The 72,089-nt window shown below is 44.9% G+C and overlaps 2 protein-coding genes across 2 annotated transcripts; both read left to right on the top strand.

Moving 5' to 3' along the window:
• The first annotated feature begins 4,573 nt into the window (after positions 1-4,573).
• On the top strand, positions 4,574-8,528 carry LOC142796701 (chymotrypsin-elastase inhibitor ixodidin-like). Its single transcript, XM_075887305.1, has 3 exons — positions 4,574-4,662; positions 7,332-7,419; positions 8,185-8,528. Exons 2-3 carry the CDS (start codon positions 7,350-7,352, stop codon positions 8,376-8,378), a joined length of 264 nt encoding a protein of 87 aa, XP_075743420.1. The 5' UTR covers positions 4,574-4,662; positions 7,332-7,349; the 3' UTR covers positions 8,379-8,528.
• A 37,330-nt stretch (positions 8,529-45,858) lies between these two features.
• On the top strand, positions 45,859-63,812 carry LOC119178196 (alpha-tectorin). The gene is made up of 4 exons (XM_037429385.2): positions 45,859-45,978; positions 54,862-54,948; positions 59,310-59,402; positions 63,494-63,812. The coding sequence occupies exons 2-4, from the start codon at positions 54,864-54,866 to the stop codon at positions 63,706-63,708; spliced, it is 393 nt and encodes a 130-aa protein (XP_037285282.2). The 5' UTR covers positions 45,859-45,978; positions 54,862-54,863; the 3' UTR covers positions 63,709-63,812.
• The last annotated feature ends 8,277 nt before the right edge of the window (positions 63,813-72,089 follow it).

Here is a 72,089-nt window from a genome sequence, read left to right as displayed (position 1 = left end):
TTCTTTAGAGTCAAAACACGGGCGCTGGACTGGAGCAGGAGCGCGTTTAGCCTTGACTACCACGGCCTTGTGGTCGGTGAGGTGCACGCTGAGAGGTTCCTGCAGACACTTGATCATAGAGTTTCGTACAATAATACCTAAAGGAAAATCTGGCGCTAGTGTCTAGGTGGGCTCCTTCAGTGGCGCTAGTACCTCCATAGGAATTATGGGAAGCACAGGCTTCAGATCTGCTTCGGTGAATTATGTTTTTGAGATTCGTGACGCTTCTTTTCCGAGTGAAAAACAAAGTGATATATACTTAAATTTAATTAAAAGTTGCTTCAAGTATTTGTATGTAAACTTTATTGCAAAAAGTTTTTGTTACCAGGTGGCAAAAGTGAAACTTGGGCAAATTAATTCATCAGGATATGCATCGCCCTGCTATTGCGTTCCATCTTTGGCATCAAGATTTAATTAATTATTTTTTACAACTCTTGAAAACCAATAGCCTTGTTTTTTCTCGAAAGTATGTATTATCTGTTTATGGAAATAACAGTACAGTGGTAAGCGAGAAACACTTATTGTTCCGCCTTCTGCAACGCTATACGTGCGTCTGCCCCAGTGGTTCCAGTACTTTGCCCCCAACGCATTTCTGGTTTCGTTGTGAAGTCGAGTCAGCGGAGCGTGACGGTGCGTCCATAGCTTCGCCATCGCTTTGCAGTCAATTTAAAACGAGTTTAGGCAAGACGCGCTCGTGAAAAGCATGAGCTCAAAGCAATATGCTGCACTGGCGTGGGACGCTACATCTATGCGCAGTGGTGAGTGGACGACGCTTCGTTTAAACTGTCAAATGCGACTCGTATAGCTCCAATGCCGCAGCGAATCAGGATATGTAGTGGTCGTCTCCTTTTCTGTCGCACGTCACTACCCATGCTGCGCGATAAACGAAACTCAAACTGCAGAAACAAGTCCGTTGACAGTTTGCTAGCTAACTCTAACCATTCTGGAGTTTGTGTTTTCAATAAGTTACATGAAGGTGCAAGATCGCAGTGCCAAATTTCTTTCTAGGTATTATTGTATGAAACTCTATGCACCTGACCTTAAGTGGCAGCTTTAGGCGCTGCAGCCAGCGTGCTGCGCGTGAGGGAGAGTGTGACGTCAGCACGTAAGCATGCGATCGGAGCGTGTCATTGTTACGCAGCTGCGGCGTGACATATTTGGCACCGCTTCAACAACTTCGGCGATGGCAACGCGTTGCGGTGCGTTCGTACGAACGCACGTACGTACGGCGTTACACACGGGAGTCTAAGAGCTGTTTCGCACCTGAAAACCAGCAGGCCGGCGCGGGACGCCCTGCGCAGTCGTAGCTGAATCTGCAAAAGGGGCCTTCCAGAGTCTTCTTTAAGCACTCTTAAGGTATCGCACGCTTGCAGGTTACCCGCTACGCCACAAATTATCATAATTCTTGTGCGGAAGAGAATCAATCACTAGTCCAACCTTGGTCATTTTTCCGCGAAGTGTGATTATTGCTACACAATGCAAAAAACTTTGTGCACTTTTTATGTTCTGGCTCACGATGATGAATAAATGTGCCTGAAGCTTTTGTAAGGGGTTAGAGCCTTCCTTCAGTAACGCACTCATTACGCAATTCACATCGTATGAAGACTGGTTGTTTTTTCTCTGTTCTAAAACGCTGTAATATTGTTATAACGCGATGTTTTTTCCAACAACAAGCCTACTTAAGGCCAGTTTTCAATGGATTTCCAAGAACTGGCTTGGCTTTGTGAAAAAATACTGAAGTTCTACGCAAAGAACTCGGATACGATTCTCATTGTGCTCTTTTCATGTTTTTATGTTACTTAGTTTTTCCTATTTCACACGATTATGGTTACTGACACCGGTGGCGGCGGTTACGGCGGTGTACAACTATGGCTCACTTGACCCGGGTTCTGATCTTGCAAGAGCTTTCGCTATAAAAATGACAATACATGAAATAACTGTGGAACTTTACCTGACAGAAACCTTTAGAACTAAGTTGCCTGTTATGTTAAGACATTCTCACTAAATAAGTAAATCGTTACAGCTTTCAGAGTAGGCCATTTCGGAACAAGAAATGGAACAGTGACTGTAAAACTCGGCGTTGTTTTGAAGGGCTATGCACCAGACTTTATATGCTTCCATAAATTTACGAATTGTGTCAAATCATGTCGATTTTTAAAATCATCTATTCTAAATTCTTGCTATATGCATAACATTCAAACAACGTATGATGCAATGACTCAATACGGTCACATTTCTGACCATACGTACTGTTGGTACACTCTATACGGTGTACCAAGGAAACTGAAAACTTAAAGTAGTCGTGAAACGCTCGCCCTGAAATGACAATGCGAAACCATGAGCGTCCACACGCACTTACTAATGATATATGGGGTTTAAAGTCCAAAAATCACCATAAGATTATGAGAGACGCCGTAGTGGAGGGCTCCCGAAAGTTTCACTACCTGGGGTTCTTTGACGTGCACCCAAATCTGAGCACACGGGCCTACAGCATTTTCGCTTGATCGAAAATGCAGCCGCCGCAGTCAAGATTTCATCCCGCGACCTGCGGATCAGCAGACGAGTACCTTCGCCACTAGACCACCATGGCGGGGGCACGCACACTAACTAGGTGACGTCAGCTTATGCAAGTAGTGATTTGTTTATCAGGAACGCGAAACTCGTCGGTACTTTTGAGTGCGTGCAATTGCGATACCCATCAGCGTCTTTACCATACGCAATCGGCGCTAACTTGAACTGCTGACGTCATATTAAGCAGCGTTCTTGTGGGACGCCGATTGCGTATGGCAGATGCCGTTGAGCGCCTCGTGTTTGCACTCGCACATGCCATAGATTTCCGCGTTCGCCGATAGGCAAAGCAGCTAAGCAGGTCCACTCGGGCTGATAATACAGCTAGCACGTGTGGCTGCCAATGATGCCGCATTGTCGTTGTAAAGCGACTATTTTCCGACCCTTTTAAGGACTCGTTTTCTATGTTAGACCCAACAATAAGGGTAACAGACAATTATGCCAAGCGAACTACATGGGATGTTATAGAAGTAATTGTAGTGCACTAAATATTATGAAAGGAAAGTGGAGGCAACAATATCTTGTCACTGGTCTCATCTAAATCCGCGAGCTTCGAATAACACGTTCGACGCTGTATTTCTGAGCTACAGTAGCAGTCATCCCTCCGTTCATTTTATGGGGTAGAGCATCGAACGCGTTATACTAAGGTTGGCAGTTTAATGCTACTGCAGTAAATTATACTTACGTCCAATTTTCTTTCTTCGCATTTACATTAAAGTTACTCTAATAACATCCCCTATACATCACTTGGGATCATTGTTAGTTGTCAGAAATGTTGTTCTTGTATAGTAGGATGTTCAGTTGAATACAATTGCAGTGTCTCTAGGGGTTGACGAAATGTTCGGCAAAACTCATTTTCACTTCTCGGTCAATTGAATTCAGAAATTGATATCAGCTAAGCCGCATAATTCAAAAGCGGTGTCTTCGTCCGTAGTCATAATTTTTTGCAATGTTCGAGTCGTAGGGATTGCTAAAAAAAATACTTACATCGCCTGCAGCAGTTCTGATTACAACTGCTTACCAGAGCAGACTTCGAAAGAGTGCCTGAACGCTGCGCTCAAGGTACCTTCACCTAGATTCTGAAGCATCCCTATAGACCAGCACCAGATGAAGGCCTAGCGACTCTGTTCAAATATATATGCAGTCCTGTGCTCCTGATGTGCGTTCACGTAAGGTGGCCGTGCACATACTTGCAACAGTAAACATGTGTAATCGCCATGTAAGCTCGCAGCATCTGTTCCCGACAGTTTAATTGCAACACACTTACCTTTTTCATGCAAGCTCTTGTGTGCGCAAACATATACCGTATCTTGATAGTTGTTTTGGTACCGGTTCCAGCTAGTGCGGATTTTTTCAATTTCACAAATATCCTTTCGTAAGCTTCTTAAGAAAGCTGTTTTCATGATGTCAAACTAAGCCGTTAGCTGTTTCTGTACAGACTCCAGCTGGCACGGATTAATTTATACTCAACAAATGAGCTTCGTAAGTCCCTTCAAAAGCTGTTTTCATGATGCCAAACTAAGCTCATTATAAACGCGAAATAAATTTATTGAGAAATGGAAAACGTGAGGTCCGATGCTGGTATTTCGCGAGCGTCTTTTATTTCGACAGCTGTTTTTTTGCGCCATCGAGAAAGTTTCAAGCTGAACGTGCCAGGCAGAAGTCAGGGCACGTGCGCAGATAACCTGGCACGTGGCACGCGCAGCACTATTGCGTGCGCGAGACTGGTATGTTCGATGCGAGACTTCTTTGGTTGTACGATAAAAGCTCTCGAATACCAGTTCGGAGAGGAGAATCATGATGCCAGCAACCGCATAACCAATGCCGTCAAACCGACCCCCACTTATTGCTGTTCAAACTAATAGGGCGGAGACTCATCGTGCGCGTGTCAATGCAGAGTGCAATCCTGGGCTTCTGCAATCTTTTTTTTCCGTAACGAGCGAATATAAAAGCGCTGGACCAACATTGTTGCTATACGTCTTAAAGCCATCATTCGACGGCGTTCTGTACAGGATTCACATCGACTGAATTTTTCGACGTCCCGTGGCACACAACGTGAGTGCGTATAGCGATAACGCAGTAAAAGATTCATCTCTTTGAATGGTGCATGGTGTGTGTTCACATTTAACTCGAGCATGTGCATTGAACTCGCTGCTATCGTGCCATTGATTATCGTAGTTTTACAGCCACCCTATGGACTTCTTTTATCCTCTTCGAAACCTCAGGCTTAATTCCAGGAACCCTACAAGGCGGTGACAAAGCTTTTAGGTCGTCCTCGCCGTTTTTCTGACGATTACTTGTTTCTATTTAAGGACCAAGCCGCTTAAAGTTCGGCGACGTACGTTTTAGATAGACACTAAATTAGCACATGCGCATATAGCACTAGTCCAAAAACACCGTCAGTAGATAAATTTTTGTGTAACTAAGGATTTATTTCGCGTAACTAAGGTACCTAACGCATCTGGTGAGCATTGAAGTTGCACTTGTCATACCTACATATTTATTATTTTATTAACAACTGCTTGAATGGTCCGCTGATTTTCGATGTACTAAAATACGAAACCAAACTTTTCCATAGCAAAAAAAAATTATGACCTTTCCTGGTGCATACTTAGGACAAATTTCATGAAACAGTATCTGCTTGCACGCTTATATTTAATGAAATTTTAGATGACACTATCTAATATACGGTCCAGCGTTTTGTTCCTGTGTAGGCCTGATTCTGAACTAAAAAATGTGAGTGGACTCGCCGTCCACCATTTGTGGATACTGGTGCATTTACCAGTCACCGTTACACAGCAAGTGTGCGAGTTGCTTTATAGTAGAAAAAAAATGATTCCTGGATTTGTATTTTCCTAAGCGAGAAACAATTACATCAGTGAAGAGAAGCGACCTATCAAAAAAAAAGCTGTGAAATTTCACACACAGCCGGGAAAATGTGCAAACAGTAAGAAACAATTTCTCAACAAGAAAAAGTTGATAAAACCACTGCAAAAAGCACTAGTTAACACAACTATAGACTGGAAATCTTTAAGAAGGCAGAAAATGGTGATAGCCTATGAATTTAATAATTATGATATTTTACACACATGAAATTTACTTTCAATTAATCTTTCTGAAGAAGCTTCAAAGACAAAGATGGCGCCGAACTTGTCTTAATACACGCAGTAAAAAAAGAACTGTTTGTGCAATTTCTCTAGACATTGCCATCATGTTTATCGTATACATCTAGGCAACGTTCTAACCAAAACAGATAGATAAAATCTGAATAAAAGAAGCCTCAGCAGTGGGTCCAATAATTCTTTGAAGGATGTAGAGAGCCGTCATTGCCATAAAACCTGCTGTTCTCAGACAAACACTGCTGTTGCATGCAGTTGTACAATTATATTTTTTGTTACAAAAGATTGTTTACCAACATTTTGGTGGTCACGGTAAGTTTTTCACACGGCCATGCACTACATCGTAATTCGTGGGTTTCGTTTTGATGACAAAGACACGCAAGTGCCGTAGCCTGGGTGCTAGTTTTCGATGATGTGAAGTTTATTCTTTCTGAAAGACAGGGAAAATAGGTTGAGAGAAAGACAGGAATGTCAACAAGTCTGCTCAACACGCCCGTTCGCTAAGCAGTAATCTCGAGTAGCCAGGAATGTAAGTTGGTTCAAGCGTGAGCACAATGTTGCTCCACATCAGTGGTCTTCACTAAGAACTGAATCGCCTGACCCATTCGCGATGCCGGCGGGCTATAGATGGCGCGCGGTGCAATTGAAGATGGCTTTGGAAGGATGGTCTATCCGTGTACTCGCATAAGAAAAAATAGGCCGCAGGGACGCACGCCCCGTACCACTTTTCACCTAACGAACGACGGTTGAATGTATATCGGACCCAAACAAAGTGAACGGCTAAATAGTCACAACCTCATTTCTTGCCGCAGTGCGAAGGGGGGTGGTGTCAGATGATTTATCATGCATGAACGACGCCTCCCATAATTCTGCGCGTGCTAGGGAAAGCTGCGTGAACTTGAATTGACGTATGGAATGAACGGCGCTCCGAGATTTTGCGCCGAGCCTGCTTGACAAAATTGCATCTGTAATGGGTAACAAGCAGCGCGCCATCATGGCTGCGTGGGACCGAATGTTTAATGTCTCAAAGATCTGCAAACATATTACGCCATCGCTATTACTTGCTCTGTGAGCACCATGGCATTGCTTATTTATTAGAACACAGGCATTTCACTTCCCATTAAGTAGCGCTTGGGTCACATTCATTATAAGACTCTTAACAGAGCGCAATTCACTGCACTCGGATGTCTCAGGTTGCATCAGCGTGATTGCAACAAGGATATCGGAAATAATACACGCATATGCTTTACGCCTCACTCATCATTATTCACTCCATGGGTATGCTGTGATATTTTAAACTTTCTTTCAACGTGTACTCAATGAAAAAAATGACAGACTGACTTTCTAGGGGTCAGTGTATACACCACAACGATTCACACCGCAATTTTGTCTGTGCCTGGAAAATAAAGCCTCAGAAGAGAGCTGTCAAAAATAACATAATGATCGACCCTGAGAACATGCATTAAACCAATTTTCCATGTACTATTACATAGAAATTACCATGTGCTTCAATTTGTCATGTACTATTGCTTCGAAATCAGTTTTTGCTCACTTTCTAACTAAACAGCCCTGCTAAGCGCCTTTACCATGGTTTTGCCCGTCTAGTGCCTTCAGAATCCGAAGATGAGGTCCTGTTTCCTGTACCCAGTGGTGCTATTTGTGACACTGCTGTTAGGAATAGTTGCTGCCCAACGTGAGTACTTTTCACACTAGCCAATTAAAATATTACTAGGGTAATGTTCCCACGAGGTAATGAAAATTCATGGACTGCGCGATCCCTCTCAGCTTAGTCTGACGAACGCGGCTATTCGCGCGTTGCTTTACCAGTTGGCTTAATTATCTGGTCTAGATGGTCAGCTGGTGATTGAGATACAACTTCAAGTGTTAGGAGTTTGTTCTAGACATGAGTGCTTGCATCAGTCAATGCAGAGAAGGCAAAAATGGTTTTATCTGAAATTGTAGGTAGAAGGAACATGAAACATTACGGAGCAATCAAATAGAGAAGCCACATACATTATAAGTTTCTCACTTACAAACTACGATGAAATACATGGCTGCCAAAGGGAGCATTCTGGAAATGATAACATATTTTGAAAAGTTAAAACATCTGCATTACAACTCTATATAAAAAATATCATATACTTGTACTCTCGCACAACAATATTTATATCTTCAATAGGCTGCTTTGCGATTTTCGTGTGCGCGTTCACTGGGAGCTCGTTATCGTGGTTGCGAAAATACGTAATCACACAAGCAAACAGGCATAGCTAGCCACTCCAACCTCATATTGGCGTTCTGCCTTTAAAGAGACAGCGCGGGCTGCTTTCATAATGGGCCTGATAACATACTGCAGTCATTTGGTGACACGTAATTAGGCCTATCTGGTATGCTAACAAATTTGTGTCACTTGACAAATATTTTCCTCCATTTATGCGAACTTTGCTCCCTGCTATCACAGTTGTTCCTGGGAGACGTTGTGGACCTCATGAGCAGTTTGTGGAGTGCGGCACCGCCTGCCCAGCAGTATGTGGCAAGCCCCCACCGCAGGCCTGCACATACCAGTGCGTCGCGGGATGCTTCTGCCGACCTGGATTCATTCGTGCTATTAACGGAGGTTGTGTTCCAGAGCGCCTGTGCGTTCGAGGAGGATAAATTATTTGTAAAAAAAACAAACTATTTAGTGGCTAGAAGATTTACAACGTACTAGCAATGGTAAGCAACGCTCGCGGGCATATCGAAACTGTGGTGATCAGCTGGAGAAGCCTAGCTGTGTGCCTAATAAAATGAAAGAAGAAACATCTATTCGATGTGTGGTTCTCCACTTAAGAAACAAGTGATGACTAAAACACGCTGACAAGTTATGCGGTTCAATTCAAAGTGGAGTGTTGAAGCACCATTGGACGAGTGCGCATAAAGCTACCAACAATCATGTGGCGCCGAGTCAGTGTGGCTTTACTTCTTGGTCCAACGGCGCTTTCACATTCCCTCATATCAAGACAATTACACGTGTCTCTGAAGCCTCAACAAAGTTTGTAGAAGCGCTCGAAGATTTTTCAACTATTGAATTTCAGCTCTTACTTGAAACACGCTTCCCAGTGTCACCTAATAGCGAGCACTTTGAGAGAAATACTTCGTCTTAGTGCGCAGGGCAACGTTTAATAGATGCACTGCTTAAACAATGGTGTAAAAACTGGATTCAAAGTTGTTTTCGCGGCAAAACACAAGCTTGGGCCTCTACGCAAAAGAGTGAACCACAAAGCATCTTCAAGTGTTGGGTGTTTTAAGAAGCACGAAAAAGTGTTCGCGTTGTGTATCGCAATTCTTTATCATGTGATCAATGCGACATTGGTCAGACGAGGTGGTGTCTAAACGATTGCCTTAGGGAGCACGCAAATCTCATTCACGAATCAGTGGCAACTTGCGATTGTTGATATCAGCTTAAGCTGCCCTATCTAGCGTGCAATCAGCCCATCTGCACTAGGTTGCATTCGGTGTCACATCGCAGCCCTTGCACGCGCCCGTGCTTCAACTTGTTAGAACACGACGTTCCCGCACACGTTTCAAACCCGATGATTCAGGTAAGGAGCGCGTCGGCAACGGCGAGGCACGCTGACGACGATCAGGTCATCGATCAGAAGGTTACAGACATGTAGGTCGAGACAGACAGACGCAAAACTTAATCCCCCCCCCCCCCCTCTTGGTAAGCGCTACTCCTTTAGAGCTGCGCCGCAGGCCCCTCAAATGAAGTGCGCAGCGCCAGCGGCACATTGTGACAGAGCGACAAACCAGGGCTCGGCAACCTGCTGAGGCCTGGCCTGATGCGCGCGCCCCCGCACGTCGTCTGAAGACCCCCCCCCCCCCTTTTATATTGTGACATTTTATCAAGCTATTACAGCAGTTTTGTCCTTAAGTTGATTTTCGCTTGTAAGTTATATTTGTTTGTATATTGCAGTTTTGTGACATGTGTGCTAAAAACACCCATCACTTCTATATACCGCTCTATTCAAGTTTTTTTTGAAATTTTCTCAATTCGCCATTGTTTTTATTTACCTGTGCTAGATTCCTCACCCTACCAAACTGAGAATGTCTGGGAAGAAAATTATTCGTAGTGCAATATCACGACTCGTACACATACCAGTGGGCAGGCACACCTTTATATACTTGACATAACGAAAAGTACACAGCGTGAGACAGCACAAAGGCAAACATTCCTACAATGCATACGGACATGATTCGATGCTTCCTTTACCTAGAAATATTCACCCCAAATGACACAAGCAAAGACAGCAATCATTTGACAGTGTACAGGGGAGATGGAAAGAAAGATGAACAATGCGGCAGCTACATTCTCAAGTGTTTCCCATTTCTTTTTCAAGCAGTTGTAGCCTGGATGGAAATTAAAAACAATTACAGTCATCTGTGATCCAATCAACAGCCATACTAGCAACATTTCCTTGACACCAAGGTCAGAGTGTGATCAACACAGCACGCTGTACTGTTCATCTTTATTTCCAGCCCACAAGTACATAGCTCTTCGCAATGTGCCCATCGTAAGAGATGTCAATCAATTTGATACTAAATGTGAGCTGAAAACACTAAGGGAGATGATGAATTGGCCATTTCATTGATTTTTACGCGAGCTAACTATGTGATCAATACAAAAAGGGAATATAAAGGACTCTTTTTTTCTGTTTAACTCAAAATAATGAAAACAAGACGATACGTAAGCCAATAAAGGTATGGGGAATGTTAGCTGTACTGTTTTAAGTGTATCGTAACAATTGTGATATAGATGTACATAACAACAAAGTGTACGAAAGGCACTTTCCACCAAAAAGCCTTAAACCTCCAACCTTCCAATGATGCACCTGATGCTCTACCGTAGTTCAAGTGGTATAGCATTGCCTGCAATATCCAAAGGTGGCAGGTTCAATCCCTGTCGGGGACAAGTTGTCTTTCAGTGCACTTTGCTTTATGCTCCTACATATCAGAATTATACATTTACAATGCTACAAGTTAGGTCCCCTGTACATTTCCTTAGCTTCACTATTTAGTGGTTTTCATTATGTTGCATAAGCGAAAGTAAATTTTGTAAGAAGAACGCAGCAGTACGCAAATAATTTCATGAATGCCAATGCAAGCTTGAATGCCACAACGGATCATAACATAAGCACTAACTGTGTATGAATAAAAACATCTGATGGTCATCCCATTTAACTAAATTATTATGTCCAGGCACTATTATTGCATATGAACGATGATATGTTGAAGTCCACACATTCAAAAAGTACCCCTTTATACAGATGTTTTTTACAACTATACATGTTATTTCAATTGTTTATATTTAGTATGATATTTTTACAAAGCATATATCTACGATGCCATTATGTCTTCTCTTGGTGTTTTTATGATACGAATGTGACGCTATATGTCATAATGCTATCTTTTGTAGAAGTGTACACATTAATGGTTGGTATTTGGCTTGTGTAGTTAACTCATAAACTACTTCCCCTTTTGCTAGTATAGTTATTTGCTTTTGCTGGTACATATTCTGGTACTTCTCCTACATTGCCTGGTGCAAGCTTTTACAACATGTTCTCTTTTTAATTACTGCACCTCATTCAGTTACAAGTAAACAGCAACTGACTTACTAGGGGTCAATAAAGAAATTTTTCAACTCCACACGACACATTGATCGTGAAATTTTTAAACAATGTGAGGATTGGCCATGTCACCAATGTAAATATAGTTTTGCTTCACATTGATCTATGAATCTTCAGTCAAAATAACTTAACCTCTGCAATTCAAGACTGCATGTAAATGAGAGAAAAAGAACATTAATGAAATGAAGACTGCTTGGTTACTATGGGAGGAGCCAGGGCCAGAAAGAGTTGAGCGGGTTCTGACACTCTCCACAGCTTCTTCATGCTTGAACTTTTTGGGTTGCACTAAAGTATTTACACGACTTCACATCAACCACCTGTGGCTAAAGTTAGCCATTCACCACTGCATGGCTCTGTTGGCTTCTGCAGCTTCACGGTTGCCAATTGGTTTCCAATTACAGATTGCAAAGCCACATATCCCATGGCCATATGTTGGGTCTCTTGTTAGGTGATCGCCAGACGAATCTTTCCGGACGCTAGAAGCTGGAGTTATTGTATCACTAATCGTATCAGTTAAGAAGGTGTTTGCGTCTTACTGGTTTCTGTGCAGGGCAACTGTTCAGGCTTGTTGCTATTTTGTGTTAACCTACGAGTTTATGTGACATGGGATGAGATAGATTTTTGCTTCTATATGAAGTGGCTCCTCTGTGGTTCTATTTTTACATACCTAAGGCATTGAAGGGTAACATAGTCACATCAAGACAGAGGGCCCCTTGGGTGTTTTGCTGAGTCTCGTGCCGAGTCTATTTTGCAGCTTGGTTCCCATTGACTATACCTCACTTGCATCCCACCGCTTCGGTGCACTCAATCCTGCTGTGTCAGCGAAAATAGCACAACTATCTGTGAGTACTTCTCTGTATTAGTACAAATGCGATACAGTGTATGTTAGCAAGCCACATTACTGATGCACTAGCATTTACTAATTTAATTTTAATTCGTTGCCTGCATTTCACCCGCGGGTAATGCAGAAATAGGGTTATAGTAACAATAACATATGAACTGCATAAAGTGAAGCATGTTTATAATCTTAGCCTTACCATTTCAAACACATTGGTTATGGAATATAATAAATGGTCTAAACATTACTTGACCTTTTAAAAAAACACGTAGCATCGAAATGGTAATAAACACAAAACACACCGAGACAAAATGTTGAATACCATAGTGATTGCTCACAAAATACATAAATATTCTGTCATGGCATCATCTTCAGAGGTTCAGGGTAAATAAAATATGAGTGACAAGTAGCTTGTACAACTTCAATCAGTAGTTTTTCTATTGATTCACAACATGGCACCACAACAAACTTGGCTAAGCCATGGTCAGCTGGGTTTTCTGGTTTAAAGTGGCGAACAGCAACAAAAGCTTTTTTCTATAGTTAGCAATTGTTGTGCGAAAAGACAAGCCTCGGAGCATAACGTTATCGATATCTTTTAATTGCATGACAATTTCAAAGTAAGTCTCACAACAAAAAAGATAAAAAATACATGACTATGCATTATATAGGCACTTGAGGCTGCTGGTGATGTTGTCTATGACAACACGCTCTCGTTAGAGCATAGCTTGGTATTCTACTGGTCAATGTGCTAAGTTACACTCATTCAAGAGACATGAGTCAGTATTAGTGTGTGAAGAGTGAGTAAGTAGACACAAGTATGAGTGTGAGCGAATGCTATCAAGTGGGAGTACGCATGAATCAAATTCAATCAAATTCATTTTCACCCTGTAATACAGGGTGAAAGGACTGTGATGAAAATCTGTCCTCCGAACAATCACTGTTGAAAACCTTGATCACACGTGGACTTAACAGGAGTTAACAGGACACTGTGTGAGCGTAGGAACACCGGCATGAGCTTACTGAAGAGCATGATGATGGATGGTAGCGCAGACAACGAACACGGACAAGAGAAGGCACATAGACTGTCTATGTGCCTTCTCTTGTCCGTGTTCGTTGTCTGCGCTACCATCCATCATCATGCAACCATACCAACAAGCCCAAATCGCCACCCTCATTTACTGAAGAGCTTCTGCAGTGATACTTTAGGTCCATATTGTACTCCAACAATTTGGTGCAATAAGCTTTAATGTTCAGCCTCATGGCATGATGCAGTTGTAGTGGCACTACAGATGGCTTGAAGTCTTCGATGTATTGCAGCTTGAACCTTACAATGTGAGCTGATGGTCTATGGGGCATCACTTCTCACCTGTTTTTTTATTCATAAGATTGCGTGCATTCACAGTTTCAGATTGCTTGCAGCACTTGGGCAATGATTTTTCAGAAGGGGTAGTAACACGTGTACTTATTCTTTGTTTTCACTGTTAGTGGGTTTCGCTAAAACATTACTGTTGCACGTTTTCTCTCGTAGCAAGCCACACCTTTATGTAATGCAGCATTCCTAAATAGTGTCCATCATTTCAACACTCACGCTTACAATGACGAGCTGAGCTCATCGACGCAGTTATACCTCTTCTACGGAAAACAACTAGGTCTCATTCACACTGAAAGAAGTGTTTAGGACGCCACATTAAGCTACCTTGAATAAGTTATCCCACTTTTTTTGTGGTTTGAACAAACAGTGCACTAAAAAGTTTTAAAATACGCTAAAGCATTCATTTTGATAGGAATAGGACTTGATTCTGGCAAATGTAAAGTAAAAATAAGTGCAGCTCTGTTTAGAAAAAGAAGAAGAAAGTGCATGTTTGCCAGAGCTTTGTGCAATGACAAATTTCACTTCTGCTGAGAGTGTGGCTCTGACTTCACAGAATAGCCTTCTGAACTAAAATTTATTATTAAGATTACGATTGCTTTCTAACATTTATCTGCAGTTGAGGCTGGTAGATGTAAACAAACGCCCACATGCTTTATTACCTGGCTCGCTTGTCCCTGGTCATTAGTTTTTTAACTTTCAACAGGACATCTACTTCACTGAAGGCTGGAGACTTTGGGGCGCTTTCTGTAGAGCAGTGAAACCAATCTTCTGCATATTCACAAAAAAATATTTTGCTTGTTGTACAAATACTTGTGGAATCAATCATTGAAATAATAAAAATATGAGTGTTTTTGTAACCATTCCGGCAAAAAGTGTGATTGGAAAAAGGGCGATGCCAATTACAAGCATGATTAAAATAACACAGTACATAACCAAACACCTAAGTAATCCTGGATTGTGCAAAGACCCAATAATGAAAACCTAGAATAATTGTTTGTAATATCACACTCTTGACAACTGTACTCATCACTGTTGTGTGCGTCTCTTGGTAGCTTAACAGGCAAAGTGTTGTGCTGCTAGGAATAAGGAAACAGATGTGAGTCTGGTAATGGTGGCTGCATTTCAATGGGGGTAGAGAGCAAGAGCACCAGTGTACTATTTGGACCAGTATGAGAAAGAACACGAGTGAATGAACAGGGACATGGCTGTAGTTGCACTATGCGTTTTTGTCACACTATATTCCCAACCAGCTAGTGATACAATCCGCTGCTGTATTGTATCAGCAACAGCAAGGCGGCAGTGGCAACGCTTAGTAGGACCATGGTGCCCTTTGTTAAAAACAATGAACATAGCGCAGGCTATAGGAAAAGAAAAACTAATATGGCACGTGGTACAAGGATCTTGGCCCTTTTTCACTGGAATAAACGGCGGCGTTGAGACGCACAGTTCGATCACTCCAGGCGTATTCGTGCCAAAAACCTGTTCATATACAAACGAACTCTTCGTATTTTACACCCTATTCAGTGTTTCCATCAGCTGCTGCCGTGAATCACGCAACAGTGTGTTTGAGGCTATTTGCCACACACTTCCGCCTTCCCTGCCACAGTGCTCATCATAGTACTTATTTAGGTTAATGTTTAGGTCAATGTTAAAGAACACAAGGGGAATAACACACAATATCCCGTTAGAGTGCATTATAAACATACTATGCCTCTTGCGTATAATGTCCCGATTATATGTTAGTTTACTGGGCTCACATTTGTCTAACAAAGGCTTCATTTATATTTTATTGGTTCAGCTGCTGCATTATTCGCAATTAGTACCTAATACATGTGCAAAATATCCATGAAACGAACACATAGATTGGGATCTTTATGACCGTGATCATCCGAATATACGTGATACTGTTCTCACAATAAGGGTAGTAGCCCAGCTATTCGAATTACTTAATTGAATGATTACACACGCATAGCTTTCTAGCAAAACACAAAGATATGTAAAACATCAAAATCAACTTCACAGTCCTCATCAAATATAAGTTCACTAGTCATCTGCTCTTGCAAATGCATGTACTAAAAACCCACACTTGTACGCACCTGCAAGAACCAAGAAGTTATGATTTTTTTATGTGTGAAATATTCTAGTCTGAACACTAAACCCTACGCATATCGTCTAGTTTAAACTGACGTCCACATGTCCAAACGGAAGGAACCCAAGATTAAAATTAAAACAGTCCTACAAGTAGTGTATAAAACTGTCAGCAAACGCAAATTAAGTCGCTTTGTAGTTGCACCTCACCCAAAGATGCACTTGAAGAACCACACAGGTAACTGACTTTTCAAACAGATAGTACCTGGGAGGAGCAAATAAATGCAGCTGTTATAGTTTGACCAAGAACACTTGACTGATTGCCTTCATGGTTTAATTAGTAACATAAACACATTGCACAATGCACAACACATAAAACAGCACTTAACGCTGCTGCAATCCACTGCAGCTGTACGTCAAAGGACAGTTCTAGTCCTTGGAAAGCTATGCCGTCACCATAAAGCAAAAGAAACAGCAAAATAGCTCATAAACAATAAAACATGCATGACAGTGATAAAAAGGCAACAATTTATTTCATTTCATTGTGTACTCTCTACACCGAACGCACAAAAATTGCATAAGCCGAACGCAGCAATCCAATATGTTCCACATTTGTGTTTAATGAGCATGAGTCATATGTGAATTGCACCTGCATGGAATTACTTGAGAAGTTACCAATATCATAAAACACACGCAATCGACAGCAACTGGCACTCACATAGAAAGCACACTTTATGCCTTTCCACGGGTGGTATTTTATCCAAACCTAGCACTGCCTTGCTGTCTTTCAATGAATATTCCCACAAATGCTGATTAACTCTCGTACTCAAATCACAATGACATCAATATTACCTTCTTTTATGCAGATGGTGATTAGGCCTCAGCTCATGCTGAGTCACTTAAATTTTGCGTCATGTTCCACGTCGAGCACAGCTGAAGACGTCTATTGTCAGTGCTCTTTTCTCAGCCTATCAGCGACAGCGCAAAATAGCTCATCGGAATATTCAGCTAGCGTGAGTAGTTTCAGGACACGGTATCCAGCACGAGGTGCTAACGAAATTGGTAATCAAAACGTACTGGAAGTAGCCTCCAAGAAAACTGTTTGGTTGATACGGGTCAATATTGTTTGCATTAAATAAAAAGTTCGTGACAAAAAGGTGTGCCAACAACAATAGAAAGAGCAAAAGACAGTCTGCAAGGTACTAGAAAGCTACAATTTGGGCCCCTAGGTTGGCTTTTGCAGCATAACTATCATCATAACGGCCATGAAAGTATGACACAAGTTGTTGTGACAGTTCTTTGTTAACAGATTTTATATTGAACGGACAATTTTGGTTGGATATACTGTATTTTTTATGAAATGCATGTAGCCTTCGATTATATTGTGGAAATTGGTAAAGAACTGCAAAGAACATGCGCTCTATGAAAGCAAAACATGCGACGTGAAGGAAGAACTTGAAACAAACCATACGTGAGCTAGACAGCCAATTCAAGTTTAATGGAATTCCTGTATTGATATGCCAGGTACACAATAAAGCTCCACTGACAGCTCCCATGTATGGAACATTTAAGAACACACACACGCCGCAAATAACTTTTGCGTCTAGCACCGCTGCACAACATCGCAGGCTCATACTCCGACCGGTATTTCGTGAGCAAACATCGTCAACTGGCGACACGATCGAGCACTTGGACTCGACGTGGTCACCATAGCACATTGCCAGCGGCAAAGCAGCACACACGTCGCAGAACATGTCGAATGATGGCGATAAAGTTTATCATCGCTGATTGCGTCATCACCCACCCAGTAGTTATCACGAATGAGCCACAAACACGGAGCACATACAAATTACAAACGCTGTTGGCAGCGATCGAACACTTTTGACGACAAGTATGTGTCATCTGAAGACAACACCTGCAGACGTTGACGTTCCGGCTTTCAAATCAAAGTGAATGATGGCTCGGAACACAAGAAATCGGTGGTCTCCGAAACTCGCGTAAACACAACTCTCCGTCGGGTTCCCTCGGCGATCGCAGCCAATGAGGAGGGCAGGAAAGTTGCGCCAGCTTGCTGCCTTTCGATGAATATATTCACGGATGCTCATTAACTCTAGTAGTGGTTGCAATAACGTCCAAATAAGCTCCTGTTAAGCAGCTGCCGACTAGGCCTTGCCACTCACTTTGTCGCTTCAGCCGAGCGCCATGTTTGACGACCGGCGACAGGCTAGCGGAATGACGTCATGGGCTACCGTTTTCTTTTTTAACCAATCAGCAACCGAGAGCGCTTGCGAGCTCGTCCTTTTCGGTCGCAACCGAAAAGTTGTCGGCGCATCCGGACCGGTCGAAAACCGGGCACGTACAGAAAAAACAGAGCGGAACCGGGCGTGCGGCCGTACCGTGGTTTGGCCTTTAGGCAATAGACCACTGTGGCGGGCTCACTTTTTTTGCAATATCGGAGCATTTCGCACCTACCAAGATCAAATAATGTGTCAAATAAATGGGCCTGGAATAGAGCAGGTGCAAAGGTGAGCACCGTTCACAGGTTGAGCAGAAATTGAAGTAGCATTGCCAACAGCAAACAAGATTAACTTCACCCATTGGGGCAGAAAAATTGTTGGTAAGTGCACAATGCGGTTTGTGAGCTTGCAAAAATATGAAAGATTTTGGTCTGGTTGCCTTATTCTGAAAGGAGAATATACTTTGTTACATTCTCGGCTCTGGTTTTCATAACAAGAGGCATAAGGTTGTCTATTTACAGGGTCAGCTACCCTGAAAAAAAAAACACGTTGCTCTTTCTGCAGCTCTTTTGTACTTTTTAAGGAAACCAAAGTTGCTAACGTCACTGTGTATTTTATCCTCTCAGTATTGTCCTATAGGCGGCGTTGTCGCTACTGTATTATGCTGAAGTTCTAAGCGCACATCTATACAAGAAGAGATGTTCAGTAGACTATAAACATTTAAGTTCTCAGAGATGTGATACATTTTTCTTAGCTTTATTTTTCTTCTATAATGTGAATCAACATCCGAAAACTATATATAGTGACCTAACCCACATCACTATATGCTAACACGATACGGTGATTTTTGGGAATCATCTTTACAAGCGCTATCAGCAGTCGTTTTGGTGCCGCATGCGATGTCATGAGCTGAATTCGCCCTAACAATTTTCACCTCATAGAGTAAAACACACCTGCAAATATCTCAGCGTAGGCTGAGTACGGCAAAATTTTGCAGCATCATGTGATTCAATATTCAACATATATATCCTAATTGTTTCCAGCTTACAAACTACTTTTCGTATTGTCATTATGTCAATTTTGCGTAAGAATGAAGTTGTCTTCATCAATCTCGCAGTGTTTTTTTTTCAGAGATACTCAAAAAATATTCCGAAGTATAGATATCAAAATGAACGTGGTGAATCCATAAAATGAATATGCCCAAATACATTTCTCCTTGAGGTAACAGTAAATCCCGGAGATCAGTTTTGTAGAAAGATGAAGCGTTACGCAATAAATATATTCGGGTAAATTTTTATTTTGGAGAAGGTGACGCTCCACAAACACATTTTCTAAGTGCACATTGGCATTATGAATAACGTTGCATTGTGCGGCAACTTAGAAAACATCTCACTGGAGTGATTAACGATGACCGATGAAATGAAGAAAAGGGAACACAAGTATTACAGAGGCAAGCTTTCTTTTGCTAAAACTTTTGCCGCAGAAATAGTTCATAGCAGCAGCACTTTCTTGAGTATGCTTTGTTCTAGCCGGCGTTCGTTCGGTCACAACCCCAAACTAGCGAACGAGAAACATTTCTGCCGCTGCAGACGAGCATATGTTCATGTTGTGAGGAGTATGCATCATTATAGCGGCCAAGTCGTTACAAAGGTGATACTTTTGCTTGGTTCAAGAAAACGCACACTCACCAAATAAAAAGAACGCACAACAATACAATCAACGTTTCGGCGCTCAATACGGGTGTCTTGTATTAAAGATTCAGGTTGGCGCACCGGCTTTGGCAGATGGCGACACTCTTCGGCGGTAGTACCTTCGCGGTTTTGCTGGCAACGACGTCGGGTACTCTACTATGGGGACCATCGAGTACTCTACCGCTGGGCTAACAAGCAAATATTTATAACTAAATAAGCCCAAGAAAAGCGGCGCGACTTCATCGAAGAAGGCAAAAGAACCGGTGATTTGTAATTTTTTTCCATTCTTCGAACTATTTTTAGTTATCATAAACTAGTGTCAATCGAATCAAATCAAATGAAATCACTCTTTATTTCGAACATGTTTCTTTTTTCCGACAATTAGGGGGTCGAATATTACGCGATATGAAAGAAGGTGACTGATTATTTTTTCCAGAGAAAATATGGGCAATTCAGAACGCACACGTGGATTTTGTTACAAAACCTTAGCCGTATCACAGGGATGCCTTATGGGAACAGATATTGTTTAACAACGTATCTAAAATTATTATACCATTTCCTCACAATTTCCAGCCCCATTAGTTATCCAGATTTCGCGTGGCACACTACAATTTATTGAAACCTTTGAAGATATAGTAGTTACAGGAAAAGATAATACGTGTTCTAATAGGTGCACTACGCCACCCTCACCCGTAATGCCTCCTGATGCAGGGTAACGATCCCCTAACTGTTCCTTAAAAATGCGCCTTCTTCTACGTCCATGGCACTCTATAATAAACTTCGAAATCAGCGTATTTACTAAAACGACCTGTCTACTTAAAAACACAACTACCTATACTATCCGTCACGTTGAACTGTTATTTATTACTCAACGAAGAGCAAATTATGACATGCGAGGGAGAAAAATCGAATGATTAAAATTACTGATCTCACTGGAGAATGCTGGCTGTGAAACTTCAAGAATAACACGTTTTCAACTAGTTTCACTCATTCGGTACGACTTTTTTAGGTTTTGTTTTTGTTTTTCATTAGAAGTCACTACTACCTTTAAAAAGTGTGCTTCATCAAGCTGTCAAGTACATTGTCCAATCACCGACTCTTTCTTCATGTGCACTTTTGTTTATATACTTAACATTATATGATCATTGTTTCAGTTGTAACTACTTTGTAAATATATCACTCAAGGTAGACGAAATCCTGACTCTTAAACCTTAGTCAGGTCACTTTTGCCATCTTCACCACGCGCTGCCGCTATGTATCAGCGGGGCCCAGAGCCTGTCAAGCTGCACATAGCAGCTTTTATCTTGGCCAAAGCTATTGTGTAACGACGTAACTGTATTTTATATCTATTTGAATGAACGTTTGCCAGTTGATGATTAACGTTACTTTAGAAGGACTGAAAGCTGGGCCAGTTAGGAACAGTATTGAACATATTTTAACACAGCACATGAGTACGCTGACACAAGAGAATAAGGCACAAACTGCAGTGTTGACTTGCAGTTTGATATGTATTAGAAAATATGTACGAAAAAAGAGCACTTTGGCGTTCAGACCAACGTTCACTCTATCGGGGTATTTTTTCAGTGTTCAAGATGTGAGCTGAACAGGCGTTTTTCTTGCTTTAGCGTGGTCATATAGGTGTGACGGTTGAAGTGTTCTTTTTTCCTTAATATCTTCCAATAAACATGCACTTGCAAGTACTCAATGCTGAGGTTTGTCCCTTCTTTGTGCCCGCGTAAACGCGCGCTGAATTCATATATATGTTCAAGTAACGTTACTTCTCTCTTATACGAACAAACGTGTGTTGGGCTTCAAACGTAAAACACTCAATAATCGACAAACACGTTATTGTAGACCTGCAACCACGCTATTGGTGAACCAGTTATTTAAAATAACTATTTTTGATGAAAAATTTACACGTAGTCTACCGACCAAAAAAAAAACGTGACAGGCCACCGGGAAGTCCTACGAGCGGCTCGCTGAAAAGGAAGCTCAAATTTGCTTACTGAAAGCGGAACTGGTAACTGTATACTCTGTGAGTCCCGGGAACTCGTCACCACCCTTCCCGTGTTACTCGCTGGCTGAGCGCTCTTGCTTTGATAAGCATTTAAGATATATTTGGTTTCCACTGAAACACATCAGCTATCTTATATAAAAGGCCTGGGATCGAGCAATGCGGTGAAGGCCATATGCTTGCGTTCCGCGTGTTTTTTTTTTTTCGGTTGCACGCCGCAACGAAAAATAACCCTAGATAGAGAAATTTTTGAAGCCCTCACTGCTGTGCCCCATGTCTTCGGGTTAGAGCAAGAAACACGACTAATAATATTTTGACGCAGCCTCGTTCCCGACAAATAAAAACCAAGACTAAGCCAACCCACTATCGCGATACAAGGCATACATGTAATGGTATAGCACTGAAGAGATAGGAACACTTCTTTGAATAGTATTTCCGCACAGAAATGCAGATACAGGAAAGCATCTACACAGCCGCGATGTTCTTGTACCCGAATACTGCACAGCCTGCAATTTTTGTCAATGACCCTATGAAGAATTTGTAGGGGCGAAGCTCCTTATAACGGCACCCGTTCATCCCTCGTAGCTGTTCTAGTGTGCAACAATTATAACATTTTGACCTCCAAGGTGGTGCCGGTAAGAGATTTCTTCTGAGCGTTATTGAACAAAAAAAAATAGTGCTCAATGTAACATGCCAATGGCTGTTAATGGGGAATTACAGGCAGGAGCATTCGGCTTTTAGTTAACGCGCACGCTGCGATCCCTATTAGCAGCCATTGGCATGTACATTGAGCACAATCTGACAAGGAAGCGTTGCTACGTTATACTCGCTGGGTGTAACCTCCTTAGCTTTAGAAAGGTTTAGCGAGCGTTGAGCCGCAGTGCCATGAATACAATGAACTTGTATATACCATGAATGAACTCGTGGTGGTTAAAAATGGGAAGTAGATACGAAGCGCAAGCTGTAAGAAAGTAAAAGCCGAATTCTCCGCCTCTTATTTCCCACTAGCAGCCATTGGCATGTACATTGAGCACTATCTGGCTGGAAAAGTTTGCTACGTCATACTCGCTGGGTGTAACCTCCTTGGTATTAGAAAGGTTTTGTGAGCGTTGGGCCGCAGTGCCATGAATACAGGGAACTAGTATATACCACGAACTCGAGGTGGTTAAATGTGGGAAGTAGACCCGAAGCGCAAGCCGTAGGAATGTGTGCGTGTGCCACCTCTCGTTTAGTCCTTGGAACGTCTGCTGGATGGCGGTGCTTCTATATGGGGAATATATGATGAAAAGATGCGAGATGGTGGTACTTGGAGTCTTGAATAGAAGGACGAACAGACACACAGACAGATGCACGGATGGACGCATAAACGAACGCAGGGGCGGATGCATGGACGAACGCAGGGACGGACGCACGAACAGACGCAGGCGCGGACGGGCGGATGGACGCATGGATGGTCACACAGACGGACGCATGGACGGACGGAACAAAGAACGAATGGACGGACGAATGCTTCGCCCCTCTCTCCATCATTCACTCCGTGGGTATGCTGCCAATTTTTTGTTGTTCCCTAGAACTTCCTTTTTTGTGTAATTGCATGCAATATGAGAGGTCCATGTGCAGTGTTTTACTACGCGACTTCTTTGTACTCTAAAAGCGTGTAAGTCTAAGTTCTAGTACCATTATTTTAAAAAAAAATATCACCTGTATATACGTACCTGTTAAATAACCATGCATCGGTAAATCCTTGTAAACAGCTATACGGCGATAAATTAAGCTTTTAACGCGATTGCGTTAAATAGCTCGTGTCGCAGAACTTCAAGCGTCAGTGTCGGTGTCTGCGTGAGCGTCGTTGGTTGTGATCGAAAAGTCTTTAACTTGTCCATGACTGAAAAATTGTGGAAAACCTGAATAAAATATGAAATAAAAATACCGGGCTCATGTGGAGATTCAAATGGGACCACTTGCGTGGCAAGCGAAGGGTCTATTTCACAGCCATATATTCACCTATTTATTTATTTATTAACTGATTTATTTATTCATTAGTACGCAAAATGGCAATATTGTAGTACAGTGAAAAAATGCGCAGTTTTACAGTCGAAAATGGTGCAAATTTGCACAATAGTGTCATGCTACTGCTTGTCAGCGAAAATACCCCTCTCTTGTTGGAAATGCCGTGAAAATTATTTTCATGATTTACGAACACACGCGTCCTGTTTACAGGCCTCAAAATACAAAAAGTAATACCACACTAACATAACGTGGTACAAGCATACACTGCTGTCGAGCGTCAGAACGTGTGATTATCTTGACGTCTTCGAGGTTTCATGCCGGCCACTCATTACAACTGGCACACACCCACGGCCAGCGTGTTGCGCGTGTGCCGCTTCTCTAGCCCAGCCGTGACACATGTTATATGGCGCTTATCCTCTTAAACTACGTAATCGGTTCATAGCAAGTTCTAAAACATTTCACGCACGTGACTCCTCGTACCATTACACAGAATGACCGAAATTTCTGCAAAGGTGCTCACTGTAAGCGAGTGACAGCTGGTGTAGTTTCGTGTGGACCACTGAGCTAATATCTGTCAGATAGGGCGTTGACCTCAGCTCTGTGAAATGGAAAATGAAATTCAAGTCGAGGCTTGTTTAAGAATCCGGGTTAAGGCTATGAACACGGGCATCAAGTATTTTCGCCCTTACCGAGTGAACGGGCTTTCACGGCCGGAGTGCGAACCTGCAAAATGACATCATGAAGCCGCAGATATAAAAGAACTCTGCATGAAACGTTGTTCCGATGACTGCGGTACAATGGAAACCACGCTAAAAAGTATAGTGATTTTTTTCACCGAAAAGCCTCTCGGACTAAACAAGCTGTACGGCTGTATTTCTCTCTGAATTCTTTCCTGGATGCTGTTATGACACGGGCATTCAAGGATCACGCCGAAGTTTGGATTTTGGCATGGCAAACAACAATTTAGGCACACAATAGCTTTAATGTATTCAAAAAGCCTGATAATAAATTACAGGAAACAATCTTTCTTACATTATCTTGTGGTGGTTTTGGGACGTTAAACCCCACATAATAATCAATCAACCAATCTTTGTTACATTGCAGCAACACTTATGACAAAAGCACTAATACGAATATTGTGAAATAAATTACACTCATTGACCAGTCAGTATCCGCTAGACCTTCATTTTGATTCCTCTATTTGGATATTGACGACGTTACACTACAAAGAATTATTTACTATGTTGTCACTGCATACACCTCGCTTTCGAAATGAAACCTCCCAACAAATGAAATGATACAGTCCAAGATTTTTTGCAGATGATAGGACGAAACATACAAGTGTTAGTTGCCAGTTGCTGCCGAGAAACATATTGCAACGGGCATGAGCCGAGAGAGGAGAAGAGGAGAAAGACGTGAACAAGCGCAGAGACCTAGGCGACAAGACAAGACAAGACCCATGCCATTACTACCGAACCATCAACTCTGCCCTGCTAATAAACACCCTTGGACTTTAACCGTAACAGTTTTGTGGTGGAGGTGCTGGGTACTCGCCCAAGACGACGGAGCCACTGCTGCTAGGCCCTCGCCGAAGCCGACGCCTCGTGCGACTGCCTCCAACACTACCGGAACTCGAGATGTCCAGCAACGGTGACCTACAGTCATGTTCAACTCCTTTGATGCGGACACGTGGTGCCTGGATGCGTCAGTTGGAGCCACGCCCTTTCTCAGGGAAACCCGGCGAGGACGTGGAAGATTGGCTACAACACTATAAACGCGTGAGCAAGTGCAATCAATGGCTGGGATGCTACGGCTCAGCTAGAGTATGTTGCTCTCTTCCTGACAGACACTGCTCTTGTGTGGTTCGAGAACTCCGAAGAGTCGCTAAGAAGCTGAGATCACTTCGCTAATTAACTCACAGAGTGCTTTGGGGATTCCGCTGCGAAAAGTAAGCGAGCCGAGCAGACATTACTTCAGCGTGCTCAAGTGCCAGGTGAGGCTTGTACCACGTACATTGAGACGATCCTGAAGCTGTGTAAGACGGCTAATCCTCGTATGTCCGAAGAGGACAAAGTCGGCACCTTCTGAAAGGTATTTCCGAAGACGTGTACACCTACTTGATTGGCAAAGAGAGCCTCAATTCGGTAACGGACTTGATCCGTCATTGCCGCACGTTTGAGACTTTGAAGCTACACCGTATCACGCCAAAGTTTGGCAGGCTGGTGAATGTTGCGACCGTTGCAAGCATTGAGGACAGCTGCACTATCCATTGGGACCTTGCTACCCCTGTGAGGCAAATCATCCGTGAAGAACGCGAGTGACGCAGCAAATCAATGAACGCCGTTAAGGCCGAACAGCTCGGTTGCGTTTTTAATCAACCTCGCGAAGCTGCACGAGTGGTTTCTTCGCTGTCAGCTACGCCGCTGTCAGCTTCGCCCTTGCAAACCGTCGAACCGATCCCCTACAACAGCACCACCGTACGTTTCATGACGACGTGACGCATGGCCAACGCGCTTATCGTGGTACGACGATGAATCGGCACTTGAAGATTGTATCTACTACTCGCAGCGTCCGAGGGTGGCTTATCCCGAAGTGTACAACATCGGTCGCCCTTCACTGTTTGCTACAGCTGCGGTGCGACAGGACACATCTCTCGTTTTTGTTGCCACCGTCGCCAGAGGAGGTATGGCCCACCACCGAATTGGCCTAACTTTGAAGGCGTCAACGATGATCATTGGCCGGCAGAACATCGCGCAACAAACGCTAAGGGCTCACAACCGATGAATTCCTTCCGCCATTATAACAGAATGAGTGAGTCGCCAGCATCAGACCGAAGCCTGACACAACCAACCTGTCACTCACGCCGTTCACCATCCCCACGGCGACGTTTTACACCACCGCCTCGATTGGGAAACTAGCCGGAACGGCCGATGGAGGTAAGGTCGCCGGCCGGTCTCCGTCTCTGCAAACTGCTCCTCTTACGATTATGATGTTCCAAAACAAACTGTGTGTGTGTTAATCGGTAGTGTGCCTGCAACTGCGTTAGTGGATACTGGTGCTGCGGTTTCCGTCATGAGTGCCACATTCAAGGAAAGACTTGGTCGAAAGGTTATGTTCCCGTGGAATGGTGCTGTGACGTTTCGTGGTGTCACCGGAGAGTGCTTCGTTCTTCTAGGTAATTGTGTCAAGTGTTTTGTTTGGTGCTGAATATCTTGTCACGGAATTTTCGGTATTACCGCGGTGCACTCATGATGTGATTCTTGGGATCGACTTTCTTCAGGATTGTGGTGCTTCCGTTAATTGTGGCACAGGCGAAATTACGTTGAATAACGTGCTTTTGTCTACGCTTGCTGAGACATCTTTTCCGTGAAAAACTGTTTCGTCGTGTTGAATGATTCTCTTTTAGCACCGTGGTGTTTATCACGTGTTCCTGTTAATCTTACTGTTGCCGACCTTTTATCGTTTGACGCACTAATTCAAGCACTTGCGACGCGTCGCGTGAAGAAAAATGTACTTGTGCTTCGTTCTTTCGTGACAGTTGTGAATGGCGCCTCAAGCTTATGGGCTTTCAATAGTTCTTCGGTGCCTGCTGTTCTTTCACGTGACATAAAGCTTGCCGAGTTCGACGAAATCACGTACGGCACTATCACCGTTTTAAGAGAAGGGCAGCAGTATGAAAAAAGCGAACCCCAGAGAAGCAGTTCTGAAGAAAAGATCTTAAGAATGATCAGCAAGTCGCTACCGTCACATGAACGCCACGCTCTTGCAAGTTTCCTTATGACCCATCTTTCGGTGTTCGATTTCACAAAGGGTGACACAGAGACTTCACTATCGCGTTCTCGTGCTCATCACAGAATTGACACTGGATCTCCACACACCGTTCGTCAAAAACCTTACCGCGTTTCGTCGACAGAGAGGGCAGTGATAGCTGAAGAGGTCACCGATATGTTGCGGAAACGTGTTATCCAAGAGTCATCTAGTCCGTGGGCAGCGCCTGTGATCTTAGTAAGAAAAAAGAATGGATCTTGGCGCTTTTGGGTTAATTATAGAAAACTAAATACGGTCACCAAAAAAGATGTTTATCCGCTTCTTAGAATTGATGACATCACTGATTGCCTGCATTCCGCTGCCTACTTTTCGTCGCTGGATTTGCGATCAGGGTATTGGCAAATACCCATACACCCAAACGACAAAGACAAAACGGCCTTTGTGACACCTGACGGCCTTTATGAATTTAATGTTATGCCGCTCGGTCTTTGTAATGCACCGGCAACATTCGAACGATTCATGGACACAATACTTCGAGGACTTAAATGGGAAATTTGTTTGTGCTACCTAGAAGATGTGGTGATTTTTGGCAGCATACTAAATGAGCATAACAGACATCTCAGTCTTGTTTTAAATTGCATCCAAAAGGCCGGCTTGATCCTAAACTCTAAGAAATGTCGTTTTGGTGAAACGGAGACATTAGTACTTGAACATCTCCTTAACCAAAATGGAAAAAGGCCAGACCCACGAAAAATCAAGGCCGTCAGCTCTTTCGAACCACCAAAATTGGTGCGGGAATTGAGGAGCTTCTTGTCCCTATGCTCATATTTTCGTCGTTTTGTTCCGAGGTTCGCTGGCATGGTGCATCCCCTAACATGTCTGCTTCAAAAGGACGTCCCTTTCAGCTGGACTTCAGTTTGCGACGATGCGTTCTGCCAGCTAAAGTTTCTGCTAACTTCGGGGCCCATACTGCATAAACTTCGATGCGTCCTTGCCTATGGAAGTGCATGCTGGTGCTAGGGGAATCGGCATCGGTGCTGTACTTGTGTACCGTATCAAGGAGCTGAGCACGTAATGGCTTATGCCAGTCGCTCTTTCAACAAAGCTGAATGCAACTATATCGTAACATAACAAGAATGCTTGGCAGCTGTTTTGCGGTACACAAATTTCGACCTTATATCTCTGGACGTTCATTCACTATCGTTGCCGACCATTACGCTTTATGCTGGCCCGAATGGTCGAACTGCACGTTGGGCTCTTCGACTTCAGGAGTACGACTTCGTCATCTCGTTCAAGTCAGGATGCCGCCACGCAGATGCCGGCTGTCTCTCCCGCCTTCCCCTGAAGACGACTGAGTGTCAAGAAGACAGTTTTGACGACTGTTTTGCCTCCATTTCTTCCACATTCTCAGACTTGATTACTTTCAAGAAAGAACAAGAGGCTCATATTAGGTTGGAGCCATTACTTGCCGCAGCATCGCGTTCTCAAGCCAACGTCCGCTTTTGTGTCCATGACGGCCTTCTATACAAGACAAATTATTCGGCTAAAGGCGCACGCTTCCTTCTAGTCGTACCAGAGAGCCTACAATTTGACATACTCAAGGCTATGCACGACGATGCGAAACTTGGTCATTTGGGGTTTATCAGAACTTTGAATAGGACTCAAGAGCGCCTTTACTGGCTCAGAATGCGGAACACAGTCAAGCACTATGTCGCAAGTTGCGAACAATGCCAACGCTACAAGCGGCCTACAACTCCTCCACCAGGTCTTCTCTATCCGCTGCCACCTTTTCATCTACCATTTGATCAAGTTGGTATCAACCTTTTGGGCCCATTTCCACGCTCCTCTAACAACAATTGATGGGTGATAGTGTTCATCGACCATCTAACTCGTTACGCAGAAACTGCAGCGATACCATCCTCGACAGCGGCATGCCTGGCCACGTTTTTGCCTAAATTCATTATTCTTCGGCATGGCGCTCCCATAGTGATTATTAGTGATTGTGGTCGTCAGTTGTTCGCGGACGCCGTTGAAGAATTTGTTCGTCTGTGCAATTGGCAGTTCTGCCATTCATCCCCGTATCACCATCAGACGAATGGGCTCGTAGAACGTACGAACAGGACTCTAACATGTTGGCTATGTACGTATCGCCTGACCACAAGGACTGGGACGACGTTCTCTCCTTAATTACTTATGCGTGTAACACGGCCAAACATCAGACAACCAATTACAGCCCTTTTTACCTCCTTTACGCAAGTTCACCGTTAAGCTGCATCAACACTATTCTACCATTTGACTTCCATAGCGACTACTCTGTCTCCAGAACACTCTGCTTTGCCGAAGAAGCCCGGCGTATTGCTCGTCTTCGTGCTGTGGCTTCGCAACACCGATCAACGGAAAGCTATGACAGCCGCCATCAGTCTGTATCATACTGCAAAGAAGACTTTGTGAGGTTGTGGACGCCACAACGTAAACGGGGCCTATGCGAAAAGTTTTTACCTCAATACAGTGGCCCATTCGTCATTGTTGATCGCTTGAGCGATTTGACATACGTGGTAGCACGGCTGACATCCGCTGGCCGTCGGTCAAACCGGACCCAGCTGGTACATGTCGCCCGCCTTAAACGGTTTCACCCTCAACATTTAGAAAGATTCACACTCGCCCAGCGGGCTTCCTCTGGGCGCTGCGAAATGCAACGGGTATGAGCGGAGAGAGGAGGAGAGGAGGAATACGTGAACGGGCGCAGAAATCAATGCCGTTACTACCGATCCATCAACTCCGCCCTGCTAATAAACACCCTTCGACTTTAACCGTAACAATATCATCCCTAATAAAGCCTAAAAGAAGAGAAGCGTCTTCTGCAAAGCAGCGCAAAAGCAACGAAAGTTGAAAAAATTGGCAGATCCCATGTGCAGTGAAAATCAGTGACATGCGAAGCACCAACGAGAAATGTGTATATGTCACTTTGAAATCAGCACAACGTTACGGGGTGAAGATAAATGATGCCGTACATGACTTCCGTGTCATGATTATCAAGTTTGGATGTATCGTTTACCTTCGTCATCTTTTAACGTCACGTGATCCGAAATTTAGTATATGTGGAGTTAGCGAAACGGCCGCGAGCACGCTATCAACGTGGTAAGTTGTCATGTTCTTACATGAAGCGCGTGTCAGGATTATCATGTTTGCACCAGTCATTTACTTCGTCATTCATTGATAGCACGTAACACCAAATTTGGTATATGTGAAGCTAGCAAAATGGCCGCGAGCGCATTATGAAGGGCCTAATATACTCCAATTTAGCGTTGACGCGCGCACACGCTGCGCACGGCGACGCTACGTTAGCGAAACGCGAGCACTGACGCCAGGCGCGACCAGCAACCGTCGACGCGACCCGTCGGCAACCAGTGTGAAATGCGACATGCAGCTATTCGCGGCGATGCGTTACCCAGACAACAGTGCGTCTCCCTCTTTTCGAGACTCAGGAACACTGGATGCTCTGAAACGCGCCTGCGAGTTGATGGCAGGACCGGCGCCTGTCGTACACACGCAAGCGTGAAGGGACGAAATGAACGCCGGCGAGCACGCGCACCGTGTGACGTCTAAATGTATTGACGCCTTGACTGTGGCATGTAGTCATGTTCTCACTTGACACGCATCTTAAGAATATCATGTTTGCACCCGTCGCATACCTTCGTCATCCATTGGCGTCACATAATACCAAATTTTGCATATTGTTCCGTGGACTGAAAGAGCGAGGAAGAAGAAGAGATCGGACGCTCTCGAGCAATTGCTGATTCCCTCGCTTCGGCATCTTTAAATTTCCCAGTGGTGCTAGTAGCTCCACAGTTTCCTTTTATTACTGCCGAATGATTCAAACGCCCGTTAATCTTAAAAATCAACCGAACGCCGCTTCTACAATATGAAGAATTTCTGCACTTGCAATTCACATGGAACACCTCAAATTGCCTTTCCCGTCAATGTGAGGTGACCCTCCCAAGCTTTCGTTGTAGAGTTCCTCTGTTAAATTTTTATCTCAACAAATAAGGATTTTCATTAACAAACCTATGTGTAGTTAGCAATAAACCGGAAACAACAGATCACTTTCTTCTCACATGCCGCCGCTTCGCCTGACTGCGCCGAATAATTCTTGAAAGACCGATTGGTATGCTCGGATTGCCAGTCAATACATCCACCCTATTATCGTTTGGAGCCAGTCAGTTGGGTGTAGGCCACAGTGCTATTCTGTCAGCACTACATAAATTCATCCAGGCAACCGGAAGGATACGCTGCTAGTGGTACTGCCAGATATATCCAATTCTTTCTCCCCCTTCCTCATTCTTGTTAATTTGTTTTATATATTCTGGTTTATCGCATTCTGCAATTTTTCACGTTTTTTCAAAGGAGCAATATTATTGTTCCTATCTAATTTCTCTTTATTTTTTTAGCAAGCGTTGTAAAAGATGATCTATTATGAGATACAGTGTGGCCAATCCCCTATGTGGGTATGAGCCAAGATATCCTTGGCGACAAGACAAGACAAGACAATGGTGATTCGGCAGTGACTGTAGAGCGCTGACATCTTTTTCAGTGTAAATAAACCCATCACATCCGTAACAGCTTTGGTGGAGCGGTGCTGGGTAACTTGCCATCATGGAACCCGCAGCAGAAGTTCTTCAAGGAAGCAGACGCTTAGCTGGCCTACCCCCGGACAACATCAGCATGAACGACGACACAGCAATCTCATTGACGCACTACGCTGCTGCATCCACCAGTGACACCAACACGGCACAAGGCGTCCGTCGACCTCGACAACCAGACTACTGGGCACCCGAGCCACGAATTTTCTCAGGTAAAACTGAAGAAGACGTGGACGCTTGGCTAAAACACTTCGACAGAGCGAGCCGCTACTACGAATGGGGCGCACCGGCGAAGCTCGTGAACGTAGTATTCTTTCTTGCCGGGACAGCCTTGCTTTGGTTTGAGTGAGAACCATGAACATGTCCTCCCCACTTGGGATATATTTGTTAAAGAACTGAAGGCCTGCTTTGGGGACACGAGTTCCATGAAAAAGAAAGCTGAGCAAACGCTGTCACGTAGGGCTCAGTTGCCCGTTGAGACGTGCACAACCTACATTGAAGAAGTATTGAAGCTTTGCGGGTTTGTCAACGCAAATATGTCGGACGAAGACAAAGTCGGTCATTTGTTAAAAGGCATCGCCGAGGAGGTGTACAATTTTTTGATAACAAAAGAAAACATGAACACTCCTTCGATTTTCAGGCAGCAGTGTCGCGCATTCGAGGCGTTGAAGACCCGGAGCATTCTACCCAAGTTCGGGCGCTTGGACAATGTTCCCACTGTCGCAAATATGGACGTTGCGAACTGCGAAGACATTCCCTTCCTCGTACGTCGGGTAGTTCGAGAAGAGCTCGTACGACTTCAAGCAGGTGACGTTCACCACCAATGCTCGTTCGTCGCGTGCCCCGAACCACCTCCCTACTGTATGCGAGAGCGCCACGTCGAAAACCGACCACGCACAGAAACTGCAGATTTTACCCCACGGCTTTCGTTTTCCCCGACGGGTCGTGGCCACCACCGGATGTCATCATCTCGACGTGCCGCTGCGGACCTCCGACCGTCGTCAACCAGGCCTCTACCAGAAGATTACTATGCGTCATCACAAAATGTTCCTGCGGAGCACGACCCGTCTCCGCGTACTTCTGCCGTCTCTGCTCCTGCTAATGTAAGCCGACAAGTCCCTGTTTGCTACACATGTGGTCTCCCAGGGCATATTTCGCGCTTCTGTCCCAGACGGCCGCCTGCACCACCACGTTTTTCGACGTATCCGGCTCGTATGTACGAAACGCCTGTGCCGCCACGTTTTTCGATGCACCCGCCTCGTATGCACGAAACCTGGACCTCTCACCCGGCCGACCACCGTCCCCGACAGCAATGGCCTAACGAGTTTCGCAGCGAGGCCCCCGCCTCCGAGCGAAGCCTGACGCCGCCTACGACACGGTCCTGCCGGTCGCCGTTTCCGCATCGTCGGTCACCTTTCCCGCATCGGCTGGGAAACTAACTTGTGCGACCGATTGATGTGCGGTCGCGGGACGGTCAGTTTCGCCAATTCCTCCTTCTGCTGTGATGTTGATGAACAAAGTGCGTGTGTGTATAGACGGTGTAGATACTCTTACTCTTGTAGACACTGGTGCTGCTGTTTCGGTTATGAGCCTTCGTTTCAAACATCGTTTCTTGGGTCACAAAGTTATGTTCGCGTGGAATCGTAAAGAAACTTTTCGTGGAGTTGGAGGCGAAGCGTTATGCCCTGTTGGTATTTGTTCAGTTGTACTCACGATTGGTGGACAAAATTTTTAAATTGAATTCACTGTACTGGCTCGCGCAACTCATGACGTCATTTTAGGGATAGACCTCGTTCATGAATGCGGCGCTACGCTTGATTGTGTAACTGGAGAGATTCTTCTACAAAGTACGTTGCCCGCTGCAATAGTTGACAATTTTCCGACTCTGCCCATCGATGCTCTTTCGTTGTCTGAAGATGTGACGATCCCTGGTCGGACAGCAGTGTTTGTACCCGTATGCTCTTCTCATGTCCGCTCAGGACCCTGCACTGGACTTGTGGAGCCTTATCATGCAAACGCCATCAAAAAGAATGTGCTGGTCTCACGGTCTGTCTTTACAGCCATCGACGGGCATGCTTGCTTGTGGGCGCTCAACGCAGCCTCAGAGCCTGTTGTTCTACGAGATGGATTCAAACTGGGAACGTTCGAGGAGCAAGCCACAATTGACGTCAGAATGGTCTCCAGAGTTTCCAGCCATCAGTCATACTGCGCCCAACTACTCAGCCGAGATTAAATGTATGATCAATAAGTCGTTGCTTTCTTCCGTGCAGAATGTCCTTGAGGAGGTACTTACACGCTGCGCGGGAGTCTTTGATTTCGCTCAAAACAAGCGTTGTTCCATGTTGCCCGAATCCCGTATGCACCACCGCATCAACGCGGGAGATACTACACCGATACGCCAGAAACCCCATCGCGTATCCCCGTCAGAGAGGCAAGTGATCGCCGATCAGGTCAACGACATGCTGCAGAAAGGCGTTATTCAAGAGTCAAGCCGTCCCTGGGCAGCTCCTGTTATTTTGGTAAAAAAGAAAGACAACTCTTGGCGATTTTGTGTAGACTACCGCCGTCTCAACGCCGTCACAAAGAAAGACGTGTATCCGCTACCACGCATCGACGATGCTGCTGATTGTCTGCACTCGGCCGCATACTTTTTGTCCGTCCACCTAAGGTCTGGATACTGGCAAATACCAATGCATCCGTGTGACAAAGAGAAGACTGCTTTTGTCACGCCTGATGGGTTATTTGAATTCAGCGTTATGCCGTTGGGCTTATGCAATGCCCCAGCTACCTTCGAGCGATTCATGGACTCCATCATTCGCGGCCTCAAATGGGAGATATGTATGTGTTATCTCAATGATGTAATTATTTTTGGCAAGACATTCCACGAGCACAACCATTGGCTTAGCGTTGTTCTAGATTGCGTCAAACAAGCTGGTCTCGTTTTAAACGAAAGAAGTGTCATTTTGGTGAGCGTCAAGCCCTTGTGCTTATATATCTAGTCGACAAGGACGGCATACGACCAGACCCGCACAAAATCAGTGCTGTCCGAGACTTCAAGCAACCGACGTCTCTGAAGGTTCTCCGTAGCTTCGTGGGCCTGTGTTATATTTTCCTCGGTTTATGAAAGACTTCGCCCAGCTGGCTCATCCGCTGAAAGAGTTGCTTCGCAAAAACGCCCCATTCCAATGGACCGTTGAGTGTGAGGCTGCTTTCGAGCAGCTGAGGTATTTGCTTACTTCCGGGCCCCTCTTGCGCCATTTCGACCCGGAGACACTCACGGAACTGCATACAGATGCTAGTGGTATCGGTGTTGGTGCCGTGCTATTTCAATATCACGACAGCCGCCAGCACGTCGTGGCGTACGCAAGTCGTACTTTGACTAAGGCGGAGAGGAATTATACGGTCAGCGAACTGGAACGTCTTGCAGTTTTTTTTTGCCGTCCAAAAGTTCAGACCTTATTTGTACGGCCGGCAGTTCAAGATCATCGCAGATCAGGATTCGATTTGTTGGCTTGTCGGACTACGTGACCCAGCTGGTCGGTTGGCTCGCTGGGCCTTACGGCTTCAAGAATATAATTATTCTGTGACCTACAAGAGCGGTCGATGTCACGCAGATACCGACTGCTTATCTCGTCTTCCACCTCCAACTGTGGATGCTGATGATGATGATTTCGACAACTACCTGGCCGCAATCTCATTCAACTTCCCAAATTTGGACGTCTTCCGTCACGAGCAACAACGTGACCCTTCGCTGAAACCAATGATTGATGTGGCTCGTAGCTCTAAACGCACCACGCCATTCGTGATTCATGACGCCCTATTATATCGCAAGAATTACTCCAGCCATGGCTCCACACTACTCCTCGTCGTGCCAGAATGCCTGCGTCTTGCGGTATTCCAAGCCATGCACGATGACATCACGTCTGAGCACCTTGGATTTGCCCGAACGCTTCACCATATCCGACAACGTTTTTACTGGCCTCGACTCTGGAAGAACACCAAGCACTACGTGGAAAGTTGTGATGTCTGCCATCGCCACAAACAACCTACCACACCATTGGCCGGCCCACTGCAGCCAGTTAAGCCACCGACATCACCATTCGAAAAAGTCGGGATAGATTTACTGGGCCCTTTCCCCAAGTCTACCATCGGCCGCTGCTGGATTATTGTGTGCGTAGATTACCCGACGCGGTATACTGAAACGATGGCGGTTGCTTCAGCCACATCATCTGATGTGTCATGGTTTCTTCTACACTCGATCATACTTTGTCACGGGGCCCCTCGTGTGGTGATAAGTGATTGCGGCCGACAGTTTACCGCTGACGTTGTCGAAGAGTTGCTGCGGCTTTGTGGGTGTCAGTATCGCCATTCACGCCTTACCACCCTCAGACCAACGGCCTCACTGAGCGCACCAATCGTACCATCATCAACATGCTTTCAATGTACGTCGCAGTGGATCACAAGAACTGGGATGCCGTATTACCTTTTGTTACATACGCCTTTATTACCGCGAAACACGAAGTCACGGGTTATACGCTTTTCTTTCTTCTCTATGGTCGTCATCCCCAAAGTTTTCTTGACACCATACTTCCTTTTTCGACAAACGAAAACGCCAGTGTCGCGCGGACTTTGTGTCGCGCCGAAGAAGCTCGCCGACTTGCTCGGCTCCGAACTCTTTCCGCCCACGCTCGCGCGAAACACCGTTACGACGCAAAACATCCGCCTGTGACTTTCGCTACAGGTGATTTGGTCTGGCTCTGGATGCCCGTTCGAAAGAAGGGACTTTGCCAGAAGTTTCTTTCTAAGTACTCAGGACCATTCGTCATTACTCAGTGTCTAAGTGTGATCACTTACGCTGTTGCGAAAGTGACAGCTCAGAACCGGCGTTCGCGCAAGACGCAAATTGTGCACATTGCCCGATTGGAGCCCTACAACATCCGATCGCTTCTACTCACTCGGTGAGGTTCGTCTGGACCGGAGGGAAATGTAACGCGGACTAAAAGAGCGAGGAAGAAGAAGAGATCGGACGCTCTCGAGCAATGGTGATTCGGCAGTGACGGTATAGCGCTGACATCTTTTTCAGTGTAAATAAACCCATCACATCCGTAACAATATATATGTGAAGCCTGCGAAGCGGCTACGAGCGCATCATCAGTGTGGCATGTAGTCATGTTGTTACATGACATGCATGTCATGATTATCATGCTTGGATGTGTCATATACCTATGTCGTTCGTTCGCGTTGCGTAATACCGAGTTTAGTACATATGAAGCTAGCGGAATGGCGGCTAGCGCATCATGAGCGTAACGTATCATGTTGTTACATGACACGCATCTCTTGTTTATCATGTTTGCACCAGTATCATACCTTCGTCAGCCATTCACGTCCCGTAATACCAATATTGGTGTAAGTGAAACTAGCGAAACGGCCACCAGTGCATCATGAGTGTGGCATGTAGTCATGTATTTACGTGACAAGCATCTCATGGTTATCATGTTTGCACCAGTCACATTTGTCATTATTTCACCTACTGTAGTACCAAATTTGCTATATGTGACGCTAGCGAAACTGCCACGAGCGCATCTTGAGCGTGAGGTGTAGTCATGTTGTTACATGACACGCATGTGATGATCTTTATGTTAGAGTCTGTCGCTGGTGTTCGCCGTTCAATCATGCCATACCATAACAATTTTGCAACATGCATGTGAACGAAACTACCGCAAGGGCTGTAGGACCACGAGATGTATATCACGACATTCATGACATACAATTCATGATTTGTATGTTATGACTTGTCAAATATTTCTTCATACAGTCATGTTTTACCATACCAAGTTTGGTATTGATACCATTACGAAAAGGGCCAGGAGAGCTAAAAGTCGTAGGTTGCTAGATAGATAGATAGATAGATAGATAGATAGATAGAGAGATAGACAGATAGATAGATAGATAGATAGATAGATAGATAGATAGATAGATAGATAGATAGATAGATAGATAGATAGATAGATAGATAGATAGATAGATAGATAGATAGATACGCTCAATGTCGCCGAAATTCTCTAATAATTATTCGAATTTAATAGAATACCCAAATAGTCTTATTATAAGGCAAACTTATTATAAACGGCGATGGCGTAGTCGCTAGAGCACCAGCCTCGCATGCAAAAGGTCCGCGGTTAAAATCCCGGTGCCGCGCATTTCCCAACCGGATTTTTAAAAAATCCGCATGGTGATGGAACTGCATTGAGAGGCCTGGGGTGTGGCCTTACCGGTTACCACCACCGGCAACACACTCCATCACCGGAGAAGGATTGGCCACCCTGGTGCAGTATCTGGCCACTACTTCCCACATGCATACGTCAATTAACTCACGGCTCTTACTCCCCAGCAGCTGCGAAGCGGCTGACCACGGCGGTGGTCAGATTTCCAAAGCAGCAGAGGGTGGTAAGAATCTGTGGATCCGGACACGCCGCCATCGGAACCTGAACTTGGCAGCGTTTAATGCTAGAACGTTATCTGGTGAAGATAGTCTAGCTGTACTAATCGAGGAGCTAGAGGGTGTTAAATTTGATGTAATTGTGCTCAGTGAGGTTAGGACGCATGAGGCTTATACGGTGCCACAGAACGGGGACGTCCTTTGCTATCGGGGCTTGGCTGACAGAAGAGAACTGGGAGTGGGCTTCCTATTTCACAGAAATATAGCTGGCAACATAGAGGAATACATAGGAATAATAAAACAGTGGTAGGTATCGTAATTAAACTGAATAAGAGATACAAGATGAAGGTGGTACAGGCTTACGCGCCTACATGCAGCCAAGATGACGCTTCAGTTGAAAGCTTCCATGAAGACGTGGAATCGGCAATGAATAAGGTAAAAATACATTATACTATACTTATGGGAGACTTTAATGCAAAAGTAGGGAAGAAGCAGGCTGGAGACCAGGTCGTAGGAGATTATGGCATCGGCACTAGAAACGCCAGAGGAGAGCTGCTAGTAAAATTCGCAGAACGGAATAATCTACGAATTTTGAATACCTTCTTCCGAAAACGAGGAAATCGCCAGTGGATATGGAGGAGCCCTAATGGCGAGAATAAAAACGAAATAGACTTTATGAGTGCACACCCAGGCATCGTTCAGGATGTGGAAGTGGTTAGCAAAGTACGATGCAGTGACCATAGAATGGTACGGTCTCGAATTCGCCAAGAGTTGAAAAAGGAACGACAGAAACTTATACGCAAGAAGTGAATCAATAAGCTAGCACTGAGAGGGAAAGTACAGGAATTCAGAGTCTCGCTTCAGAACAGGTACTTGGCTTTTAGTGAGGAAACCAACCTTAGCGTAGATAGAATGAATGACGAGTATCATTACGTATTGTGCAGTGAAAGCTGGAGGCAGGGTAGTTAGACAGGACACTGGCAAGCTTTTCCAGGAAACGAAGGATCTCATTACGAAGCGTCAAATCATGAAAGTCTCAAGAATAACAGACAAAATTGAACTGGCAGAGCTTTCGAAGTTCATTAGTATGCGTAAGGTATGCGATGTAAGAAGGTATAATATGAAGAGAAATGAACACGCTCTAAAAAACGGAGGAAGCGTCAAAGCAGTGAAGAAACTTCGGATAGGCAAAAATAGGATGTATGCACTAAGGGACAAAGAAGGCAGTATAACTACCAATATTGATAGGATAGTTACAGTAGCCGGCACAACCACGACCTTAAAACTATAAGAACTAGCAGTAACCCAGTTGACACCCCACCAGTAATGATACAAGAAGTAGGAAAAGCTTCGGAGAGCTTGCAAAGGGGCAAAGCTGCTGGTCAGGATCAGGTAACATCAGATCTGCTGAAAGATGGAGGACAGATTGTGTTAGAAAAACTAGCCACCCTGTATACGAGGTGTCTCCTGACGGGAAGAGTACCAGACTTTTGGAAGAATGCTAACATCATCTTAATACATGAGAAATGAGATGATAAGGACTTGAAGAATTACAAGCCGATCAGCTTGCTCTCTGTAGTATACAAGCTATTTACAAAGGTGATTGCTAACCCTGTATACGAGGTGTCTCCTGACGGGAAGAGTACCAGACTTTTGGAAGAATGCTAACATCATCTTAATACATGAGAAATGAGATGATAAGGACTTGAAGAATTACAAGCCGATCAGCTTGCTCTCTGTAGTATACAAGCTATTTACAAAGGTGATTGCTAACATAGTAAAGAAAACATTAGAATTCAACCAACCAAAGGAGCAAGAAGAATTTCGAACAGGCTACTCAACAATCGACCACATTCATACTATCAATCATGTAATAGAAAAATGCTCAGAATATAACCAACCACTATACATAGCCTTCATAGATTACGAGAAGGCGTTTGTTTCAGTTGAAACATCAGCCATCATGCATACACTGCAGAATCAGGGCGTCGATGAAGTATATACAAACATCCTGGAAGAAATATACAGGAGATCATTTGCTACCATAGTGCTTCATAAAGAAAGCAACAGAATACCAATTAAGAAGCATGTAAGGCAGGGTGACAAAATCTCCCCAATGCTATTTACCGCGTGCTTACAGGAGGTTTGCGCAGGCCTAGAATGGGAACAGTAAATAACGCATAAGAGTTAATGGAGAGTACCATAGTAACCTGCGCTTCGCCGATGACATTGCAGTGCTGAGTAATTCAGGGGACAAATTGCAACTCATGATTACGGAGTCGGACAAGGAAAGCAGAATGGTGGGTCCTAAAATTAATCTGCAGAAAACGACAGTGATCTACAACAACCTCGGAAAAGAGCAGCGCTTCGTGATAGGTAATACTGCACTTCAAGTTCTAAAAGACTATCTTTACTTAGGGCAGGTAATAACCGTGGAGCCGAACCACTAGATAGCAGTAACTAGAAGAATAAGAATGGAGTGGAGAACACTTGGCAAGCACTCTCATATATGACAGGTAGATTGCCACTATCCCTCAAGAGGAAGGTGTATAACAGCTGTATCTTGCTGGTACTTAGCTACGGAGCAGAGACCTGTGAAGACTTACAAAGAGGGTTCAGCCTACATTGAGGACAACGCAGCGAGCCATGGAAAGAAATATGGTAAGTGTAACCTTAAGAGACAAGAAGAGAGCAGAGCTGATTAGGGAATAAACGGGGGTTAAGGATATCATAGTTGAAATCAAGAAGAGAAAATGGACATGGGCCGGGCATGTAGCGCGTAGACAGAACGACTACTGGTCATTAAGGGTAACTAACTGGATTCCTAGAGAAGGAAAGGGAGTTAGGGGGAAAGAGAAGGTTAGGTGGGCAGATGATATTAAGAAGTTTGCGTGTATAAATTGGCAGCAGCAAGCACAGGACCGGGTTAATTGGTGGGACATGGGAGAGGGCTTTGTCCTGCAGTGGACGTAGTCAGACCGATGATGATGATGATGATGATGCTGATGACGACGACGACGACAACGATGATGATGGTGATGAGGAGGAGGATGAGGATGACGATGAAGATGATGATGATGATGATGATGATGATGATGATGATGATGATGATGATGGCAAACTTGCCACTATGCGTGCAATGCTAATTGCCACGCGCCGTCTTGGGAATATTTTGAGCTTGTCGTGATTGTCGCCGACCGGAGGTGGCGTGTGCTGACGAGGAGTGGACGCCTGCCGGGAGACCCAAGTGACCATTGCTACGTTCATACCACTGTTCAGACATACGCATAGCACGCGCGAGTGTCAAGGACGCCCAGACGGTACATTTTTTATGCGGCGCACATAGAAGTGGCATTACGCCTTGAACCTTCACTTTTCCAGCGGACCTCATTCACCCACAGAACATGCGATGAATCATCCAAAGTTAAACCTTTTAACTTCACTCGGCAATTCTCTGGGACAACTGAACGGAGATAAACAAACATTTTGCATCAATCATAGCATGCTTGCAGGACCTAGAAACTTGGCAGTGATTGCTTTTTAGTTGCTTTGTTACTTCTAAGATCACTCAGAATTTGACTTAGCAGCTTGTGTGCGTTGGTAATTCTTTACAAAGCATATACCGCCTGAAACATACGGGCACAAGGAAGACTGACACGCACGGCTCTGTGTGCGTGCTATTGTGTTTAAATATGTCGCACCACCATTGCCATTTTGATGCAGTGATTTTGGAGCAATAAAACCTCAACATGCAAAAGTCTCGAAGTTTCATGTAAACTGGCGTGTACGCTTGCAAAGAGAAAAGCGCGCTTCGGGACTCTCTGTCCCGTAAGTTCAAAACGGTAGTACATAATGTACGAAGTACAGAGATCACAAAAACACAGCTGCAAACGCGGAGAAGTAACCACACATGGAAATTAAAATAACTTCTAGTATTTTGGCACAAGCATGGTATATAAAATGAAGTAGACTGCAGTTCGTTTCATTTTTGCTAATGCCTCTGTGCTACTATGATATATCAGGTAAGTATGAATATCTCAGAGTACATTTTTTCGGACCTAAAAATGCTCTTTGTGTATGCGGAAAGAAAATTTCGAATAGGTGTAAGTAATTTCCCTTAGAATAAAGAAAAACTGTTGAGACCTGAGCACAACACACAACCAGTGTTTTAGTAACAATGTTAAATGGAAAATGAACATTACGTGACTACAATTTCCGTTACAATTTTTCTAATATCGCCTATACTTTCGCTGGCATGAATGTCAGTCATTTCTCTATAATATCTTTTTCCAACGAACAGAACAAATTTTTAAATTTATCTTTTTTTTTGTTTATTTACAGCGAGGGTCTCGTTTTGGCAGACATAGTGCCTTCAGCTGGTATGAAAGGTATTATTTGTCAGCTGCCTGCTCACTGACGTAGTAAGTCACGCCGATGGACGAAGAAAATGAGTGTTCCACACTTGCTGCAATGACAACAGGCGGCGCTGACTGTCGCTTCCAAGCTCAATGCACATAGAAGGAAAATCAGAGTAAAAGAACGGCAGGGAGGTTAACCTACCTATAGGCAGCCGGTTTGCCACCCTGCGCATGGGAGGGTGATGGGGGAGGTGAAATATAGAGCAGAGAGGGAAGAGAGATAAACACAGCACATTCGGCAGCACACGCGCACACACTCGGTCAAACAATGCACATACATACCCATACCCAATAAAGTGGATGGGGTGGTAGCGGCGGCCATAACTGAGTTGGAAGTGTATCGAACGAGTTATTCGAAGGTCGCAAGTTCGGTTGGTGCGGACGGCAAGTTATCTTTCCATCCACTTTTTTTCTTCACAAAAACCTTAATACTACTTCTAAGAATATTCTCTACACTTTCATAGACACAGTTTTCTGCCATTTTTTATTAATATATATCACTTAGCAGCTCAGATATGCCTCAAGACCACTATAATTGTAGCACAATTTTTTTTCAAGACGCACAACTTAGAAAACTCGACAAATTTTGTCACTTGAATACAATCTGCACTGGTGCACCAACGTTGTAAAGGTTCAACGCATCTTCATGGTAAGAACTTGAGTCGAAATGCAAACTAACACCACTTGTCGATACCTTGCAACTTCAACATAAAGCACCACTCCAGACGAGAATAATGAAACAGGGAAATATAATGAGTACAATACTTCTAAGCATCTGTCAGACAAGTATGAGCAAATGGCATTTAAATACACAGTTGGTAACAGGTTGAAAACACATCTGGCAATCATGGTGGCTGAATAAATCTGTAAGGTGGAAATGAAATGTGTCGCTTCCGAGTATCTATTAAAGAGAAACATTACGCAAGCATACAGAGATTACAGAGAAAGTCGACAAAAATTAGTGACCAAAGATAATGAAACTGTGGAACTCGATTGGAAGCTACCAGAGCCAACGTTTGTGAAGAATTCATCTTGACTCACTGTGGAGATGGCCACTGTATATCTACGCAAAGACACCCACTGGAGTGCAAACGTAACCAGACCGCTGCAGTGTTCTCCGTTCCGCAAAAGAAAAGTTTCAGTTGACATGAGGTGAGGCACGATGCGAACTATGAATGCTACAAGAAAAATGAGATTTCAATTATTCTTTTGGGGCTCCCCTCTCTCAGTCGTTGATATAGTGTTTTTGCCTTCGCTAGCATTCCAAACCAATTACTTTTTCATGGCATCATCTTTTGGCGATTGTAGCACGCGCAGTATTATGCATTTTTGGGTAAATATGTGTACGTACTTTGTGTAGTCCGTTTTGCGCTAGCATTTGTTTTTGAACACACACAATATGGATCGGACTGTGGCGCTACTAATTGCTGCCGTCTTACATGCAATTCAACCACGCGGAAAATTAAAGCGAAATTTGTTTTAATTTCAAACATCACCACGACCTCCAGGCATGGAGGTGGGCGAGTTCAAAGTGATGCCGGTCATAAAAAAACACTTCTTAGTTATATACTCTTCTGGTCATTTTGTAGTTATTAAGAATGTCAGTGATCTTTCAACTCCTTACAGTCCCCCCTCAAAATGTTCTGCGCACACAAATGTAAGAACAGCGTTAGGAGCAGGTATGTAGATTAAAACACGCAAAGTTCCCTACGAATTAGCTTCTGTTAGCTTCTGAAAGACAACAATAAAATATCCAGCCTTGTTGATACCGGATATCCAGGTGATAAGCCCAAGTAATAGGTTGTCACAGGGTGTTACATTGGTTTAAGAAAATAGCTAAAAGTTTTGACGTAGGCATTGTGTTCCATTCAAACGAAAATGTTGGGAATGCTTGTGCTGCGTTTGAAAAAGGGTTAAAGGAACATCTGGGGTAGATTGCACCGTAAAACATCGCAAGCTTGCTGTTTCCTGCTATGTTGTTGAGGTCTGTAGGATTCAACTCTTATGCGGAAAGGTGTATACAAGACTAACCCCTAAATGCATCGACAAGAGCTTTGCCAGCACAGTACTACCTTAAAGAGAACGACGACGTCACACACTTCGGCCCATTGCAAATCACGTCTGTGAGTACCTTTTTTTTCATTACCACTGTTACTATGCTGAAAAAAAAGTGCTCGTGAACTCGCTGCAGCGTTTTTTATGGGTCACAATGAGAATAATTGTATATCTGAACCGTATGTTTGTCTGCTGGATGGCGAGGAAAGCAAGCTCATGCGTTTTGTTTACTTAGCGTGGTACATATAAAAAAAGCAAACAAAACGCAGACGTAAAATAAAAGGTAGATGCTCAGCTACTTGAAAGTTTAGCGTCTAAAACTTTTGATGCCTGTGCCGTTTTTTTTCTACTATTTTCATCGCTAATACAAGCTTAGTCCAGGGTGAAGCAGGTTGTTCGACAGGTGACACTTCTCGACTGTTTTTCTGTTGTCTCTTAAACTTTCTGGGCACCCTACAGTGTCAGTTTTTTGTTGCGTTCAGATTTGATTTCATCAAACTTAAGTTCTCAGATAATACTCGTACGGTGTCCTCTTTCTGTACTGCTTCGTCCTGTTCGCGCTGATATTTTGCAACATGCGTCCAGTGGACATTCGGATGTGACTTTCGCGGGCCAAACGTATCTCGAATACCGTAAGTTCCGCTTACGTTCCACTGATTTCTGGCTTAGGACAACGAGGACATTAGTTCCTGGTCCGGCGCATGGTCTTGCTTGGCTCCGGTCAAGCTGATATGAACGGGAAATCTAAAGACTTGGCGCCTCTGTTCTGCGTTAACATTTTGAGGCCGTCCGGCTCTTAACCTTCGCTTGCTCGCTTTTTGTTGGCGTGGGCTGGCGTGAAAGTGGCAGGCAATCGTCCATGCTCTTCCGCTTATGCTGTACTACCCGTAATCACGCCCCCTGTGAAAGTGAGAAAGAACTGAAGCATAGCGACTGTATATATAGACGTCATGGTGCCAACTCCTCATTAACTGAACTCGAGGCGTGAGCGTGGGTTTCTCATCGCTATCCAACACAACGTGAGTTCACACTATCCTAATTACTGTAACGAAATTGCAGGGTTTTTTATGTCAGTAATAAAAATCTATTTCAGTAATCCTCTTAACTTACAAATATTTGGAATTCCGGCATGCATGGTCTACATGAAGCATCACTATCGATTAATACTTAACCGCTATTTGGAAGCCAATTTCTGGCTTCTTTAGAGCACAGATATCTGCTATATTGCAAAATAGCGGTGTGGTTCTCGTTATCTTTTTGATAGGTGACAAGTCGCAGAAAAGAAGGCTTTTTTGTCGAATACCCCTAGTATTGCAATCTGTTATACTGGCCTAATACTAATACACTAACACTATAAACAATCTCGGTTTGAGATTCGGACAGATTTTTTTCTTAACTGCTATTTGGAATTCACTGGCTCTTTTGCTAATAACCCTAACAAAGTGACTAGCCTAAATGTTCGTTTACAAGAAACCTTGTTGTGAATGCAACTTGCTCTCTGAATACAGTGCATAGGCTGCTGTCGTATATCGTAAATTCGCACTATAAAAGGATTGTTGGATTCTTCAGTGTGGCCTCTAGAAGAACCCCACAATACCGGACGCCTTCTGAAGGCAGGTTCTGGTTGTTGCATTGGTCTGTTTGAGTCCATTTATTTCTGCATTGACTTTCATCTGACTTTCAACGCAAGTACCAGAGCCACATTCTTCTTTGTTGTGACTGCACGTGATTTTTTATCTTCATGCTGTAAATGAGGTAGTGTTAGTTGACGAGGCAGCAGTTCACATTGTACTTTGTATTACTTGTTTGTTTTATGTTTTTTGCTTGCTTTATGCATACTTGCTTGTTTTATGTATTCTTTATTTACAGACCACGATGGATTTATTCATTGTTTTAGAAGTAGTCGAACTTAACACTTATAAAGTAGAGATCATGTGCAGGTGCACAACAACGATAAACTGGTGCTCCCATTTCATGGGCACAAATGCAGAACCTTAGCGGCAGTCATTCCAAATCCTGAATAGCTGTACGTAATCTCGTAGCTTAGACATCGAGTGCAGCTCTTATTCACTCGTAAACTGTATTATGTTATAGCACACCTGCATTTGTCTACCTAATAAGTATATGGCAGTCACAAGAATTCGTGCGCTGAAATTGCTCTGGAATAGATGTAGCACAAGAATAAAACTGCACAAAAATAGCAAATACAACATTTTTAATGGTGAAGAGAATTTCGGGTTCATCAAGTACCTGTTTTATCCCGTCAATTTGTTCATTTGCCTTGCAAAAACGGCAGCTGTAAATGCACAATGTTTCCTGTGAGAATTGTTCCCTATTTCCTTCAGATTAAATCAGTGAAGTGTCCGAGCCTGATTGGAAAATGTGTCAGACACATGAAATTGGATCGCGCTCAATACTGATTTGTATGTATTCCAATATTTCAAAGTATTTCACATATTGCACTTTCCTGCGGTCTTGCAAACCATGCTCTTTGTGGGAAATAAGTAAATGTCTGCGTTGTCCCTAGTCGCATAGAATCTACATCTCCATGGCATTGTGAGGGCTTATGATAAACTGGTTAAAGCATCATTTAGCAATGGCCCAGTAACTGCACAACTGAAACAAGTGTCCTAATGCACCTTCTGAAAAAAATAAAATGTCAAGGTTATTGCTTCAAGTGCCGCGACCTCATAAACAAATATCGCTGCCGGAACTCCATCTGCACATATCCTATATTTGTGTAGAGCTATCCAGGGTCATTCACATAATTCTACAAACCACGGGAACGACATTTCACATGAACTTAACATGCCACACTGGGTAAGGTAAACCTCAAAATCAATTTTCAAACGCCCGCTAAGCCTTTGTTTGGGTATATATGTAGATGTATTTTTTTAGTTATCGAAAGCCCACCTATTTTTATGAACGCATTGACTGCTTATCCATCATACTTTCTAATCATGCAAAGATATGTTTCTTAAACTTCTGGTATCACAGGGTAGTTGTGCTAGGGGAAAATAGTAAGCAAAAGAAAAGAGTTGTTTTTCTAAATGATCCAAATCCACTGAACAGAAGTTATTAAAACGGTGAAATATTGTTACATAAAGTAAATACTACGCTGTCAAAACTATCACATGATATATTTTACATGCTAACTAGGTAAACATTACGGCCACAAGCAATTAAAAATATACATTGAACTTTACCACTATAAACATAACTTCGTATTTGGTCATTTCGAATTGCCACATTGAATTTGACGCGGCATTCTTGCAGAACGTTTATTCAAATCTACTTGCAAGAGTGGTAAGACGGAGCTTTGAGAATAAAACCACTGAAACAAAAAAACAGCGCAGGTAACATTCTTCAACTTTGCATGAAGATGCGTCTTCTTCGCAGCACAATCAAGGCTCTTCGAAATCTTCTGTATTTTATCATATTCATTGGCACACCTGAGCACATAGGCAAGATAGGCGAGCTCTTAATTCTATGCCCATGAACTTTACGAGAAGGCTTTACGAGAAGGCCGGTCACAACTTTTAGTTCCATTTCAATGACTTCATGAACGTACAGTGAGAATTAGGACTGGCTTGTGCTAGTGCTCGATATAGCAAGCAACTGTGCTGCTATTCACGGCAAGCAGTACGCAAAATACCACTTTGAAATTTTCTAACCATACCTTGAACAGTGACAAGGCTTCGACGAGGACCCGCTTCTTTTAATTTCCTTAGTTTTACTGCAAATAGTGTACAGCACACTGAAAGGAACGCCTTTTTTTTTCACTGCGCACAACTCGTTGAACCTCTTCTTGAAAAGTTTCACTGATGCTTCGGTCATAAGGGCTGGCCGGAAGTCATCTACCCATGTTTAAATTTAGACAGCCGCATGTTCTTGCTTATCTGGCGGCAACCTTGCTTCTGTTCTTGTTGTCGTCGACGTCTGGGGAGAGATGTCTCGCCGATATGTGCTATTTCAATAGAATGCGTGATATTTCAGCCTCCAAAATAAAAAAGAGAACTTGCAAAAACACCAACGAATCAAGCAGAGAACTGAGGCGCTAACTTGCAAGAGGGCTGCCAAGCTTGTTGGATCACGTGTTCACATAAGTGCTGTGCTATTGGTTTACCGGATTTCGTTCATTTTATTTCATAAAGCGCACAGATCTGGCTCAATTTTGTTTTGAAAAAAATTCGTAAGCACACGTACCAGCTTATATTTAACCCAATTCGTTCCGATGGCTGTTTTAAAGGAATGTTGAGAATATGTGCCAATGAAACCTTAACTGGGCAAGTTAGGGCACCTGGATTCAGAACATAGAAAAAAAATGGCAGATCCTACGTGCAGTGGGAATCGATGATATGCGAAGCACGAAACAGAAAGTTGATATGTCACTTTAAAATCAGCACAACGTTGCGAGGTGGAAATAAATGATGCCATACAAGACTTCCGTGTCATGATCTTCATGTTTTGATGTGTCGTTTACCTTCGTCATCTATTCACGTCAAAAGACACCACACTTAGTATATGTAGAGCTAGCGAAACTGCCTCGAGCACGCTATGAGCGTGGTATATTGTCATGTTCTTACATGACACGCGTGTCAGGATTATCATAATTACCTTAGTGATACAGTTTTGTCATCCATTGACGTCACGTAACACCAAATTTGGTATATGTAGAGCTAGCAAAATGGTCACGAATTTATCAGGATGGGCCCAATATACTCCAATGTAGCTTTGATGCGTGCGTACGCTGGGCACAGCGATGTTACATAAGCAAAACGCGAGAACTCTGTAGTCTGACGCCACGCCAGTCTGCAAGAAAGCCCTGCGCGTGCTCCAGAGCGGTGGCCGCGACAGTATCAAGCACCACGTACTAATCTGGTTTCCTGCACATGTTGGACAGGTCCAAGGCGCTCCCCCCCCCCCCCCACCTCAACGAATCTGCACACGAGACTGTGCGCGCGCTAACCAACCGCGCCGGTTCCGGGCGATGATTTGGGGCCAACGGGGTTGCTGAAAACAGGGATGCGCCTGCCACGTACAACGAAATAGCAAAACATTTGTACCTCGCGTGAAGACTATATCCACTCCCTCATCCAAAACTTGATAGGCCACAGGCCTTTACGCTCAGACTACTGCAGACCGACACGTACCCTTATCTTAGATTCTTTGACGCTATTTATCCTGACGTGTTCCCCAATGGCGCTTCACTCGCGTGTGGGGATGTATCCACGCTGGCGCGCATGCTCTGGGAGTGCAAACCAATGTACGCTATCCCCGACACTACATTGTCAAGTGGCAGGCGGCCCTACGCGACTCCCTCTTGGCCGACCAACTTTGGGCTGTCCAGCAGGCCCGCATAGCAGCCGATATGCTTGGCCTAACGGTCCCGATGTGCTAGTCGCCCGCTGCGCGCTCAGCGCGCCATACAGGACTAAAATAAAGTTTCGCAACCAACCAACCAACGCGCAACCGGCGCGACCAGCATCCGTCGGCGCAGCCGGACGGCAACCGGCGCGAAAGGCGACATGCTGCCTTTCGCGCCGATTCGTTACCCAGACAACACTGCGTCTCCCTCTTTTCGTGACGAAGCGACGCCGGACGCCTGAAACACGCATGCGTCAATGGATGGATGGTAAAACTTTATTTTGTCAGAAAGCAACTGAGGATGATTCCGTGTTAGATGGTCATCAACCCAAGGTTGGCGGCGACCTGTGTAGCCCACTCCACCACCCTTAACTGGACGACTGGGTCTGAGCTGATCAACACGGCCTCCCAGTACTCAAGAGAGCGATCACGCATAATATCCACAGGCGGCGGCACTATGCTACATTCTCAAAGTATGTGAACATATGTTGTCACAGCCTAACACCATTTGCATTGCGGCTTAATCTCCTCCGGGTACATCTTGTTCGACACGTAAGAGTTGGGAAAAGATCGCGTCTGCAGTTTTCTCCAGACGCATTCCTGCGCTTTAGTCAACCGCATGTGGTGGGCGGAATAAACCTCCGCTCTAGTTTATACTGATTCGTTATGTCATGAAAGGACACCAGCCCATCTCTCACGGACCTCCCCGGAACTGGTGGCTCACCTACCCGGCTGACGAAACCTCGAGCGTGAGCCGCCTCGTTCCCAGGGTTCCCAGAGTGTACTGGTACCCAGACAATTTCTATTTCTCTAATTTCTCGTCCCGTGGCCCCATGCAGAAATCGTGTGGCGGTCGCCGATATTCTGCCCCTCGCCAGATTTCGGATGGCTGTCTTTTAATCACTGAAAATCAAATCCGACTGCGAATTAGTTATAGCTAGCGCTATTGCCGCTTCCTCTGCAGTTTCCGAGGAGCGGGTTTTGACCGATCCAGAGGCGACCAAGCGTCCCCGCCTGTCCACCACCACAATCACAAAAGCGTCTTTGTCGTTATATTCCGCAACATCCGTATAGACTGCCGCTTTGTACTCGCCGTACTCAACGTGTAAAGCTCTGGCCCTTGCCTGCCTGCGCTGCGTATGGTGAATCGGATGCATATTTTTGGGCAAAGGTTTTATGTACAGGGCCTTATGTAACTCTCGCCGCACCTGAGTTTTAGTGTCCCCAGTGGGAGCCTCTGCTCCAATGCCAATCCTTTCCAATATGATCCTGCCCGCTTTGGTTGTCGAAAGCCTAGCGTGCTGCATCACCAGACGCGCCTACCTTAATTCATCCAGGGTGTTGTGTACCCCTAGTTCTAACAGCCTTTCTGTAGGCGCGTTGTTATGCAACCCAAGCGCTGCCTTAAAAGCTTGCCGGATCATAGCCTCGACCTAACCTTTTTCTGCAGCATCCAACTTCATATAAGGTGTCGCGTAAGTAATCCTGCTGAGCACAAACGCCTGTACCAGCTTACAGAGTTCTTTTTCTTTAACCCCGCTCTTACGGTTATAGCGATTCTTCTGATTAGCCTGACAGTAGCATTGACCGTTGTCTTAAGTTTTTCAAGGGCCACCCTATTCTTCCTGTTAGTTTGCAGATATAGGCCAAAAATTCTAATCGTTTGAGCTTCAGCTACCAGACTACCCCCTACCTTTACCTCTAACGGCGGTGTCGGAATATAGTGTCTTGCATGTAGCCCTCTGGGTTTGTCTCGAACCACAAAGAGCTCGGACTTGGGCTGAAAGCATGGAAGTCCCTCCTGTCCTGCCAACTCTTCGACAATATTAACTGCCTGTTGTAGTGTTTCTTCCAGATGCACGTCACTACCCCTGGTTACCCATAGAGTAATATCATCTGCATGAAACGTGTGTTTGAGTCCCGGTATCTCCTCCAGCCACGTCGGTATTTTAATTAAGGCGATGTTAAACAGGAACGGTGACAAAACTGAACCCTGCGGCGTCCCTTTGCCTCCCAACGCGAATGAGTCCAATTTGATATCTCCTATTGAAATTTCTGCGGTTAGGCCCTCCAAGAATGATCTGATGTAGCGAAATGTCCTGACCCCTGGGCCAATTTTCGATAGGTTATTCAATATTGCCTCATGCGAAACATTGTCGAAAGCTTTATTCAGGTCAAGCCCCAATACAGCTTTGGCGCCAGTGCCATGCCCGGGATCGACTACATGATGTTTTAACTGTATCATACCATCCTGTGTGGACAAATCGGCCCTAAAACCTATCATAGTTGGGGGAAAGATGGCCTTGTCCTCTGCATCATTCTGAAACCTGTGGAGAACCACGTGCTCCATCAATTTGCCCACGCATGATGTCAGCGATATGGGGCACAGGTTTTCCAAGCAGAGTTTCTTGCCTGGCTTCGGAATAAATATAATCCTAGCATGCTTCCATTGTGCTGGGATCTCCCCGGCCACCCAATACTCATTTATCAAGCCAGTGATCGCCCCGACCGATTTGAAATCTAAGTTTCTCAGCATTTTATTAGTGACCCCATCCGGACCTGTGGCAGACGTAGTACGCAGCTGCCCCTAGGCAAACTCCACCTCCGCAATAGTGAACTCTTCACCTAGTTCTGAGTTTTCCACCCCCGAGTAGTGTGGTAAGCAACCGTCCACTCCATCAGTTATGTACCGATTCCGGAGTTCCTGTATAAGCTCTCCAATTGTGCCTTCATCTTGATGCATTAACCAAGTCATTTGTCCCCGTTGCGCCGATTTTGTTGCTGCCGGATCCGAAAGATGCCTTAACAGCTGCGTCTCGCAAGGCTTACTCTTGGCGTTGTCGCCATGCTGAGTCTTCTTAAATTGGTCCTGTGCCTTCAGCACTGGAGCCCACTCTCCCGCTTCAAAATCTTCGGGCGTTATAGTCTCCCCTTCGCCGTAGTATTCCATCTTCAGCCCAACAAGGCCCACAGTCACCAGGTGCAAGCCAGACGCCCGGCGACACGGCCCAGGCTTGGGCTAGGAGATGGGCCTAGCCTTGCCACCGCGGGGTTGATAGGAAAATCTCGGAAACTCCGAAAACAGGGACAGACTTGCCTAAACGAGTGGTGTCCGTAGGTACAGTGCAACCTCCTGCAGACGAGCCCACTGACAGCAAGTCCAGAACAAAGCGCGTCCGCCGATAGTCGGTCACCGGGCCGGAGCTCTTGCGAAGCATGTCCGCACAGCGTCCCGCAGGCGTCAAAACAACGCAGCGCGGCACGCACCTACGAGTATATGGCAGGACAGGCGCCTGGCGTGGCAACGCCGGCTTGACGCGACGAAATGAACGCCGGTGAGCACCCGCACCGCATCACGTCGAATTATATTGGCGCCTTGACTGTGGCGTGTAGTAATGTTCTCACATAACACGCATCTCATGATTATAATGTGCGCACCAGTCACATACCTTCATCTTCCATGGACGTCACGTAATACCACATTTGGCATATGTGAAGCTAGCGAAACGGCTGTGAGCGCATCATGAGTGAGGCATGTAGTCATGTTACACGCTGTCTAGATTATAATTTTTGGATGTGTCATTCACCTATGTCGGCCATTTGCGTCACGTATTACCAAGTTCGGTACATGTGAAGGTAACGAAACGGCCGCGAGCACATCATGAAGTTACATGTAGTCATGTTGTTACATGACACGCATCTAATGATTATCATGTTTGCCTCAGTCACATACCTTCGTCATTCATTCACGTGCTGTAATACCAGATTTGATATATATGACGCTAAACCGCTGTGAGAGCATCATGAACGTGGCAAGTAGTCTTGTTGTTGCATGACACGCATGTCATAATTTTCATGTTAGGGTCTGTCACTTGTGTTTGCCATGCAGTCATGTCATACCATACCAGTTTTGCAACATGCCATATGAACGAAACCACCGCGAGAGCTGCCGGACTATGAAGAGTAAATCATGACATTCAGGACATACACTTAATGATTTTCATGTTATGGCTAGTCAAATGCGTTCTTCATGCAGCCATGTCATGTCATACCAGGTTTGGTATTGATACCATTATAAAAACGGCCAGGAGAGCTAAATGTTGTAGGTGGAAAAATAGATAGATAGATAGATAGATAGATAGATAGATAGATAGATAGATAGATAGATAGATAGATAGATAGATAGATAGATAGATAGATAGATAGATAGATAGATAGATAGATAGATAGATAGATAGATAGATAGATAGATAGATAGATAGATAGATAGATAGATTCAATGTCGCCGAAGTTCGCTAATAAATGCTTCGCCTGAAAACAAAAGATACTCTTAACTGTGAATTGTCAGGGCGAGAGCAGTAGCTATCCCGCACAGATGGTCGATGAGCTAGTCATTGTTATCAATGAAAAATCAATAAATATCTGGCCCTCAAGTTCTTGTATGTCACCGGACTACAATCTGTTGAAAGATTCAGTTTCGTGCAAATTGCCACTAGTACTTAATTGAGTGTTAAAGCTTTTTTGTGTGTCTATAGCCATGCAGAACACCAGGATGCCGTCCCGTTACGTGATCTTCGCCGCCTTGCTGGCTGTCCTGCTCGTCAGTTCTACCGATGGCAGGCGTGAGTCTGTTTAAATTTTATGGGATGAAAAGCACGTCCAGCTGACGCACATTACAGAATTTGGCCACCAGTCAAGATTGGTCAGAAATACGGCCTTCATAGATATTTATTGCAATGATATTTTATACTACTCTGCTTGCTGAATTGATGAATGGACGCTTTGGACGCCCCCTTTATAACTGCGTGGTGACAAATATATCGCCAGGCTCTACAAATAAATAAAAAAGATGAATGCTATGACGGAAGCATTCTATGAACGTCCCCTTTTTAATGTAATGGTGACATGTGTGCACTGATATCTCTACTTTTCTGCCACAAGTACTTTATCTATCCCTTAGCTGCTTCTATTGCGGAAGTGTTTAGCTTTTCATGGTTGTGCCTGTAACCCAAAGCCTCATGTTGGCTTGTACCCACACGTATACCTAGACGGATTTAATCCCATTCAATCAAAACTTGAATATATACAGTGCCATCTGTCGACAAGCACGCATAAGCTTGATGCGTCTTATTTTTCTGCGCGCGAAACCGACACAAATTGCATATAGCAGCCTTTCGGGTGCTACGTTGTTCATTATATTCCGATAGTGCTTATGCGGGGGTTCTGCAAGACCTCTGTTACATACTTCGGTCCCGGAAATGACGTTTAAAACATACACGTCATCATAAGACAAAAAAAAGGTTCCGCCAACGGGTGGCAGACACACTATCCACTGTGCCATGTTCTTGTACTTAGTACGCTTTAAAAACACGCCTTCTCACCTGTCACTCGCCTCTCGCAATGCTTTTGGTAAAATGTAGTGGTGCATCTTAACCATAAAATCCACGGTCAGTTCCTTCAACGCATAGAGTTTCATGCACTAATTCCCAGACGGGAATCTGGCGCTAGTGTCTGCGCGGGTTCTTTCAGCGGCGCTTGTACCCCCATGAGGATTATGGGAAGTACAGACTTCGGATCCGCTTCGGAAGGATTACTTTCTTGAGACTCGCGGCGCCCCTTTTCCGAGTGTAAAACGAAGTATTATAAACTTATGTTTAAGTTAAACTGGCTTCAATTATTTGTACGCAAACTTTATGGTGAAAAGGTTTTGTAAATAAGCGGCTAAAGTGAAACCTCGGCAAATTCAATCATCAGGGTATGGCATCGCTGTGTCATTGCGTTGCAGATTCGGCATCAATAACGAAATGAATCAATTTTCAGAACACTTGAAAACAAACATGCTTCTTTTTCACTGGAATTCATGTATTATCTACTCATGGAATAAACAGTACAGTAATAAATGAGAAACGCTTATCGTTTTGTCTTCTGCGAGGTGAGGTGCGCCTGTCCCCGTGGTCGGCCCCAATGCACCTTTGGTTTTGTTGTGAAGTCGAGTCAGCGGAGCGTGACGGTGCGTCTACTTAACTTCGTCATCACTTTGCAGTCGAATTAAAACGAGTTTAGACAAGACGCGCTCGTGAAAGACATAAACTCGCGGCAATATCCTGCGCTGGTATGAGACGCTATTTCTATGCACAGCGGCGAGTGGATGACGCTTCGTTTAAACTGTCAAATACGACTCATAAAGCTCCCATGTCGCAAGAAAACTAGTGGAAATCTAGTGGTCGCAAATCTAGTGGTCGTCAAATCAGGAAATCTAGTGGTCGTCCACCTCTTCGAGCAACAAAAGCACTGCTTCAGCCTTTTTCATCACGCCCCCCTACCCGCGCTGCGCGTAGAACGAAGCTAAATCTGTAGAAAAAAGTCCGTAGACAGTTCGCAGCTGACTCTATCCAATCCGAAGCCTGTATTTCCCATAATTCCCACGGAGGTAGACGATCGCAGCGTCAGTTTCTTCTCTAGGTATTATTGTATGAAACTCAATGCTTCAACGCGTCGTTTGTGCGCGTCCGTTCTGTTCTGTACGTTCTCTGTAGGATATGTGCAAGTTTTTCAACGCCTAACACTGCCTGGTGGCGACATTACACAAAGCGTCGTAAGGTCCCGAGCTAAAACTAGCTTCCAAGGTAGCGTCACTCATTGTTCTCGATGCCGTCCACCTCACTTTCTCACTTGCCCACTCTTTTCTGCGCCATTCGCCTCTGGAATTGGTGCATTTCTTGTACGTGATCTCGCAAATGGCTAGTATATTATTTATTTTTATGCAAAAGGTTCAAAACGAGCGCGCATGCGTATAAGGCTCCCGCCAGATTCTTGCCATGACGAAAGACGAATACGAAGGCAGGACAAACTGTAGAGGAGAAGCTGTCTAGTTGGTGCCAAGTCAGCCAAGATTATTTCGCGATACAAGTTCGATGCAACATGTGAGTTTCATATGCGAATGCATTTTTTAGTCGGGCTATATCAGGCGTCCGTCGGGATCCGTCTACCACCCTCTCCCATAGCAACAGCTCCAGGCACGCACTTACCTACCAACTGGAGCCCCCACCATGTCAGCAGCAGCTGCGGGCGTGCGCACCGTGTACACTTATCCTCGCCGCTATAGCAACCGGAGGTTCCCCCTCCCCGTGCTTGACTTAAACGTGACTTGCCACCGCCGCAATGCAGTGCGTTTGAAATGCGTTTGTAGAGTTTGTGCTGCCAGAGTTTGTTTAGCTTTTGTGTATATAAGACGCTGACACTATAGCCGTGAGGCACAATGACAGGTGCAGAGCTTCACCGCTCCTTCTCTCGCCGTTCAGTCTTTCTCCTCCCTGCGTCCAACTTTCCCGTCTGCTCTCGTCTAACTCTCGACCGTTCGCTGGCTTACCACCTCTCAAGAACATCGGGAAATGTGTGCTCGAGACGACGCTGTGAAACGCCAACGCCGAGCCGAAAACGCTGTTTGTTTTTTTCACTTCGCACCAGCTTCGCCTGCGTATGACTCCACTTTCCCATCTTACCCCCGCCCCGCGAAAAATTAGGCCGGCCAACACAGAAGTCACAACGTGCGTTGCGTTTCACTCTAATCGCCAGTGGCGTTCAATAAATTCAACACACGGCGAATAGGCGACCTTAGATGAAATATCGCGTACTATCTGTCATGCTATTCTCGCTCCCAGAAGGGCACAATATTGCGTCTCATGCTGCCAACAATGCAATATAAAGAAAAAGAATGTTGACGCTCACGTTTATTGTTCATGAAAATAAGGACGGCAATACTAAACCGCATCAAATATTACGATCGGAACGTTGTTTTGCATGGCAGATGCAATTGAATACAGATATACCAAAGCACTTTTCAGGACTTTTTGTTCTTGAAAGATAATACCTATAGAAAACTACATCACTTGCTGCAGATAATAAATTTTGCGCCAATGTCTCACGGACTCAGACCGCAATTTGCAAACTTGGCCTAGTCATTTCAGTGGCTTATTAAGGACATTCAGCATGGCAATAATTTTTGACGTGACAACTAAAAACGCCTATTGTTCGATGGCATTGTAATTTGGTCGAAATATTGGGTCAAGCGTTCCCACAACAGTTCTCCCACACTGCGGTCATAAAGAAAACTTGACTTATCCGTTGATATATTTATTCGAGGAATCTTCCACTCGCTCAAGAATCAATTTTCAGGGGAACCGAAATATTATCCCGGCGGCTCTTCCTGTTGAATAATTCTCCCAGTTTTTATGTTCCCTGAAAATTTCGTATACATGGGCAATTGCTTCATGTAATTTCTTAGACAATTTAAGAGACAATCATTGCTGTGGCTTCCGACGTCCGGCGCTCACTGATGTAGATGCTCAGCCATACAACTGTACCGCAACGTGCATACGACCGCATGACGTGGACAACTTGCGAACTTGTAGAGAAATATTCCGTATATGCGCTAATACCTAACGCTATTGGCACATGCCAAAATTGAATGGATATTGTTTTCTGGCCGGCTGCCATCTTAAAAGCGATAAATGATCTTTGAAGTATGTCTCTTGTTGTAAATGTAGGTGCACTACGTTGTTTGGTATTACCATGCAAGTCGTACCAATTATAAAAGTGGCACCACAGTGCGACCGCTCTACATCTCTAGAAAGTCGGGGAAGGGTTCGAAAAGATAGCTTGCTTTTATTAGACACAACTATTGATACTAACATGAAAAAAAAACAAGCATTGCCCGCAATATAGGTTGCTTATGGCGGGAGGTATTACTTAGGGGAGCAATAATCAGACTGAAATTGAGACTTACTATCAAGAAGTACGGGCGATTTTCTTAAATTGAAGCGGCTACAGACTAAATGAAGTTCCACACTTTTATTCGCATTCTTTACGGCGAGATCTTACGTTTCCGTTCAGTTTCTTTGTGCTGATCTCTCTTCATTGACTGTGCAGTCACGTGTACTTACATGCATATTCAAATTTGTACTCGGCGCCCACACATCCGCAGGTTCTTCTCGGCGTGGGAGCTTCAAGCATCTACGGCGTCTTATCGAGCAGCAACTTGAGAGAATATTTGATAGCGAAAGTGGAGAAGGCGATGGTAAGTCAAGGCAACCATTTTATACGAAAAAGAAAGATGTTACCTATTCAGTATTATGCTCGGCAGCTTGAGCTTCAAGCTGTTTTCTATTGAACGGACTTAGTAGCATCACCTGACTTCCCACTTCAAAGACATGTTTTCTTGATAATTTATCGTAGTACTCCTTCAGCAAGTCTGCACAGCCTTCATCTGGCTCTCCACAAGCACTTTTCTTCTTCCAAGTACCTGAGAACATCCAGAACGTACGAAACAACATCTCGGTTCTCATCAAATACTTTTCAAGATTCGCGCACCGTTCGCAATGGCAATTTTAACCTCCGGCCATATACGAACTCGGTTGTGCTAATGCCAGGACTCTCGTGTAGCAAGTCTCAAAGGAAACAATGGGCGGAATACATGCTTCCCAGTCGAATTTGTGCTCATAAAGAAGAACACTCAGTATCCGGTTATGAACAGGACGTAAAAGCCCTCCCGGAATATATTCCAGTTGTTGAATGTGCCAAACCACCGCCTGGATTCCATATTTATCAAAAAAGTTATAGATGAGGCAGCTGGTGAAAATTTTGTCTTTGTCTCATTGAATTTCCGATGGAAATACAAAGCGCGTGGATATCGAGAGCTGCGCATCCACGACGCGAAGAGAAATGATCTCACCATGTGGTACCACACCTAAGCATTTTGTGATTACACAGAGCGCAGTCGGAATGTAACGAGAAACTTCCCCTGACTCATTGTGAAAAATAAAACTGTGGCGCTGTATATAACAGGTACTGGAAAAGACAAGAAGAACACAGACACACACTCGCAACTGGAAGTTTACTGAAGAGACCACACAGATATATACAAAACTTGTGACAAGGTACAGGTTCTCTAGCTAAGAAAAACCGAACAAACAGAAAACCCTGTCACCAAAAGAACAACCATATTTTTGTATGCTATATGTGTGTTACTTCTTCAATAAGCTTTATTTTGAAAATGTGCACCAGTAATGTTCTTCTCTTCTCTAGTCCCCGTTATGTTCTACGACCCACTTTACCCTTCACAAAGAATCACTACCAACCAGCACGAATGGCTGCTTTGCTACAATACATAGCCTTTACCCCCGCAATGACCCAAAAATATTGATTGCTATGCGCCGAAAGGTTCTATTATAACTAGTACAAACTTCATGGGCGCCTTCTACGTGTGCGTTGGTTTCACCACCCTCTGACAAGCGTCGCAAGAGCAAACAAGTTCATCAGCTTACTTGAAGCTTTTCGTCCAGTAAAACTAAAAAAAAAGTCACTTCTTTATAGGTTGAGATGTCATTTCCAACATTTTCATGAGCAAGTTTCTATTGCTGCTGACGATACATTTATGCTATCAAGAATTTCTCGTGCTTGTGACGTTGCATGTTTGTGTATCTACAATTACCATCCAGGATTTTTAATGAATTATTCGTAAACTTACGCTTTCCCTGAGTGAATAAGTTGAGAGGCACTGTTCTCGAATGAAGGTCTCTCAATCAGCCCTCGACAACTCACAGCATTTTTCAGCTACTGGTGTGACTGTACTGCCCGTTTCTCCCATCGGTCCTACTTAGGTTTCCACACTGACGAAACAACGTTGTGCACTTACGGATGGCTATAGTAACCTCCTAGATTTATCTGTCAATTACTTGGTCGACTAGCTGCCAAGCTCGGTCGCTTTAGCAGGTGTTTTGCTACATGTAGCTCAATTCTTGTTCCTGTGCTTGCGATCACGTCTATGCTTGCGATCACGTTCATTGCTTGAGATCACGTCTGTGCGATGTGCGCCACGCTGGAAAAAACATTATTTACCCTGCTGCCTGGGACGTTGTTGACATTCATTCAGAAAAAGATAACAAAACAATTTGGAAACGCGGCAGACACAGCCGTTCCGATGCAAAGCTTGAAAAACTGCCTTCAATGATCGCCATAGAGATCGGTAAGCAAGCGCTCTGCTCTTCGCCTACGTGCATGTTCCAACCGCGTTCCCTAGAAAGTTATTCGGTGATGCAAAAGGTGGGCACCTTCCATCGTTTCCGCTGAGTGTTGAAGTGCCCGACACGTTTTCGCATTGACACTAACCTTCTGAATACACGGCTCTAACTACGTGTTCTCTTCTGATTGCCAGATTATTTCAAAAGGAACCTCTTGTTTACAAATTGACGCGATGTGTTTTTTTTTCTTTTTGCATGTATATTAGATTAACGGCCTCTGTGACTCAAGCAACCGGGTGGCGTCAGTGCGTCGCTGGGGAACATCGCTCGATTTCTACGCTTTCATTTGCCTTTCTTTTACGGTGTCCTTCGTAAGACTAGTCTTGTCTAAAATTACAATGTGGAGCGGGTTTCTGTTAAACAGGCTTCCTTGAAAAGCCCTTATTTCTTGAAGTTTTTTTAAAGGCTACTTCACTACAGTGGAAAGTTTGGCGAGTGTAATAGTCTTCAGCTAACTTTGCTCCCTTGTTTAGCATTAGAACTTGAACTTACCCTGCAGCCAAAGCTTGCTGCAGCTTTGGCTGCGAGCATTTCCGATGGAGGCGGAAATATTGTAGGCCCGTGTGCTCAGATTTGGGTGCACGTTAAAGAACCCCAGGTGGTCGAAATTTCCGGAGCCCTCCACTACGGCGTCTCTCATAATCATATAGTGGTTTTGGGACGTTAAACCCCACATATCAATCAGCTTTGGCTGCGAAATAGCTTCAATGAAATGCATTCTACCACTCTATCACGATCATCATAAGCACCTTCGCACTTGGGCCCTTCAGATAAATTGGCTTTGTGCTGGAACGCGAAGTCACCATGACAGTAATTACGCCGTTATGCATACCGGAATCTTTGCCGGAAATGCTCGAGGGAACTTATAATAGTCACGAGAGAGCTTCGTTATCTTCATCATCAATTTCCAACGCCTCCCTTGACAAGCGCGTTGTTATGTCGAATATTTCCCCAAAAAGCAGAGCCAACAGGTTCTGTGCCCTCAGAACTTGACGGCATTTCGCAAAAAAGACGTGCTCGAACTTGAAAAGATATTTCGCTATGTTCTCGGCTGCAAAGACTGGTGGTACAAATTGGTTTCGTATTTTATAACCACTGGCCTGCACCTTCGCGGTAATTACGCTAGGGGTCCGCGAACACTGTCGGAGTGTTATTTATAATTTATTTACCTCGAGGCGCTCCTGTCTTTCCACCTCCTTGCGTTCAAGGAACCCTATCCTTTCTGCGTCCTCGCGCTCACTGAGTTCTCTTCTTTGGGCCACTTCCCGCTCACAACGTTCTTTGATGTCAACCCAGGCCTCATCGACATTCTCAGCAGTTACTCCCCCCTTCAGGATACTTTGGACCACTTGCTTTTGTTTCACAATGCCCATAGAAAGGAGTAGTTCCTCGCAAATTTTATTGAGTTGCTTCATTTTAAGGTTCTCGATCACTCAAGTTTCTTTCTGTTTGCCCGAATTGAGAACCTACTTGCCCTACCCACTAAAAGTCTACAAGCGGGAACAGCAATAATTCTCAACACCGAAATGTTTCCGCCCGCCAGAATAACTTCAGTTTCCAGCGCTGCTCCTTCGCTTGAAATAATTACGATTCACTGCAATGCTGCAAACAGCCTTCTCCAAACTACCACATGTGCTAGAGGAGTCTTCTAAACAGAAGGGCAAACATCGGGGGCTCACCGCATCGAGGTAGCTTACGCTGACCAATCCCACAGCTGCCATCTACTGTTCGCTAACGGGTTTCTCAGGGTGTGGCTACACGAAGGCACAGCTGATAGACGAAGTGGACAAGGCGACGGTAGGTTAAGGCAACTTTAATAAACAGAATAATCTTAGGTGTTACATATCCGGCACTGGGAGCGTCGCCGATACGGTTCACACCTATTTGTGTTTGTGGTATTCCAGGAGTTTTCATGTTGCTATTCATGTTGCTATTCACTGCACGCAATTCTTCGCCATCAGTCGTCTTGTTTATGAAAAAATCTTGCGTTTCTGTGTCGTTACTTCGTGCTGATCTATGTTAATAACCGTGTAGTGACATGCAGTTGCATGCATATTCAAATATGTACTCAGAGCAGACGCATTCGCAGGAGAACCTTGGAGTCCGGGCTGCCAGAGAACAGAGGTCTACGATGAATGCGGAAGCTTATGTCCCCGCATCTGTGGCGAACCAATAATCCAGGAGTGCAGCCAGGAATGCGTGGTGGGATGCGTCTGCCGTCCTGGTTACATCCTCGCACCCGCCGGAGGAGGCTGCATCCCAGAGGCACAATGCAACCAGTGGTTGAGCACTCGTGGCTATTGAAACAAGGAAGTTTCGTAATAAAGGACACAAACTCCCAAAACCACTGACATTGTTTTTGTAGTTCGTAGTAATTACCAATAAAATCATTCATGCGTGTATCGGTACTGCAGGAGCTCATTCACGTTACTCGCGTTCACACTTTTTCTGTAACAAAGTCTCTAAAGTCATTCACCATCACTCGTTTGCAGTTACTCTTCGAGAACAAAATAATAAAAATGTATTACCTAATAATTTATTATCTCATTCCATTATACTTCAAGGCATGTTTGCACAAGCAGGATGGGGGTTACAGTTTTGCTCTCTCTCTTTTGTACCCCTTTTCACCTCTCTTCACATGTAGGGTAGCACAGTTAACGTATTTTGGTTATCCTCCCTACCTTCCTTATATTCCTTCTCTCTCACTGTCTCATTCAGAGTTTCTGTATGAAGTTAAAAAATTTGCCCCGTATCTGCATGTTACACTGCACACGTCGTCGAAAGACGATAGTCTGGCGTCTGGAGAGAGCGAACAAAACGTTTATTAGATGTTCTGCGCAAGAAAATCGGTGAATGGTATTCTGGAGGAGCTGCGTTAGAGTGTCTCGAGCCTGCAGCGGAGATGAACAAGCGGATCGTCACGTCACACGTGAGACGTCAGTGCCATCTGCCAGTTATCTTGAAAAACGAAGCCCACGCGCCCTGTGCGCCCGTCTCGGAGGTGATAAGGCGTAGAACGCAAGATGATGGGTAGGTGTCACCACCATGCCGTCTTAGCAAAGCGATGGAAGCACTTGCCTTTTCGTGCAAGCGTTGCCTGGTCAGCGCAACCTGATAAACACTACGGTCCTTGCAATTACTTATGTATGCCGTTTTTAGTAAGAGACACACTTACAGAATATTGAAGTATTGTTATGGTGCCTCACATTTGCGCAATAAGTGATTTTTATTTGACAATCGCACAAGTATGAACGCCGAATCTTTAGCAATATGGGCGCTGCAGATGGGGTCGGCCGTTTGGAATATCGTTTGGCTACTTTGGTGCCGTTTAAAGTACCGTTAAGGGCAGACAAACAGACCAAATTTTTTGCGTTGAAGGTCCCCAAGAAAGACTATCGTCTTTAAAATATTACGGCAGCTTCGCAGCAGTGGTGCCAAGCCTGAGGGAAGTCTGGTACTGCTAGCTCACATCGTATTCATCCTACAGCAGGCTGCACAGCTCGCGTTGTCGTTCAGGACATTCTGTATGTCGCCCAATTCATCATCATTTCTGCATGCTCTCATGACGTCATCCTGAGAGGGGATTTTCTTTCCCGCAACGACGCCGTCATTCATGGTGCCGCCACCGAAATTGAACCCTCGCCCTTTTCGCATTTGACGCCAGAAGACGGTCCCTCGACACTGAGCAAGATTCTCGTGAAAGACGATACTATAGTGCCTCGAAGCTCGACGATGGGTGTATCAGTCTACTGCACCGATCTCTCCGACACAATTGCACTCGTTTCGCTGTCCGACCGTGCTTCCAGAAGGAAAGAGCTGCTAGTTCCTTTCGCGACCGTGCAAATCACCCAGGGCAACGCCACTATTTTCGTGACCAACCCATCCCCGTACACTGTTACATTGGTTTTAGGGGAATGTCCCGGCAGAGTGGAACCAGTCGACGATGCACAAGTCCTGGACGTACCCGAAGACTCGCGTTGTCTCGATTCGCGTACCATCAGTGCTGTTTCTACTTCTGACTCATCATATCCTGATGTATTTGGCCCATACATTTATGACAACCTTACGTCAGTACAGCGTTCCCAGCTTCTAGACCTGTTGCAAGAATACCGTTCTTCTTTCGATTTCGGGCGAAGTTCTCTCAGTCGCGCGTTGACTGTAACGCATCGTATCGACAACGGTGCCCATCCACTATTACGGCATCGTCCATACCGAGTGTCGCCTGCTGAACGCCGGGAAACTAACCAGCAGGTTGACGATATGCTCCGACGCGACATCATTCGGCCCTCGGACAGTCCAGGGGCAACTCCTGTTGTTCTTGTCGCAAAGAAAGATGGTTCTGTGCGGTTCTCTGTGGACTACAGACGGCTCAATAAGATCACTCGCAAGAATGTCTACGCACTGCCATGCATTGACGAAGCAATTGACAGCCTTGACGGAGCCCAATTTTTTTCTTCTCTGGATCTGCGCTCGGGATACTGGCAAGTACCCCTGGCTGATGATGCTCAACCGAAGACTGCCTTCATCCCACCAGACGGCTTGTACAAATTCAACGTCATGCCTTTTGGTCTGTGTAATGCACCTGCGACATTTGAGCGCATGATGGACTCCGTTCTGCGCAACTTTAAATGGCACACGTGCTTGTGTCACCTCAATGACGTTGTTGTCTTCGCTCCAGATCTCTCCACGCATCTCCAACATCTAAAAGAAGTTTTCGCACGTGTGAGCAATGCCGGTTCGCAACTAAATCTGAAGAAGTGCCGCTTTGCAGCACGCCAACTCACCATCCTAGGGAACGTCTTGTCCAAGGATGGCATTCTTCCTGGCCCAGCCAAACTTGGGGCCTTGGCCGAATTCCCAAACCCTGCGTCCGTCAAAGAACTGCGTAGTTTTGTGGGCATGTGCTCATACTTCCGACGCTTCATACGAAACTTTGCCACGATTATATCACCGCTGACGAAGCTCCTTGGAAGTAACGGGCCCCTCAATTCGTGGTCGTCCAAGTCCGACGACGCGTTCGCAAAGCTCCACCCTTTGTTGGCGTCTCCTTTCATTCTACACCACTACGACCCTATGGGCCCAACGGAGGTGCACACGGACGCCAGTGGTGTAGGCCTCGGCGCTGTCCTGGCGCAGCGCAAACCCGGGTTCCCTGATTATGTCGTGGCATATGCAAGCCGTACGCTCACGAGAGCCGACACAAACTACACCGTCACGGAAAAAGAGTACTTGACGATCGTCTGGGCCCTTACAAAGTTTCGCCCTTATTTGTATGGTCGCCCATTCGATGTCGTCACCGACCATCATGCACAATGCTGGCTGTCATCATTGAAGGATCCCTCAGGCCACCTCGCCCGTAGGGCTCTTCGCTTAGAAGACTACGACATCCGCGTGCTCTACCGCAACGGACGCCAGCATGCTCACGCCGACGCCCTCTCGCGCTCCCCTCTGCCTGAAGCTGACGTGCTCTGCTCAGTATCCTCACTTGCTGTTTCTGTCATTGCTGTTGACATCATCGCTAGCGAACAGCGAAAGAATAATTGGATCGCCCAACTGATTGACTTGCTCTCTGATCCGCCCGCAACGCCATCCACGCATGCCTTGCGTCGTCGAGCTCACCATTTCGCCATTCGTGATGGCCTCCTACCTGACACAATTACGACGCCGATGGTGGCAGTGGCTACTCGTGATACCCCGCAGCCTGTGGTCAGAGATGTGTGAATCCTCCCATTCTGATCCACAATGCGCGCACTCTGGGGTATTCAAAACCTACCATCGTATTAGACAACGCTACTTCTGGCGCGGGATGTACCGCTACTTCCAGCAGTTCGTTCGCTCCTGTCTCGCTTGCCAACGCCGCAAACCATCCGCACACATGTCACCAGCCGGTCTGCAACTGTTACCTTGCCCTGACCGTCCGTTCGGGTGCATAGGTATCGATTTCTATTGACCATTCCCTCTGACGTCCAATGGCAACTGCTGGGCTATCGTCGCCGTAGATGATTTAACACGATACGCCGAAACCGCTGCTCTTTCTGCGGCTACTGCGCGTGATGTTGCGTCCTTCCTACTGCATCGATTCATACTGCGCCATGGTCCGCCCCAGGAGCTTCACAGCGTTCGAGGCCGTGTCTTCTCGTCAGAAGTCGTCGACGCCATTCTCACTGAGGGCCATTCTGTCCACCGCAAAACTACTGCTTACCGCCCGCAGATGAATGGTCTGACCAAACGCTTTAACCGCACCCTCGGCGACATGCTGTCGATGTACGTCGCCGCCAACCGCACGAATTGGGGTACTATACTGCCCTGTATCACCTACGCCTACATCACCGCCCCTCAGAGCACGACCGGGTTTTCACCTTTCTTCTTGCTGTACGGAAGGCACCCGTCACACACCATCTACACGATACTCCCGTACACACCGGATCCATCCGAGTGTACACCTATTTTCGAGACCTCCAGGCTTGCTGAAGAGTGTCGAAAGCTTGCCAAGACTTTTACGACGCATGAGCAAGAGCGGCATAAGAGTATGCGTGATGGCTCCGCCACTTCTGAGCCCACCTTCCTTTCTGGTTCGCTTGTATGGCTCTTAATCCCGACCTCTGTAGCTGGCCTTTCTTCCAAACTACTCCCGAAATTTGAAGGTCCCTACCGTGTGATCGAGCACACATCTCCAGTGAACTATCTTATCGAGCCAATATAACAATCTTCGGACATGCGCCGCCGCGGGCGCGACATATTCAACGTGGAGCGCCTTAAGGCTTACTATGACCCGCTCGTAGTGACAAGCTGTTAGGTCGCCAGGCGGCTCCCTCTTCGACCCCGGGGTAATTGTAGAGAAGCCGCCGAACACTGAAATGGGTCGAACTCTCAAGTGCTTTCTAGTGGGTCTACCCAGAAAAATCGCCGCTCGCGCGGAGAGTCCGTGCTTGGCCGTTATTGTCGCCATTGTGTATACTCGCTGTGTTCCGGCTAATAAACGCCATAACACTATAAATAGTCTTTTATGGCCGTCATAAAGTCATGTTTTGCCAAAGCCTATTTTGAAGCGATACTATTATCGAAACGACTACGATATCTAAAGTCGTAGACGAATAGATAGATAGATAGATAGATAGATAGATAGATAGATAGATAGATAGATAGATAGATAGAAAGATAGATAGAGAGATAGATAGATAGATAGATAGATAGATAGATAGATAGATAGATAGATAGATAGATAGATAGATAGATAGATAGATAGATAGATAGATAGATAGATAGATAGATAGATAGATAGATAGATAGATAGATAGATAGATAGATAGATAGATAGATAAACTCAAATTTACCCAAGTTCACTTGGAAATGCTTGGCATTTATAACCTCAGTTGATGCGGCTGCGTAGTGCATTGCCGTGCACGTCAAGGTCCTTAGTTCTAGATTCCCGTAGCTGTGGAGAAGCAGAACGGTGACAGCACTGGATACGAGCCGTTGCAAACGTAAACTGGGGATATGGCCAATTTGTGTTGTATTATTAAACTTCTCAGTGCGAAAACATTTTTTCAAGATGAACACAGGAGACGGACACGAGGACCAGCGCTGACTTTCAACTGATTTTATTACTACTAAGACGAACATATTTCCACGGGTATGGAACGATATGGGGCCATGCCGATGCGTGTATCTATGGTTGCGACAACGAAGTAAACTAGGCGATAAGCTCGTGCTGATGGGTTGGGCTTGACATCCAGGGTTTGAAATAATGTGACTTTCTCTGGTGTAGGTGCGGGGTATCGATCTGCATATCGAATGGCCAGTATGACGGTAAGCCTACCGCGTGTCGCAAAAAGAACAAGAGGCGATACGTTTTCAGGTGAAGGAGATGCTCGACTACGACGTCATCCAACCCACAAACACTGGTAGGGCGTCGGGCGTCATACTTGTTGAAAAAAAAAACAATGGCACTATTTATTTTGCGTGGGTTACCGGAAACTCAACAAAGTGAAAAAGAAAAATGTCTACCCTCTCCCACTCACACATGACTCATTGGATCGACTTCAACTTGCCCGATATTTTTTATCGATGAATTTGCGAAGCGGTTACTGGCATATGTAGGTAGATGAAGACGACAAGGAACAAATCACAGCATATTCATAGAGCGAAGAAGGATGAGTGGGGCGAAGCGTTCGTCAGTCTGTCCGTGCGTGCTTCCGTCTGTCCGTTCATTCTTGCTTCCGTTCATCCATGTGTTCATCCATGCTTCCATGCGGGCGTTCGTTCGTGCGTCCGTTCGCACATCTGTTCATACGTGCGCAGACCGTTCATCTGTGTGTCTGTCTGTCTCTCCGTCCGTTCAATCATTTGTCTGTCTGTCTGTCTGTCTGTCCGTCTGTCTGTCTGTCTGTCTGTCTGTCTGTCCGTCCGTCTGTCACCTGTCTGTCCTCCCTAAACATTGAGCCCTAACAGTCTGAACCCGCGATGGTAAAAAGTAAATTTTCATGCCACTTAATGATGCGCGCCACAAGGGCGTCATCCACACACACGCATGCCACGCGAGTATACATCCACACTGGCTTTGTTGCAGCTTGATTAATGAGTGAACATAAGTATTACCAATCACCATTGCTCTGTTCACGATCAAGAGAACGTTTTGTAGTATCCGCATATGTACCAGCTAGATGTGATGGCAGCCACTAATTTTTCTTTTCGAAATCAAATCAACTTTTTTTCCACTCAGGTGTGGGCTGCGCAGGTGACACCGTTGCACATACGGCCTAGCATTCAATTAATTGCAACACTGATAGTTTGCGGGCTTGTTGGTACATGCTGAGCGTATCCACAATAGGGTACTTAAACTGGGCAGAAAACTAAAGGAAGCAAACATAGAGAGCGCAGTGTGTCTGTGCTTCTTGTAGCTGTCTCCCTTGTCTGGGTGCGCCATTCCGCCCTCCGCGTAACTTGAAACCTGCGGCAGAATTACGGAAGTGTCCCAAGACAGCTTGACTCACTAGGGTGCTGCCCGATATGTATCTCCGCGCTTCTCGCACATGAACCCGCCATAGTGACACTGTAACCAGATACCGCCAGCCCCGGCATGCATCGCGAAAAGTGCGAAAGAAAGGCCTCAGATGGCATTCGGTAAAGTGGAAGAATCCACTGCGAACGCGAGAAGCAAAAAACGCCAGGCCTGCGTGGAAGGCGCAGTACAGTCACACCAAAAGCTAGAAGAGCGGCCTTTCGGAGCCTTTTCTAAACACTCCTTGGGTAACTAATGCAAGAATACTTGCTTGGTACCCTCTGGGTCATTACAAATAAATTGATTTGGGTAGTTGGCAGGCATTTAAGTCAAGTCAAGTCAAGATCCTTGAAGATGTTGCACACACCCACCCACTGGGGGATTGGCCAAAAAACAGATAGCTTTCATAACATGTTTCATTAATAGCATGTTAGGAGTAATCTATTTACGAGAAAGAAAAAGAAAGATGCAACAGAAGGAATTTGATAGTAGAATAGTAAATAATCCATAGCGTAAAGCAATGAACCTGCGCATTTGATTTAAAGTGAATTTAGAAAAGTCATAAATTCCACTGAAGAATGATTTCAACACTTAAACCTCTTTAAAACTCTGAAAAACTCCTGCGATGCGTCGACAATTTTGCCGTCGCTGTGGCCAAGAGACAAAGCCCCAAAAGAAAGCACATTTTGCGCATTTAAATCTATTCCGAGAAGGTGGCAAACGGCACCTAAAATACTTCTGGGTAAGGCAGAAAATCTATTACAGGAAATGAGGTAATGTTTAGTTGACTCGTTTACTGCACAAACAGGACAACGAGGGAAGCCTGCCAGACCAGCTCTGTGTAAATAAAAGTTTAACTGCGGAGTTTGACAGTGCAGTCTAGTGATGGCGACTTCCATTCCTCGCGTTAGACATATTTTACTTTTTTTAATTTTACAGTAAGTGCTTTATTTCTGATGTGGCTGTTAGTGAACGTGCAGAAAAATTTTCTAATAGTGGTATCCTTCTTACTGTATTGCCTATTAAGAATTTCGATGCCAGTAATACCTCAATAACAGGCCCATTTAACGGTGACTTTATTTTGCCAGTGCATCTGCCATTTCAGTCATATATATGCCCTTATGCCCTGGAACCCGGACCAATTTGATCAGATTGAGACATGAGGGAACTAATGCTTTGAAAGCAGTCTGAGCATGCGAGTTCTAATCTGCAGTAAGGAAGGCACATACTAATAGTGAGTCCGGCATTTCCTACGCATGCTATTTTTCGTCATTCTTCTGAGAAGCGTGGTATCCGCTGCGCACTTGCAAGAAGTTTTTTGCCAATCGTTCGTGCAGTGGCTGACGACGATGAGCAGTCATCAGCTCTGCGCCAGTTATTAGGGGAACAGGAACGGGCTTTTGTGATGGGTTGAAACATTGGACGGCCCAGTCGTTACGCTATTCGCATTGTGCGATGACTGGTTGTTTTTTCGCTGTTTTAAAATGTTTTATAATTCGTATTAACGCGATTGCCTTCCCGACATCAAGCTTGCTTAAGGCAAGTTTGGCAGCAAATCACAAGCACCGGTGTAGCTCAGTAATAGAATACTGGGCTGGCACCCATCCGACCCGGGTTAGAGCCCCACTGTCATTGGTGCTAGCTCAAGCTTGCCTAAGGAAAGTTTCACAACAAAAAAGATACG

This window comes from Rhipicephalus microplus, chromosome 1 (assembly GCF_043290135.1).
Source record: "Rhipicephalus microplus isolate Deutch F79 chromosome 1, USDA_Rmic, whole genome shotgun sequence".
Classification (NCBI taxonomy): domain Eukaryota; kingdom Metazoa; phylum Arthropoda; class Arachnida; order Ixodida; family Ixodidae; genus Rhipicephalus; species Rhipicephalus microplus.
Note: the sequence above shows the minus strand (reverse complement) of the source record. Positions and strands in the feature narration are given on the sequence as shown.

Excerpts from the sequence above, each read along its gene's own strand:
- LOC142796701 (XM_075887305.1), top strand. The coding sequence starts at position 7,350 with ATGAGGTCCTGTTTCCTGTACCCAGTGGTGCTATTTGTGACACTGCTG. Across the intron at positions 7,420-8,184 it reads AGGAATAGTTGCTGCCCAAC|TTGTTCCTGGGAGACGTTGT; the intron begins GTGAGTACTTTT and ends CTGCTATCACAG.
- LOC119178196 (XM_037429385.2), top strand. The coding sequence starts at position 54,864 with ATGCAGAACACCAGGATGCCGTCCCGTTACGTGATCTTCGCCGCCTTG. Across the intron at positions 54,949-59,309 it reads CAGTTCTACCGATGGCAGGC|GTTCTTCTCGGCGTGGGAGC; the intron begins GTGAGTCTGTTT and ends ACACATCCGCAG. Across the intron at positions 59,403-63,493 it reads CGAAAGTGGAGAAGGCGATG|GAGAACCTTGGAGTCCGGGC; the intron begins GTAAGTCAAGGC and ends ACGCATTCGCAG.